This window comes from Mytilus trossulus, chromosome 4, assembly GCF_036588685.1.
Source record: "Mytilus trossulus isolate FHL-02 chromosome 4, PNRI_Mtr1.1.1.hap1, whole genome shotgun sequence".
NCBI lineage: Eukaryota > Metazoa > Mollusca > Bivalvia > Mytilida > Mytilidae > Mytilus > Mytilus trossulus.
In genome coordinates, this window is record NC_086376.1 from 45,444,262 (window position 1) to 45,516,350 (window position 72,089).

Here is a 72,089-nt window from a genome sequence, read left to right on the forward strand (position 1 = left end):
GTCTGTATCCGTATGCATACTTAATGTTGTTTAGGTGACAGGTATAAACACTATGTTCATTAGGAACTTAATATTTAAAAGTTTATTGTTGACCTAAAGATAGGATTCTGTTCTAACCTGACGATATCCTGGACGCAGTGACACGTCGGGTCGACCAGTTATCTACTTTAATAAAATAGCCATTGTTTTTCTTTGTATTATAAAAGTCATAATGAAACTTTCACTGATCCTGTTCAACTGTTTAACATCGGATTTTGAATAAAAATCGAATGATTGATCTCTATTATCTATATCAAAGCATTTTAGTGTTGTTTGTTTCACCTTTTGAAGCCAATCTCAATACGTGATCACCACAATGATTTGTAACGTTTTAAATTAACCCATCTATTAACTCAATCCCGCTCCTTTGTGCATCTTCAAGACTTCTTAGCTTAAGAATTATTGCGATAACAATTACTTACTCTATATAAAGAGATAAATACTAAGATAGATAATCAATTTATGATTTATAGACGCCTTTCAGGAAACCAATATCGTTAATTAAGCTCTATAAATCACGAATGATAAGGTGATGAATTCAACATAACTCCAATCTTTTTCACGAGTTAAGGGCCCCATTTTCCTTCAATGGTTAAATTGTCAGTTATTAATGCACGTCTGTGTGGTATTGTCGTTCTTCAAAAGAATGGACATAATATAGATTTCGTACTTCTAAAAGAGAAGAGTGACATATAGAGAAATGGCGACAGAGGTGATATGGAAGAGTCATGATGGGACCCAGAAGATGTTTGTTCATAAAACAGTCTTTTGAAATGGAAACCCGGACATGACATGTTTATAATCCGTAATGTTAAATGGAAAAGATCGGTGACAAATAGACAGACAGGATTCATCTGCCATGCTATATAAACAGCTATTATCAAATGAGATCAAAGTGTAGCAGCTATAATCTCGTAAAAGGAATGAAATGCCATATCTTTTCTATTTGTCATTCGAGGTGCAGACATGAAAACAACGTTAACATAGATGCGCTTGGGATTTTCATTTGAATGAGTGGCGACCTTAAGCAGCAGGGCAAACTCGAATAGCCTGTAGACCATGTTGAGCACGTGTAACTGACACAGCCTTTTATGGCTAAATAGATGATTGATGACTTCAAATTGACGATAATTAATTGGAGGCGGCAATTGATACAAATTAGAAAAGTCAATGGCGAAAATAAGAAATTGATATGATTATTGATTAAACAGTTAAGGATATTCGATCAGCTTAAGAAGCATTTAATGAAAGATCATAAGAACGCATGACTAAACGGAGACTGTTGTCTTTATATTTGTATTTTATCTTTGTTATGTAATTCTTATTTCATATAAAGCTTATAGTTTTATTGTTACTTAATGGTCTCATAAAATAAATGTATCAGATAAGATTTTATTAATCATATATAATCCCAATGTATTGCACTATTCCCGGAGCTTATATGTTATAAGGTTCATTTACAAACGACGAAGTAAGTTCTCGCTCTGTGTGTGTGCTTTTTCACAGATGAACTTAGATTTTGTTATAAGGCGGTGCATTTTGTATATATTTCTTCAACATTAAAGCTCAAGTTTATCTCAACACATGTACGCTTTTTTTATGAAACTTCTCAAAAGCAGACACTAAAATAGAACCATTGTGAGCAATATGCAAGTTTAAATGATGTATGATATTGGTTTCTTCACACGCAACCCCGTTTTTATAATAGTCTTCATCAGGTAGGCTGTATTAGCAGACTGTGCAACTTCCTTTTTATGAGTCTCTGTTATGTGGCTCGTGTATGGAGTTGGGTCTATGTTTTCATCCTTCAATTAAATACTATATCTGTAATATTGGATACAATATTAGTTTCAGTTTCTTGAAGGATGTTTACCTCTTTGATACGATGCTACTGGTGCAATGAAAACTTGGCAAATACGTCACTAACAAAAATAGGTTTTAATAAAGTTTTATTTTACATCTGTCACATATACATTCATGATTTTTTATCAAATAAAAACATTAATATAATTATTCCCCCTGTACATATTTCTTCAAAAAGAAGATTCATATAACTGCCAAAGTAATATTGGCGCTATCTTGTAGAGTACTTTCTAACAATTCGGTAGTATATAAGTACAATACATGTATTTTACCTAACAAGTTGAAAGGTATTTAAGTAAATCTACAATTTACCTACAGAGCATCAGAAGCCATGCGTCTTTAAAATTAACTCAGAAAGGTTTCTCCAATAGTAAAAAAAAAATGATAAGGAAGCTGCATAACTTTGTCTCTTATATTTGGATGAAGAAATAAGTTCCAAACTATAAACTTTTTTAAATTAATTTTCTATACTATTGTCTGTTTATTAAATTTGCATCTAATATCATTTCTGCACACACTTCTTGATTTTCAGTCAGATGCTGTTTTGTTTTCTTAACCGATCAGGGATATTTGTTTCATATGAATACTGGATAAAACTATAACGTTTGATTTATGAAAGTGAAAAATTTAAATAATACCATCGGAATCCCTTTTTCCCTATCCAATATAAGAGACAAAGTTACAATGTCTTGTTTTAGAATAACAATCAATAAACTACATGTAAATCTTGGAAACAGATCTATGGAAGATCTGATGTCATAAATTCTTATTGCTGATATTGCACTACAAATGAAAATCATTATCCCTTTGTTTTCTTACATTTCACATATATCAATATGTATGTTAATACATTTTTGTATCTACAAAGAATAGTTACCGAGGATTTTTTCATCATTTCTTACATACTGATGAGAGGAAGGATAAATAATGCTATTAAAACATTGTCAATTATACAAATATTTTTAAAAGAATAGTGATTAATTACACGTAGAATTCTTCTTTTATCCTGTATCTAAACATTTGTTATCCTTAAAATATCTAGATGAAATGGGATTTATTTACACGTAACAAACGTTTTATGGCTACTTTAATTTCTAAAATAGTACAAATAAATTCATTTACGTATTTTAAGCAATTTTTCAAAGTCATTTTGAAAAAGTGGCAAGATTTGGACACAGCAAGAAATGTATTTCCTTTCTTTATCAAGATAACAACCTTACATGGCACATTGCACATTCCTCGGGCACCGTTGAAGGTGGCGAGAGCTAAATAAGCTTTTGATAACAAAATCCTGATTAATGATAGACTAATGAATATAAGCTTTCCTCTGTCAATATTGGGTGATATATTGAAAAGTCGTGGTTGTTATTGAACAACCGTTTGAATAGAATTGTCCCTACTAGCGTTCTTTGGTCTAGCATGAGGTTAAATCTATTTACAGACTTTAATTTCCTTAAAGTTCATTGTATGAAAATAAAGTACCAACGTTTAAAGGGTCGACCTCTTATTGGATTTTATGGCTTAAGGTACAAATGACTATATGACGTTTAAAATTGATTACTTTTCTCGTTCCTGGGCCTCCCATTTACTTACTTTGTAAAATAATTTCAATCAAAAAATATTTCCGGGTTTGCCTATACGTTCCCTTTTAAGAAAAAGGGGAGGCAATTTCCTGCTACTGTTACTCTTTAAAAATGATATTTGCCATGGGTTTCTTTCAAAACCAACTATGCATAATTAGATTTAATCTTTTCTATAAATGATGAAATGTCTAAAATTGGAAGGAAATAATAGCAACATAACATAGCCATTTGTGATAATGGTTCAACAAAACAATTTCTAAAACCTGAAATTATGACCTTAAAAAAAATGAACAATTCTGTCAAACTACCCTAAAATATAAAATTTTAGAAAGCTGTATTATTTCGATAGGCCGATAAATCTATTACAATATGACAAAAATCCTTCACTTCCGGACTTTGAAACATTATTTTTAAATAAAATAGTCGCTTAGAAAAGACTTTGAAAGGTATAGATAAACAAGAATGTACCTGTAACCCTGTATCATGTATAGCTTATCACAGATTTCGAATAACAGAGACGAAACAGGTATATTGGCTAAAATATGGATATAATTAAGTAAAAAGCAAACATCGAACCGAATTTAAAAGACTATTGGGGGATTTACAACACTTAACGTTTTGGTAAAATATTCGTTGGAATCGTACAAAGATAAAACACAGGTGGACCATTGACGAAATAGGACATAAGTCGCATTTCAATATTCAATCCAGGGTATGAAATAATCAAAATACTGCAAGTCATTTGATACAAATAAATAAAACATTGAAAAAATGATATTTTCAGATATGGATGTAGTACTTTAGTTCTCTTTCGATGTTTATTCAGTACTTACAATATTGTACCTAAAGATCTAGACATGAACAGTTTTATTCTTAAAGCATGTTTAATTGGGTATTGTGTTTGAATAATAAAAAACTGAAATTTTATTACTTGGACAATGTTGAAGTGGACAAATTTTAGAAAGCCCATATAATTGAATTCCTTATTATTGGCTTTTCTGTAAATGTAAACATATTTGGCATTAAACCAAACCGATCAATTGGGAAATAGGAGCCCAAATGTGGACTATTGGTCTTAAGACGATCTGCAACAATGAGCAAATCCCATACCGTATAGTCATCTATTATATGTCCCGACATGTCAAAAAATGTGAAACAATTGGAATGAAGAAGAAAAAAACTACCCATGATTTTTGACAAAACAATTAAAGTTGGTTCAGATAGCATCAGTAAATTTACCGGAAAACACAATTGTAAAAAGAAGTTGACTGCAGGCGGACTCCAAACGATAGTTTAAACTATAACTATGAGACAGATGACCTCAAGTCACTGTTAATATTTCAAATTGTACCTGATGAAGTAAACAGTTACAGTTTTGTTTATTTGTTGCTCGCTAAAAGGGGTAGTTTAACTTTCACTGTTTATAGTATTGTGTATTAATTTGGGGTCAAAGATTTTAATCCAACTCCTTGGTGGCATGCTCGGTTAAGGAGGAAATATTCCTCTTAACTAATGAATATTGATGGCAGTGAATTAAATATACATCTCTCACATATACTGAAGAAATAAAATATAATGTACATCTCATAATAACACCAAGAACAATAAATACAAAGTGAGTTCATATGACCTTTACCTTAAAGGCTAACTTAATAACTAACATGTCAACTTTTTTTACTGTCTTTCTCTCTGCTAGTCAAATACTATATTGCAATGTAGAAAGATCCAGCCAGTGTCCACATATAGCATTTTTAAGGAAAATCACGTGGTGTGCTGTGAACACATGGCACATGATAATGTTATTGCAACTTTGTTAATTAATTCCACCATCAATAGTTGACGGATCCGTTTCCACATATAGCACTATATAGCCTTGTCATTGCAACGTTATATGAGATTCATATTTACGATAAATTAGAATCAAGGTAGTCACTTAAATGATCGTTTAGTTTTCCGGAACTGTCTGACGTGTCTTCGTCTATATCCGAATTTCCTTCCATGTCCTCAACTTGCTCTTGTTTCTTTTTAGCTGTAGCCATTTCAGCAGCATGTTTCTTTCTCCATTTTGTGCGTCTGTTTTGAAACCACACCTGAAAATATAAATTTTGAACATGAGAAAACGTATATTGTGACATAATTCAGAACTATAAAAAAAGAAATGAAGCAGGTACTCTTTATCAGTTGTTTTAAGTATAAAATCAGGGAGAATTAGTTTTATGTGACAATATGGCCTTTGTTTATTGTTGGTGATGGTCTGTGGTGACCATTATATAAAAAGATACGTTAATGTAGACTTTCGTTGTTGTTTTGCTGGGCATTGAAAGTTAACAACGATATATAAGTGCCGCAACACAATGGCCACCATAAATAATTAAGAAAATCCGTTTTTTTTTTAAATAATTCACTGGTAGCTTCATACAATTTTATGAATTTACAGATAAGCATCACAACACACACCAATTACATTTTTCAATAAAGAGGTTAATTCAGAAAAACGTATAATGTTCTCAACCACAAAAGTATAAAAACCATGCATCCAATTTTCTAAATCATAATTTAATAGTACATATATGAGCCGTTCACTTTTTTAAACCACATAAGTACAGCATGAACAATTCATTTTTTTAACCACAAAAGTACAGCATGAATCATTCAATTTTCTCGAGCACAAGGTACAGACCTGAACCATCCAGTTTTTCATCACAAAAGTACAGATAGGAACCATTCAATTTACTTAACTTGGAAAATAACACTACAGTAAAGTAGCCTGAAAACCATTGTAATAACTTGGTAATAAGATATAACAATATAACAGTAAATAAACTCATCATAGATACCAGGACTAAATTTAGAATACATGCCAGACGCGCGTTTCGTCTACAAAAGTCTCATCAGTGACGCTCGAATCCAAAAATGTTAAAAAGGCCAAATAAAGTACGAAGTTGAAGAGCATTGAGGACCAAAGTTCCATAAAGTTTTGCCAAGACAGCATCAAATACTTCCATGCATGTAGACTTCAAGAAACAAAAAAAATAAGCTAAGGGACTTCATCATCAAGATTTCTGGAAATAGAGAAACTCTTTCGCCAATTCATTATTGTTATAATTAAGGCAACAGTTGAATATAGCCATTTACTTCGAGGAAATCACATTGTATAGAGAAAGAACAACAACAGAACATTTTCTAATCAAAGGCAAACAATAGAACTGTACAGTCCCGACAAAATAAAAAAAATATAATGAGAGATAAAGAAAAAACTCAGTTGGAAAATCATCAGATTTGGGGCAGACATTTTTTATACACCAAGAGAAACAGCAAAACAGTATCCCCAAATTTTTTAACAAACAACGTTACTGTAGTCAGGGGAAAAAAAACCATTTGCTACAGATAGACATACGATGCAACAGTGCCGTTAAAAAAAACTTCATATTTGTTTAGACAAGTATGGAAAGACCTGGAAAATGGTAAATGGTAAAATATCACCTACAATATCTTTATAATTTAAGAGATTTTAAGGCTAGATCGTCTAAGCAATCCAATAAATCTATCTTTTTATTCAAGACATCCAAATCATATTAGTCCTGATTCGTCTCTGATCAGGTTTTATACCAATACATCACGAATACAAACAAAGCTATAATTCTTAGTCAATACAGTTATTTGTTGAATGTGTATCATTGGAACTTAAAATGAAATAAATTAAAATATATTTTGCAGATATAACTTCCACTGATTGTCTTTGTAAATAATAAAAGTTGATTTACATACAAATGAAACAGTTAAAATCTACAGATTGTTGACATAGAATTAATGTGATTGGTAATTGTGAATTGCTTTTTGACAAATTACTGATAAACTAAATGGTAAATTTCCTATAACAATGAATTGCATTTTTACAAGAATATACAAAATGGAGAGATTTTTTTTAAACTGTCGTGCTTTAAAAGTCCTAATTTTAAGTGCAATTTTAAGTTCGTTTGCTAAGTCCTATTACTTCTATTTACAACATTTGACATTTTAATTTGAAAAAAGCAATAAAAGAAGTGCTTGTTAAAAACATTAACAAAATGGTTTACTTTTACAAATTGTGACTTGGATGGAGAGTTGTCTCATTAATTGGCACTCATACCATATCTTTTTATGTCTATTATCTGTATAAATTTCCAAAAACATAATTGCCAAATTGTAACTATGTTTTTTTGTTCCCGGTTACAAAATAACTATGCTCTTTCTCAGCTACAAACAAATCAGAGAGAACATATTAACAACGGTCGTTTGGTATATTCAAATATTGGCCACGAAGTATGTCTATTTCTTATTAATCAAAACAGCTTCAGTTCACGAAAACAAATTTGAAGGGACAATATCAAAACAAAAATGATAAAAAAATGTTTTAAATGAAATAACATGCAAATCAGTTTATTCTAAGGTTTTTATTGTCAAGAAAAATCGAAGAAACCGTTTCTATTTAAAAATACACACACAACAAAACCAACAAATGGCAAGAAAAGAAATGCAGGGAAACAGATAAAGAATAATTCATCTTTGCCACGAAAACTTCTTAATTTATATCCAAATGATATTTTACAATACCAAATGTTAATCCATATATTTTTTACATGGAACAAATAAAATAAACAGAACAAAAACAAACGAACAAAGTTCAGTTATAAACTTCTCTAATATGAATCAAAACATGGTGTAATATTGCAAGAACCAAAGAAATTTATTGTGTTTATAGGAATATAATTAATACCAATGTGCGGCAAATTTGTAATTTAGCTATTTGATTCTATTATTTACAAATTATATTTCATCAGAAGTGAATTTCTTGTATATGTTTTTCAATAAAGAAACGATTTGTGTTTAATTCGGCACGATCCTTAGCGGTAACAGGTGTTAATAACTAGGAGAAATTCATCTTATATACTTTTGAACACAACTAATTATCCATGCCAATGGCTTCTTCAAATATCTCGATATTTTGAAATAATTTTTTTTTTACAAAAGTCAGCAAGTTATGTTTCCAAGTAAGAAAAACAGTTAATTGTCTGTATTCTCTGAAGCAAAAAATATCGATTGGTGACGTGTACAATTAAAACTTTAGACGAATGAAGGCAATGACCAAAGGGTATTTCTAATTCATCATTTGAAATCAAATATATGCTCAGTATATATGTATGTAGTTATAATACATTTGATTTTCGATGATATATTATTGGAAACACATCATTGGTTGAGAGTGATGAGTGCTGAGTTCTATGCATAATGTATTGTCATTGAGTTAAACGAGTTATCATATTCACGACGAGGACAGTCAGATACCCGCTAATGGTATATATAAATTTCTCAAATATGTTCTTTAGATTCAAAAACACTACAGTAAAACCATTATGATTTACGGAATAATTAATTTTAATTGATTTAGAAACATGAATGTCCTGGAATTTATTCAAAACAAAAGGTATATGTATAGACCTAATGAATTTTATAGATTGCGTATAGCCTGCTCGAAACCATTTATGAATATATTTAGTAGAAAAAAGTACCAAATTGAGAAATGAAAAATATAGTGCCATTGCAATGCCATCGTTGAAGCTATCAACTTTGCAAATTAAAATTGTAACGACCCGACAATTTATACCGAAATAATTTACTTCATACGGGAACCTGTCTAGTTTCATTTGACAGTGTATAAACCGAACTCTGAAAAAAAACAGAACAACCAATAAAAAAGTATAACAACGAATTTAAAGGATACTGATGAACAGATATAACATTTGATTTGACGAATCAAAACAGGACCATGTCTATATGTAAATAAGTGCACAACGCAAAAATGACACAGCATTTTAACCATGTATTGTTTACAATTCGAATGTTACTCTCACCAACGCTTCCAACAATGTGTTTGGTTCCCATCAAAAAGTTAAAAATACTTAATATACTACAATTTTATTTTCAGACTTTGTTGCGCCACTGTCAAATAAAAGACAAAATGAATGCACTATAAACATACGCAGATTACACAGATATATAGGAATTACTTAAAACTCCAGTTAATTGCAACTAAACATAACACCCAGTAAAGTTTTCATAGCCAAATTGTTGTTGAGTAGATTTATTCTTGTTTTGTTAAATAGATAGCGATGATAATGACGATGTATGTACAGTTTGCGGAATAGTTTGGTCCAAACAGTGGAATAATAAAACATTTTCATCTATCTAGACGTCCCGTGTCGGCTCCGTGTACAGACTTTTTATATATATATGCGAGATAGTCATTAGTATATGATGTGCAAGGGGGATTTGTTTAATCTGTCATAATTGTTAAACAAATTAAAGAAGGTATGATTTCCCGATGCTGACACAGTGCATGAGGAATTTCCTTCAAAACCTCCAGTCATCTTAGTATTACAACTATTACATGTACAATCTCTATTGATTTCAATTCATTATGTTCATATATTTTGTGCTAGACTAAATATAACATGCGAGGGGTATTACAACTTCAGAAGTTTTAATTTTATGTGACAAATTATCATAAAACAAGCGCGCATTCCAACACTTTAGTACGAGCTTAATATGCCGTTAAAATTAGTTATATATTAAATGTATAACGGCATGAAATGGTATTTGAATAATTCACATAACATTGCAATTGGCTATGCAGAATACTATGACACATATGCACTAAACGAATCTATACCAAAAACTGCTTTGGATCGTTATTCGGGTGGTAAAAAGGCACCAAATCGAAGACCAGACTAAATTTAGATAAAACGCAATCAAATTATGAAGCCCACATTAACAAAGAACTGATATCGCATTTCACTACAGCTTTAATAAGTAGGGTATTCAAGAATATCTTCCCATAAAACGGTTAGTGACGTCAAATGTATTGGACTTGACGTTGATATCTGACCTGAGTCAATTTTATAGATAGGGTGATTTAACCATGATATACCAACTGAAAATCGGGATTAGAAGAAAAATATAAAACTTAAAAGAAGTGGTATGGTGCATTTCGTATTATTGGCGATACGAGTGTTTACTCTACGTTTATGCTCAAAGATAAGACCTTTTTTGTGTGCTTATATAAATATATAATAATTCCTTATTAGGTCGTACATTCGTCTGCCACAGGGAATAAAGATATATACAAATTCTTTCAGCGCTATAACTTAAAACTGACTGATAATTGTTTGTATTTATGTTCATCAGCCCGAATTAAGTGGTTTAATGGTGGTTTATTAAAGTCCAAGACATTAAGCAAGCACTTTTCTAATTCCCATGAACTTTCAGGACATGGTGGTCTTCGACAATAATTTTGACAACTGAACCTATATATGGCAAGTATAAGACTCTCTCAAATGGTTTTGAGTAATGAAATTTTTTTTAAAAGATTATGATTATATAAAGTTTTTGTTAAATCATTGCGTCTGGTATATTTTGGGATAAATATCGATTCACCTATTTAGAGTATGAAGCAACACTTTATATTTCAGTTTGAAAGACGACGTTTAAGATATCGTCTTCTTAACTGAATTAAAATTTTGAACACGTGCTTATCATTTTTTTTTTTATTATTGAACAAGATTGTGTGTTTTCTTTACTATATATGACGTGGCTGAAAAAAAATGCATTCACGGTTTTAAAATGAAAACAAAATATTTTTTTCGAACAAAATATTAGCTGTAGAAAAAAACCTGAGCAGATTTATATAGAAGTTCAAAAGGGTAAAAATTGCACTTTAAAAAATCCAAAAGTAAAGGGATTACTCAATGTACCGTTGTCAAAATCCATAATTGAAATTATAAAAATATCATGCACCTCACTGCATGTACCCGGATCAATTCAAGTTTTAAACGTTTTAAACTATTTTTTTCATTTAGCATTCATTTCATTTAACATCTGAATGATTTGATCGTCATAGGTTATTAAGTAGGAAAGCAGATTTTAGCCCACAAATGTTCATGAAGTTTATCCGTGCTTTTTGTTAACTTGAACATGGCATCTTAATTCTGACCTAAGCCGTGTCGTGGCTTTCATATTTGTCGTAGGACCTCTCTGTGATCAACAATTACCTTTTTGCTAAATGGAGGAAATTTAATTAATAAAATATCAAACATAAATTGTTTGATCCTTCCTCTATCATAAATGTTTCAATTTCTATTTCAAACGGCTAATTTATAGTTGCTTTTTGCCAAATTTCCATAATCCCTAAAAAGTCTAACGAATACAGAGGAAATTAACAATCGATGTAAACAGATAAATAACTGGGCTGTAATGGACTCTCATTATCTCACGAAGACATTAAGCCTTTATAATTATATAAAATCTTCAGCATTATTGTTCTCTTCTCATACACCGTAAATGTTCAAACACGACCGTTCAATCTATTAACAGCCAAAGTCACAAAGGAACGAATTATGACGCAGCCAAGATAATGATCCATGGAGATCGAACAATAAAAAGCCACTTGGCTGATTTGTAACTTTGCAGCTTCAGAAATTAATCCAATTCGAATGAACGATCATTTACCATAGAAATATCCCATTTATTGAAATTCGCTAGTCGAATTTATTCAAACAGCTTACGTTTGGTGTGTTTGCTAATAATTCATCTTCTTTCGCTTTAATGGCTCTCCCCACTTCATCACATAATTAAGAGACTATATATTCGATTGTTCCTAATGAAATTTCACACAATTCTTATATTAATTTCGTCTTCACTGTTCATGTTTAGTCAATCGACAGTTGCCCCTCTATTTTCATTAGTTTTTACGGTTAATTGCCCAAGCAAGATAGAAAAGTGACGAATTTAACCAAAGACCTTGCCTGACGCCTTTTTATTTTCAGATTGGACTTTTCGTAAATTGATTTAGATGTTTTCTAGTTAATATTTCATACAAATGCACTTTTGTTTAAGCATAATAAGATGAATTAGTTAAGAGACAATTCGTGTAACCATGTTGTATGAATGTGTATATTAGTCAGAGAAAAAAAATCAAGTCACTTATAATTGAGTACACAAATACATTTTTCATTCTCAAAAAATTCTGTCATTATAATTTTAGAAAAAAACTCCTATAAAGTCTGGCTCTACTGTTAACATTTATAGCTTCAATGTACCACGTCGGTTTGTTCAATTTTTGTTTTATTGCACATTAAGACGAAGCTACTTCGGACGAATAAATAAACCTTAAAGTTTTATAGTGCAATTTTTACTATTATTCCATTTAATCTTAAACCGGATGGGTTTGGTGCATAATTTGTCCGAGAAAATGGCAAACGGATATGCCTTCTAATCCAGCCAAGCAACCTTAAATAGTGAATGAAATATTTAGAAGTAGAAATTTAGAAGTAGTAACTTCGCAAAAATTGTCGAACAATTAAGAGTTAATACCTTTCAATAAAAGTTTATTCTTATAGTATTTAGTGGTTTAAAATCTATAGAATAGTACTAAATAGTTCATTTCAAGGGATAAAATGAAAAGAAATGTCAATTGTCGACGTACAAATGGCGCTTGGGCTTTGTGGTGTTTCAGACATCTGTGTGATAAGTTTACAAACGCTTTGATGACCAAGTTTCCTTTAATCGTTCAAATTGATGCGAAAATGAAAGTAAATCTTGTGAGGATAACATAAACATAAATTTTGTACTCAACATCAATCCTGTCAATAAATGTTATGACTATTAGTATGAAATATACCTATTGCAGATGTTACGGTGTCTTAAATTAGAATTGTTCATTTTGAAATTTTCATATTTTCGCTTAAGGAATAATCCATGTAGAAAAGTTCTTTTGACAGATAATCATGTTTACTTTAACTGTGATATTAAATGTAATGTACAAAAGAGACCATTTCCACAAGTTCAACAAACAAATGCTGTTTTGTGCTTTTGTTCTATACTAATATCTTCCGCATGAACGAAAAGCCCGATGCTTTCATAAAACAATAACCATTCTTTAAGTAAAATAAAGGAAAATGATTTAACTGGGCATTTCATTTCGCATGGATAAAAGATTTTTATTGGCCATAAATGAAGCATTCAGACATTGTAAAAGGCTGATTGAAAACATTATTATTAGTAATTGTTTTCCTGATATGTATACATAGTCATCTAAGTGAACCCAATTGATGAATAATAATATATATGTATATTATGCTAAATAAGATTTTTAAACTTATAAAAGGTTAATATTCGGACCCATGAAAGCCCTATTAAATTAGAAAATAATTCTGACAATAAGGGCGAATTCCCAAATGCAAATCAGGACACCGGGTTTTGTTTTATTTTTATTTGGTGGACATGCCTCAAGAGTGCATATTGAATGCATATGAATTAATACATTTTATTCTCTGTATATATTTCTAATTTTCTTTTTTTTGAAAGTGAAATAAGGCATGGTAACAGAAAACGGGGGCTAATAATCCCAAGAGATAACATTTTCATTTGACCCTCAAATAAAAATTCAATTACATAATGAAAATCGATTTTAATTTACTGAAAAGAGCGATTATGAAATTTAACGATAACTATTTAAGAAATTGAACAATAGTTAAGGATACAGACATTAAAGAGTGATAACTAAATTAAATGAATCAAAGAAACCGCCTGTAGGTATGTAACGAGAGATTAAAGCTGTACTTAAGATGTGGTGAAGGAATCAATGAGATTTTCAAAATCAAAGGATCACTTTCAGGTAATTGTCGAGGTATCATTTCCTCGTTTTTGGAATTTTATGTAATATTAACCCAACCCTCTTTGATAAGCTCAGGTGCTTACTTTCTGTTCAAAATAAATATTTCAGTCAATTATTTGACCGAAAGCCGGGTATCATTAAGAAAATTGATACTTGAAGATTTAAGTAAAAGAAAAATCCTACTTAAATTGTCTTTCCAATTTCTAAACTACTGCAGGCTTTATATATATATATATATAAATATCATTTTAGGAACAATCAGGGTAAGAACATGTTTAAAAGAATAAGTTAATAAGTATCAAAATATTTATTTTAAGTTTGTTAAAATGTGAATCATACATTCGCACTCTTTGCGCCGGACATTGTATAACTTGTAATAACATTTCATTTTGTTTTTTATAAAAATTGCAAAATGCAAACGAATATATAAAATCAGAAACATTTTGACCAAAAAAAGAAGCGACAAATTCCTTAATTTTCTAGCAATAAATTCTGATATACATTAACTCTCACGTGTACATCAAGAAAAGATGAAGAAGTATTAATTGAGAATTATACCTCATCATCTTTTATAAACAAAAATAAACTTTCATTGATGTTCGTTCCTGTGTAAATAAAATAAGAAATTGACGGCTTTATCTTAACGATTGTTTAACGGGAGCTGTCTCATAAAGTAAAATATAATGGACATTCGTTTGTAATTAAGACCATTTTGTTTAAGATCTGTTTAATGTTCTATCAAATCTCTATTTTCTGCAATTAGAAGAAACGGAATTTCACGCCAAATTAATAAAGAAAAATATTCAAATATCTACCTTGGGATTAATTTAAAGAACTTTGAACTCATTTAATTCTTTAGAAGATGGCGGTATTATATTTGAATATTGTACTTCTGTTAATGTGTGTTTGTCTATATCGATGTTCTTTTGATTTTTTGGGAAATAATGAAGCCCCATCTTGGATGCAATAACAAGTTTATTCTTTATAGAACCTTCTTGAAAGTTAAGAATGTTAAAAAAAAACTAACCAAAAACGGACCTAATGGTTTTACACTAGTAATTTTTGGGCCCTTTATAGCCTGTTGTTCGGTGTGAGCCAAGGCTCCGTGTTGAAGTCCGTACATTGACCTATAATAGTTTACTTTTTTTAAATTGTTATTTGGATGGAGAGTTGTCTCATTGGCACTCACATCATATCTTCCTATATCTGTTAAAACTTAGAAGATATTTAACAATATTTCAACAACAACAAAATTAAGCTCATAATTTTTTTCGTTACGACTTTTTTTTCTCTGTTGTCACAATTCTTTTGAAAAAATGAACGAATCAGCTGGACTATCAACTTTTATCGTCAAAAAGATTCGGCATAGGACACATATTATTTTCCCAATTACTCTTATTTGAGCACAACAAGTCTGCAATTTTGTGGAAGCATTTTTTGTTTATATATATTCTCTTAAACGTACTGTCATGATCTTGTGTGCTGCTGCTGTTAACTCACATATACGTAATCAAATGTGAAGTCTTGTTTGAATCAATCATGATTTATATTGGTCATGGAATTGCAAAAATCAAAAAAATATTTTGAAAATACTTGTCACTGGCTAAGAGCGATACTGTAGATCTATATTTACTTTTGTCTGAATTCCATAATTATGAACCGAACCCAACCTACCAAAACTTATATCGTAATAAACTCTATATACGACTTTCTGTTTCAATATAATAAATTATTTTGCTTAATCAAATTTTCAATCAACTATGGTCACATGTGCTAAGAATGGACTCTGGAAACTCTAGAAAGATTCATAGTTAGTTGAATTTAAGATGAAATGTTTGTATTTGTTAGTTTGTTTTTATTTTTTGGTGGTGGGGTATGATATACGATCAATTATATACATTGTATATATATAAACGAGTCTAAATTGAAAACTACGTTCAAACCTATGACTGCGTTGGATAAAAACCGCAATTTTTATACGTGTGCATGTCAAACAAATTTCGTTGTAGAAGGGTCTAAAAACAGCACAAACAACATTTTCCAAAGGACCAAAAGAGTGAAAAAGTAAATTTAAACAAAACGCATTTGACTAACAGGTCGAACAACTGATGTTCTTTAACCCTGCTGACTGCCATTGGCGATTGCCAAATAAAATTGATCACAGGTTGTAACAAAATGGATCTTATTATAAATTTAATACGTCACAGAAAGAAAAAAAATTTGTTAACTTGTGGACAGGATGTTGTGCCACAAACATTCGGTGTCAATATTTCTTTAGTACACCATATCCGGATTTCGACAATAAATGTCTCTTCAGTGATGTTAGGGATCGAAACGGTATTTGGAAGGCCATATAAAAAGCACCCTCATTTTTAGAGAAAGTACCCTCATTTTTAGATTAACTCTTGAATTTTAAGAGTCAATATATAGGATGAACGGATCATATAAACCGGAGGGAAAATATGATACATGCCCAAACAAAAAATATAAACGAGTCTAAATTGAAAACTACGTTCAAACCTATGACTGCGTTGGATAAAAACCGCAATTTTTATACGTGTGCATGTCAAACAAATTTCGTTGTAGAAGGGTCTAAAAACAGCACAAACAACATTTTCCAAAAGACCAAAAGAGTGAAAAAGTATATTTAAACAAAGCGCATTTGACTAACAGGTCGAACAACTGATGTTCTTTAACCCTGCTGACTGCCATTGGCGATTGCCAAATAAAATTGATCACAGGTTGTAACAAAATGGATCTTATTATAAATTTAATACGTCTCAGAAAAAAAAAAATTGTTAACTTGTGGACAGGATGTTGTGCCACATTGTATATATATATATATATGCTTGTTCGTGAATTTAAGTATCAAGTTCTAGAGATTTTAACTTCATGCATGGATGTAAATTGTAAATTATTCAAAAGAAAATCAAAATTTGTAAACAAAAATGTAGAGTTTGATTTTCATTTATAGCATCGATTTTTGGCCAATATTATAAGTTTAATGAAAACTAAATAAACTAATTCCAAAGACTCTCTAAGCAATGAAACAATAGTTTCAAAGGGACACTACCAAAAAGCAAAGAAAGACTCACAACCAATTGTTGTGACTATCTCATAATATTAGATATTTATTATTTTTTAAAAAGGATTGCCTTAATGTTAATGATGCATCAACATACAAGCTGTGTTTTCACTTTTATCTTTCCTCTTCAACGCCCATTCCCTCACTGTCGCACAACTCTTTCATGAAAATCTGCGACATCAGATTAAGCAATCAACGGTCCCCGCAGGTGCACCATGGGAATTGAATTTATCAGGCAACATCCGTGACGACATAATGAGATGAAATTAACGACCAATACAATTATCCGTTATATCAGCCGTTAGATCAAGCGCTAAATGATGCGTTCACAAACCAAGATTTATTGAATTAACAAAAGAGGCTTATTTAGAATATTTCTTATAATTAGATAAGTCTTAAGTACCTGTGGATAAGGGGATATAAATCACTTAAGCTATTGTCATCTTTGTTAACCAAGATATACGATAGCAGTAGGTGGTATCTGAAAACGATTCGAGACCGTAGCGTGTCATGTTAACATGATATGTGGCTGTTCAGATATTGTAGCGATATTACTAGTTGAACACTGTAACATAGATTATGGGGTGTTTTTTTAGCAAGGTTCTTTGGGAGTGGGGAGTCGGTTCTTTATGACAACTGACAGTTTCTCAGTCGAAACGTTATAATTACAAAGTCTTAAAAAATTATGAAGCATAGCCCACCAGATTCTAAGATTGACTGATCTTTTGCTTCTGCTGAAACCTGATATAATATAAAATAAAATAAAACATGAAAAAAATAGTTTTTAACACAGTCTCCCTCCAAAGTATATCCGACGCTTAATTGCAAAGAAGGTGAAACAGTATTTCCAACTCCGTCAAACATGTTATCCCCATCTGTTTATTAGTCTGTTCATGATTTTCGGTATTCGGGATATTTGAAAGAGATTTTTTTTTTAATTTAAGAACTTCCAAGAAGACAATTAAAATGTCTCTTACCTTGACTTGACTTTCAGACATCCCAAGCGCATAAGCAAGTCTTGCCCTTTCTGGACCCGCTAAATACTTTGTCTGTTCAAATGTTTTCTCTAAAGCAAATATTTGCTGACCGGAAAATGTCGGCCGTGTGTGTTTCTTTTTCCCATCCTTGTCCATGACTACATTCGAGCCTACAAAAAACAATGACAAACAAAATGTCAAATTTTGACAAAATATTGTGCTAAATTCTTTCTTGAATAGTGCTTTAGTACTATAGTAAGTTTAAGTTTATGATGTATACATTATAACCTGGTTTTCTATGCTTAACCTCATCACTTCCGTTTTTAATTTGCATTACTAATACTAGCAACATATTTCGTGTTTTACTTAAGAATATCAATAGTAATTGAGTAAGCGTGTTATTTTACTGAGACTAAATAAGGAAAATATGTTTTAAAGAAATACTGTATAAATAAAACCTGCATGCGAAATCAGATTTATTTGCATAGACTTTGCATAGGTTTTGTAGGTTTTAACGTGGATATTTTCTACCGACCGCGCGAAAGTTTCACAGCCAGACAGATCGTTAAACAATCCCGTATAGAAGGATACTTTCTCCTACTATTTATTTATTTTCATGATAAGGGGAAAATATAATTATTAAGTTGAAAACCACAAAAAAAAAATAAAAAATAAACTTTGATTTTTTTTCGACTAATCCATTTTGTTCTTGTATTGCTACATTTAAACTATGAGTTGAGATAAATTTATGTTTGTAGCTGTCAAAAATTTTACAATCGAAATTCAGGTAATCCGTTTTATATTATCTGAGCAAGTCTATACGCCGCCCATAAATAAAAGAGCAAAAGACTTTTTGTAAAGTTGACATTTTGTCAGCTATTTTAACCAAAATTGGGACTAAGTGTTTTGCAAAATGCTGAATAAATAGATTTATAGATTTTCTGTCGTTTTCTGATTCCCAACAAAATGGTTTAGAAAATGTGACAACGGTGGTCGATGAGGTTGTCTATACTTATTTTAAACCCTGTTTCTTTCTGTTTGCTCTCAGATTGTACAGCACAGGAAGTCAAACGGCTGATACGATTAAGATACATGGATAATAAATCAGTCAAAGTCTCCCAAAATTGGATCAGACACGTATCTTATATATGTACTAAACCTCAAACGGGAGACCTTATTTCATAGGACTGAATATTACAACTTGCTCGACCTCAAATGTCAAGTACAACCGAAACAAACTGCCAATGTAACTCAAAGTCTTTAAATACATGGCTATTGGATAGTAAATATATCTATCTTAAAGCAATTGCTGTGAATTGTTATGTGCATTTTACCCGGTAGATAATCTTAAAAGACGCAAATTTCTGCGTCCTATATATCTGCACATACTGCACTATGCAGTCACATTTAACTACCATCATTTTCAGGATGTTTCGTACAGTAACAAATCCTCTATCAAATGAAGTGAATTTAGTCGGGAGCAACACAATTTAGTTTTGCACCCAAATGTTCCAACAACTATCTGTTACAGGTACATCATAAAATTATCGTGCTACGTCTTTCAACCTCGTGATGTGGTGAGATATGTAGCATACAAAAGGTCTCGTGTTTTTTTTTTGTATAGGAGCTAAACTTCAGGGACAAAAGCGATCTTCTTAATCATGATTTAGTACAGATTGAAGGCAGAGGTTCTAACCTCCTTGTTTCGCTCATGTATTTTCTTGCGTCTATCTACAGCTGTACAAATTGCAAGACCGATAACTCTGTTTGCTGATCGCCAAATGTAATTAGAAACCGACATACAATTAATCCCTTACAGTAGCTAAATTAGAAAAATATCCTATCAATTTTATAATAATCAGTTATATAACTCTATCAGTAAATAACACTGTTTATAGTTTATGATATCGGATTATAATTTGAATCGATCAATTTCCGTACGGGATTTGATCAGTTATTTTATCAGATAACAACCATTATCTGGGGAATATTTAACAGTTTTAGTTGGCATTAGTCTTATTATTTTGATTGTGTTATTAAATTTAGATAAAAGTGAATGTTAGGGCGTAATATTTTTGGACTTTTAAATTGTCTCTTGTGTATCAACCTGAACCAACTTTTGAGCATCCTATTTTCAACGATTGCTACAACGGAACAGCATTTTATCAATAAGAACTAGCATTCGCTTTTCTGAATTGCAGAATTTTTCAAATAAAGTAATATTTTATTCAAAGCAAAATCAAGTATAATTTAGGAGGTAAACTAGTAAACATAATATCCGTCTGGTAGTCGTTTAAATAAAGCTTATTCTGTAGAGAGCAAATTTACTAAAAATAAATATTTTGAGCTAGAAAGACGAGTACTTTGACCCAAAAAAATAGTGAATTAGTTAGTTCGAAAGACTGAGTAAATTAACACATGTACTAATCATGCTAGTTATAATTTTTTACGGTTATCTCTGTTGTTGTTTTTTTGTGTACTGTTCAGTATTTGTGTTTTCTTCGTTTTCCCTTTTTGACTTAATTGCCATGGCATAAGTATTTTGTTTTTTGCCATGACATAAGTAGTTTGTTTTTTGCCATGGCATAAGTAGTTTGTTTTTTTGCCATGGCATAAGTAGTTTGTTTTCGACTGATGAGTTTGTATATTAGTTAGGTTTCCTTGTTTCTAGATAAGCTATTATATCTATTTGTTAATAAAATATTTAGTGTTATAGGTTTAATAATATTTACCAAACAATAATACTATTCATTGTATAATATGTGAAATATTTATTTTTTAAATTTAGAGGACAAAATATTTTAAATTAAAAGCTTGTTCCTATTGTGTTTTTTTTCTCTCTTGATATAGACAAGTGCTGGTTATTTTATTTTTTAATTTGCTTATTATTTTTTCATTTAATTATTTTTAAACTTCACGTCCATTTCTTGAAATAGCTTCAGTTTCAGTTTTTATCTACTTAATGTTATGTCTTTTTACTGAAGTCTTACAAACAATTCGGTTTAAACCAATAGACTTACATCATGTTTTTGTTTTCTTTCTATAAACTTTATTTCTTATATCAGAAAAAGAAGAAAAAAAACCTACGATGCAAAATGTATGCGTTTTAAAAACATAGAAATTTTGCAAAAAAATAAACATTAAAGCACAGTAATTACTTTTGAACCATCTTATAAACGTTTACTATAAAAACAATATGAAAAGCGATTAGTTTTTCGGATGTCTACATAAAGTATGGTATAAACACTTTTTAATACAAATGTTAAAATCATTATTTCCACATATTTATGTCAATACAACAGCTTTTCAAATGTTTTTTTTTTCTCTTTGAGTATGCAAGCATGTACAAAGCGCACATGTTGAAAAAACTAAAATTGCATTTAACTTAATCAAAACGAATATAAATTTAAATATATAGCGAGGGAAAACGACTTAATTCTACCGCCAAAAATTGTAAAAAAAACCTTTTAAATGCGTTTAAGCGGTTTTATTTAATTTGCAAATTCATATCATTCTATAATGTCGTTAAATATCCTCTCTAAGTGAGTAGTTATGAAAAATGTACAAGTAAACATCATTTAAAAGTCAACAGTTTAATTTGATTAGTTGTAAACAATCAGCACCTTTGTGTTACGTTAAGTTCTCCACAGGAAACAAACATGGGGATATAAAACTTCCAACTGGACGACCATGTGGTCGACTGTGAATTTTCCGTGTACTATACGAGGCTACAAATTGATAAAAAGCCCCATACGCTGTTTAACAAATTTAAGATAGTTTGCTCATAAATATGAACTACATGTAAATTATTTTGTAAAGTTGGAACCGCCTTTTGAGTAACTTTTTTCATCATGGTCATGGCTACTAGTTGATAAAAAGCACCATACGATGTTTCACAGATTTGAAATAGTTTGATAATAAATATGAACTACATGTAGATTAATTTGTAAGTTGGATCCGCCTTTTGAGTAACTTTCTTCATGTCTAATATTTAAACATATTGAGAAAATATAACTTCTGTTTTCCATAAATTTTCCTTTTAGGCATCAAAGGTGATATGTTTTTTTATTATATCGTTCTCCCTTTCAAATAAAAGTAAATAAAAACCTTCATTTTTCAAATGGTCTGATTCGTATAAACATAAGTAAAATTGATTTTAAATGAAAAGTCCAAAAATTAATTATTAAAATATTTTTTTATATTTTTTCTTTAAGAGAAAATTACTTAATTTTTCTTGAAGTTTTCGACTATTTAAAACATAAAAATATATAATGATTTAGTCGATACGCACTTTATGGTCCATGAAAGGAATATTTATTATTATAATATGGGATAAGTATTATGATTATATATTTTACCTGAAGCTCTCCAAGGATTTGGTCCATTAAATATTCCGGGCCAGTATATAGGAGGTCTGCCTGGAAGTTCTGCAAGTTTAGGAAATCTAGCTCTAGGGTTTAAATACATTCCTGCAGCATTGAAACCCGCTAGTCCAAGCGGTCTACCCAAAATGTCATTTATACCGTGAGGAGTACCGTTGTTAAAAGCATGTTTCCAAGCAGCTGACGCCGATTGATTTTGTGAAAAAAAGTTTGAAGATGATGAAACTGGTGTCTTCATTTCTGTCATATTATGTAAAGCAGCTAGCGGTGGACTACTTAGAACAAAAGCGGACTGTCTAGAATTTTCCATCGCCACATTTCCATTCATATTTAGAATGGAAGCCATACTAGGACTAGAGTTTGCTTGGTAAGCAGCGTTTCCGTTAGTGTCATTCATAAAGCTATCCAACAACATGATTTTCGTTAATAAAAAAAAGTATTAAAAAATTAAGGTGTTTATATTAATTCACTTGTGCATCTCCATTATTCGATAGTGTGACATGACTCTGGATACTTTCAAATAGTTTGAATATTTCCTTTGACAAATAGGTAATGTCTCTTTCAAAAACTGATACACATAGAATAAAATCAAATATACGTCTGCGATAATACTGTTTTCACTGTTCAATTTATCACACGTTGACCACTTAGATTTACAAATTTGTTTAGAACACATGGAATGAAAGTTAAGAGTTATCAATCACTTGTAATGCTACTTATTATCAAGTTTGAGTGCCTCTTTTTTAATGTCCCGCCTTCGTCCCTTTTCATTGGTTAAAATCAAAATCACGGCTGAGATTTTTTCTCAATGACTACCTTCGATTGGAGGATGTTGCAAACAAAGTATGTATTGATACATTTAAACGGAATATTTTACCATATATTATAATAGACTATTATGCTATATTTTAGAATTATCTGTTGTAATTCGCGAACGATTATTACCAGGAACATGTCATATTTAAAGGATTTTCTTTATGTATTGCTTCAAGTATGGAATAAACTTAACAGACCACTTTTTTAATGTAATAATAAAAATTAAATAATATAAATGTATAAGCCGTTTTTAATTAATGGTATAGCTGACAAAGAGCTTGTGGAAACATACACTCCTCAGAAGCTGGTTGAGGGCGCTTGAAAATAGCATTTCGACCAAATCAAATATAAGAATTTGTCAATTGTGTTGAAAAAAGTAAAGCGAATTTGTTCGGATAAATCACGCCCCATCTATAAAACTGTCAAGAAAATGAATATAAATGTGTTTATAATTCCAATAGTACACGGACAATTAAAAAATGAGACATTTCTATAAGTCTTGATTCAGTTCCTATGGAGACATAATGTTTCCGTATTTTGTGACATGACCCAAGAATTGGAAAGGTCATTATTTCTTTAAACAACATCCTGATGACCGAACCTGACCTTGGTTATTTTGGTGCTGAAGTCCCATTTTAGAGATAAATGGACAAATGTTCAAAAATTATAAGTACAAAAATTTAATTTTGAACCTATTAAACTCGAAGAGGATATCGTTTTAGCATAGTTTTATTATAAAATAAATATAACTTGTCTCGTAATAATATTATGGCATTTTAAAAAGATAGTTTTATAAAAATTCAAAGGAAATTCAAATTATTATTTTAGAATTTATTTATTTTATTTTTACTGATTTTGCTTTAAACTTTTGAAATTATTTTTAATAACGTATGAACAAAAAAGTTACATGCCTTAAAATAATTAAATACTTTATAATTGAAAACATATGCAGTTGTTGCAAGAGCTGCATTTTATTTTATTTGTGCTATAATAAATGAAATTGAATAGGTGATTTTCATATTTATTTTTGTGTTTATTGCATACCAATAAGTTTTATAAATCTCAACCAAAAATATCTGTGAATCATACACATGGAAGAAGAACTAAGAATTTCCTCGATGATCAAAATTACTTTCAAAAAAATAAGTACAATTGTTATTTTAAAATTTTGTCTTTGGCAATTCATAATTTTACTATAACAACTCAGTTGTTATAGTGAAATTATGAATTGCTCAGTTGTTATAGCAAAATTATGAATTGCTAAAGACAAAATTTTAATATAACACAATCATGCCAATATCAATGTAAATATGATACCAATGCGTTCAATGCATGATAAAAATAAGAAGAAAAATAGCGACGAGAACAAACTAATTTAAAAATAAATCAATAATAATATATATTTATCACCATGATAATAAAATCAAAAATGATAAAAGAAAAAACAACGACGACCTGCCATAGACGAAACGAGTTTTGTAACGGATCTGTTATTTCAATTTTTTTTGAAAGCTGAGGGAATCAGTTAAGTCGTCCTAATTAATTTTTTGTTCTACAAAAACAATGACAGATATTCTTTTAAAGTCCATTAGATAATACTTGACGCCTATTTTGGCCGTGATTCAGTCTAATACAAATCAATGCATAGGATAGGAACATATAATAATTTGATATACTTTATTGCAAAAAGCAAAACCCTGGGGCCGGTTTCACGAAGCTATCCTAAGACATGTAATAAGATATATCTTAGGACATGTCTTATGATCCTCTTAGGACTATCCTAGGACATATCTCAGACCTCGTCTCGAAGCTGTCTTAGTATGATCTTCGCTAAGACATCCTAACCATGTCGCCAGTTCTTAAAAAATTTCAAATATAAACATTGATTTACGGAAAATTCATGTAAATGTAGTATGTCTTTACGATAAATTATACTAAAATGTATTGTTTAATATACTGACATGATAAGCAAAATTGATATACAAAATAAATGTTGTTTATATAGAATTATCTATAAATAATACACCAATGTACATATGAAACTTTTAATACAAAATTAAAAAAAAATTAAAAAATAAAATGATGCCTTTTTTTTGGTACAAGTGAGTTGATTTCAATTTCCACTGTATTGGTTATAAAACTTTTAAGGTTAAAGGATAAAATCATGCATTCTTGATGTCAATACATCGATGTTTCATTGTTTACACATCATAATAATCCGTCAATCTGTAAAGATTACGTTATAAAAACAGGAAAAGGAGAATAGATAATTAGATAATAATAAGATACATAAGCAAAATTAATATAAAAAATGAGTTCAATTTATATAAATGAACGTATGACTATATCCTAAGACCATCATAAGACACCTCTCGTGTTGTCCTAACTTTATGACCAACTTTAAGAGATGTCCTAATTTAGGACCACTTTGTGAAATCCACTTAGGACTAAGATATGTCGTAAGATCATCCTAAGACACGTCTTAGTCCTAAGACAGCTTCGTGAAACTGGGCCCAGCTGATGTGTTAAAATGCTAAATTACAAATCAGAACCAGTGAGCGTATATATGGAATATAGGGATCAAATACATTTATCATATTCATTCTTTTGATTAGTGTACTCTTCTTCGTGTTATTTTATCGAAGCCAGCAAAGAATTAAAAAATAAAGCCAACATAATTATCAATATGGATTCTGAACGTTCAGTAGGAAATATCACATGTATAAATATAGGACGTAACAAGCACTAATTTTAATATGATCTATCACACAAAGGGCATGGATTGCAGGCAGGAACTATGATTATGACTTATTGGAAGAGTAAACGTTAAAAACTAGTCAAAAGAACAGATAATATGAGGAAGAAGTTATGAGATTATGTCATATACTGATAAATTCGAAAAGGTGTTGCTATACAATTCATAAACATACACAAGAATAGAAATTTTCCAAACATACTTTGAATTTAACTGAACTAAAATCAGGTTTTACTTAACTATAAAGTCCAATAATCTGGACAATTGTAACAGAAATATTACAGTCGAAAGTCGTAGGTATTGCGGAGGTTATAAGTCAACTTGAGTAAAAACAAGCCATATCCGAACGTACTTCAATTCATCTACGTGTTCTTTTCTTGGAACAAATGTATACAAGTTAAGTCCTATAAATTAGACTTGACGTGAAGTGCATATTTATATATCTCACCAGACAACGTTGCGAACACAGGCTGTAGTTTTCCACTGACTAGAAGTCCAGATTAACAGTTATCTTTATCCGTGCTTCCCAAAGGGTGACTATGGAATAGAAATGTGGTCACTTCGGTCTTTTTCCGACCGGCAGTAAAACCCTCGCAAACGTGGGACTTCCGTTTGATGTGAGGGGTGTATAAGTACGCTGCAACGTCCGGTCAGAATGTGTGCATTAAACTTAATAGCTATTGTAGATAGTTCCACACTATCTGCACATTGAGGGCCCTTGCGACAATGCTTTGAAGGGTCTGTAGATGGCCTGTTACCATGATGTCCCTATCCAACATACCCTCATTTGCCAGTACATGGCAGCCCAGAATATCTCGAACTTCATTTCGCACGGCATTGTATTTATTGTTTATTTGTTCTTATCCTGAACACATATACATTATTTTCTACTACTAGTATATAGAATTTAACCAAACACCATTCAAAACAAAATGTGGTGCAAACAAGTAACTAGAGGCTCCAAAGAGCATGCGTCGCTCACCTTGGTCTATGTGCATATTACACAAAAGACACAGATTGATTAATGACAAAATTGTGTTTTGGTGATGGTGATGTGTTTGTAGATCTTACGTTACTGAACATTCTTGCTTCTTACAATTATCTATAATAAACTTGGCCCATTAGTTACAGAGGAAAATATTTTGTTAAAATTTACGAAATTTATGAAAAATGTTAAAAATTGACTGTAAAGGTCAATACCTCCTTAAGGGGTCAACTGACCATTTTGATCATATTTAACTTATTTGTAGATCTAACTTTGCTGAACATTATTGCTGTTTACTGTTTATCTCTATCTATTATAATATTCAAGATAATAACAAAAAACGTCAAGATTTCCATAAATTTGCCAATTCAGGGGCAGCAAACCAACATCCAGTTGTCCGATTCGTCCGAAAATTTCAGGGCAGATAAATCTTTATAAGCCAAAATCTACATTTTACCCCTATGTTCTATTTTTCGCCGTAGCGGCCATCTTGGTTAGTTGGCCGGGTCATCGGACACATTTTTTAAACTAGAAACCCAAATGATGATTACGGCCAAGTTTGGTTATAAATTTGGCCCAGTAGTTTCAGAGGAGAAGATTTGTGTAAAAGTTTAACAACGACGGACGACGGACGCCAAGTGATGAGAAAAGCTCACTTGGCCTTTTAGGCCAAGTCAAATGAGTTCCAAACCTGTATATGAGATGTACAAGTGTTCTTCGCGTGCCTAGATCCTGTGTTACTCTTCATTTTATTACTCTATAGTCCAAAACAAACTCAATGTCATATCGTAGAATTAAGAGGTACAGACGCAAAAGACGGCTACGGGTGACACAAAATATATTTCGCATAACATACTATTATAGTTGATTATATACTAGTACATGATCTAAATTGGGACAAGAGGACAGTCATTGAGAACAGCAATTAAAGCGCTGTTTCTTTGCTTTGTTTCAGTGCATGTGCTGACTCTGTGTCATGAATGGATACCATATCCTTTTTTTTTATATATATATATAAAACGAAGAATTTATCGGGGTTGAAAATGTTTGTTACCGATCAACCCTCCTAAAACCTGGAGTCAAAGGTGTAACAGCCAAACAAAACCTTCAGAAAAAAATAACATAATAACCGAACTCTATAGTTCAAAGCTGATAACAACTAATAAATTTTGTTCTTCAAGAACAAATTATCAATCAGAACATATATTTTGTGTAAAGACATAACATTTTGCAATAAACATATAGTCTCAAGAGAATTATATATATATAGGTCTATGTACATCTTCAACAATGGTAATACTCCAGTATTGTGATGCAAAATTAAGTTCCAGACAAAAATCACTTTTTGTTGATCTTGTTTGCTGATCATTTTGTATATTCATCTCCTTTTATTTCATTATTAAAGAGCTAGAACTCTAATAAGGAGTAGATTAACGATTTCAGCTATATATGCATGATGACTTATTTGTAAATCTCATCTTACTTGTCATTTTTTCTATTTAAAGTAGCTATCATGCAGTATTCTATCTTAGTATGTTTTTAAAATAAGAAGTATAGAAGTCTGGAAATGGGTAGACGATTTCAATCACCATTATGTGTCCGTCTTGCTGGTCATTTTTCCTTTTCCTAATTTTCTGTCTATATTTTATAGTTTTTCAGATTTTTCAGATGTAGACGAAAAACGAAAATAAAGATAAAAATAGTCAATCAAAGGACAATGGCTCCTGTGAGGGATCGTCATACGACTTAAACAATGAAATTTTTGAAGATCGCCCTTTATAGTTTTTGGTGTTTCGTGTTGCTCATATGAAGTCGCTAGTTTTATAGGTATGTTTGTGAATCTACTAGTTTTTTCAACTTCTGGGGTATTTTGTTTGCCTAACATCTGATAGAAACTCAAATTTACAAAAATGATTAGCGATCTCAGGTACCTCGGAAGGGTACACAAATCCTGCTCTATACTAGTGGCACCCGTCATGTTGCTCGTTGAAAGTACAAGTTCAGTTACGAGTCTCATTCGGTGGTGAATAGGATGTAGGAATTGGAACCGAAGGAACTTTGGCATCCACAATTGTAAAATTAACAAAAGGAAAGGAGAGATGCTTTGATTTTCCCATGTGAAATTTAAATGAAATATCCAAATCTAGAAAAGAACTATTATTGCTGTTAATACTGTATTAGTATTAGATTGGGATAAATTGAATTCACTCAATTAAGTGACGCCACATAAGATTGATGTTTATGATACTATAATATCATAGGCCGAAACCGTAAGTTCAGCGCTTAGTATACTGACGTGGAAAGGGAACACATGCCCACCGAAAGCTCTTTTATATGAGAGCCCAGGTGGTCGTGTGGTCTAGCGGGACGGCTGCAGTGCAGGCGATTTGGTGTCACGATATCACAGTAGCATGGGTTCGAATCCCGGCGAGGGAAGAACCAAAAATTTGCGAAAGCAAATTTACAGATCTAACATTGTTGGGTTGATGTTTAGACGAGATGTATATATATAAATATATATATATATTCTTAAAATAAAATATTGTATAGATAGTGTTTGCGTCATGTATTTTTAATAAATAATCATAAACAATAATACATCAGCTATATTATATTTGGATTTGAAAAATACGTTGCATTTCTACGCATTTCCTATGGACTTAACATGTAAAACAAAACTCAATTTAAGAAATTGAAAGGAGAACATGAAACAAAATATACATTCCGACTTCCTTGCAAGATATTCAAGTATCACAGGTACTCGTCTCAGACATTTTTTCCTATATACCTTCAACATTTATTTTTTGAGACGAGTTCCTGTGTCTAGTATACAGCGAAGAATGAATGTATCCGTCTGGTTTTGAAAAATAAAATCATACAGGTTGGTTGGTCGGTGTGTTAAAAGACCGGTTCTTTTAAGTGCCGAGATATTGACACAAGTCAGCTGACCCAAGTTTTGGCGCGCTTAATTTACCAGAATGAAATTTATATCTTTATAGTGCCGATTTAATCGTGCACCTCAGTTAAACAATATACATAACGCGAGAGGAATTAACTTTTTTAATTTTCAAAAGTTTTTCACTGCATGATTAAAACCAAATCCATTACAAAATAGCTGCGATGCGCATGTCACTTTATGTTTTAACAGCAAAACAATCATCATGTGGAAAATTACCTTCAGTCTCACAAAAAGTTGTTGTCCTTGATGATCTTTAGAATGCAGGATAACGATACTAGAAGGAATTGAATTTTAAAGTCCCATTTCCGACCGGACGGTGACTGTATATTTATATCCAGCATGGCAGATAGATTAAGGCGTTGGTTTGACGATGTTAAAATTTCCCCAAATCGAATCAAGGTTTCAACAAATCTTGGGGAATAAAAAAAAGCAGCGAGACCGTGTCCGTCGACAGGGTGATATGCGTCTCCTGCTATGCATTCGTGTAACTCCTCCGGGTGTTATATTTTCTCGCTGGATTGAAGACCCGTTGGTGGCCTTCGGTTGTTGTCTGCTATTTGATCGGGTTGTTGTCTCTTTGACATATTCCCTATTTCCATGCATTCTCAATTTTATCATATGCATGTGAAATAAATAATGTATACATAAACTATTAGCTAATTTGCAAATATTCATTTTTTTTTTAATGTTTGTGTCTTTATATTAACAAATAATATTAATTTTATAGAAATAAGAGGATGTGGTATAATTGTTATCTAGACAATGATACCACATCTTTATTATATCTATTCACAAAATAGGTCTTAGATGGATTTTGTCATTAGTTTAGGTCCATTTTGGTTATACAGCTCTTCAACTTTTTCGGTTTTTATACATCCTTGGCTTTTAAACATTCAGCTTTGAGCGTTCAAATGAAGAATCATGAAGGTATCTCCAGAAAAGCACATCGGCTGCATGATATATATAAATCGTTGTTTTTTTGTTTTTTTTTTACCATAATAGGGTTCACCGTTTGATGTTCATCGAACATGTGTTTATACTCTACATAATGCCATGTATATTGGATCAATGAAATTGAAAATGGAAATAAGGAATATGTCAAAGAGACAACAACCCGACCAAAGATCAGATTACAATCGAAGTCCACCAACGGGTCTTCAATGCAGCGAGAAAATCCGGCACCCAGAGGTGCTAAGATTATTTTGTCCTACATACACTTTAAACGTGTATATAACATGAACAACAAATCGTTTTGCTTCCTGGAAATTAACATTTCCAGTTTTTCATCAAACATCTAATAAGCTGTGAAGTTTGATGGTACATTCACGAATAAGACAAAAAAACAAAAAAGCAAAGAGAGTTGTAGCATATTTAATTGGTCATCGGAAAAATTACCCAAAATACGTTACACGTCTAGATTGATTAGTAATAACAATTTTTCGTGTTGAAAAAAAAACATAACTACATGAATTTTACTTTTAATCCGATCGAAATCATAGCATTTACAAATGGGGTTTAAAAATGTCGGGATGTATAAGTACCCGGCCACGTCCACTTTTATTTTTTGTCTATCTGATGAGTTAAGCCTTTTTCAACTGATTTTTATAGTTCGTTTCTTATGTTGTACTGTTATGCCACTGGGATCCCGCTAACATGTTTAACCCCGCCACATTATTGATGTATGTGTCTGTCCCAAGTCAGGAGCCTGTAATTCAGTGGTTGTCGTTTGTTTATGTGTTACATATTTGTTTTTCGTTCATTTTGTTTTACATAAATAAGGCCGTTAGTTTTCTGTTTGAATTGTTTTACATTTTCTTATCGGGGCCTTTGATAGATGACTATGCGTTATGGGCTTTGCTCATTGTTGAAGGCCGTACGGTGACCTATAGTTGTTAATGTTTCTGTCATTTTGGTCTTTTGTAAATAGTTGTCCCAATGGCAATCATACCACATCTTCTTTTTTATATTTGTAACTGGATGAGTTATGCAGACAACATTATATATATGGAAGTTTTTAACTACATGTACCTTGACTGGCTATACAGTCCTTGCACGGTCGGACAACATTGAACGTCACTATCTTCTTTTGAAAGGTCATTCCAGCTTCTGTCTGTTAATGACAATTTGAGTGAAAACAGTATTAGCAAGCTAACTTTGTGATTTGCGAAAATTTTACAAGGTAAAAATGAGCTTGACCATACCTTGGTCTCGTCTTTTCCTTTCGTATAAACCAATGTCGAAAACTGTTTCATTTAACTGCGTTCAATTGTATTTACACTCAGGGAATGAAATATAATTCTATCTTTTTATTTCAAAACATAATGAAAATTCACGGTTACCGTTTTAGCCCTGCCGAATGTAATTGTGCCTGTCCTCTTGAAACTACGCAATATTTTTCTTAAGGTTTAGTGTTAACAAATTCATACTAGTAAATACTAATAATTTTTTGGGCCCTTTATAGCTTGCTGTTCGGTGTGTGCCTAAGCTCCGTGTTGAAGACCGTACCTTGACTGTTCTTTTATAAATTGTGACTTGGATGGAGGGGTGTCTCCTTGACACAACATCTTCCTATATCTATATAGCCACATCTCCCTGTATGAAAAGAGGAAGTGAGGAGTATATGATGATAAGGTAGACACAAAACCGTATACTCCATTAAACCCGAAGACAAGATAAAATACTTGCGTAGAACAACACCACGCATTTGATCCAAGATGCACGACTCTTTATAATGCATATTACATTAACCTTTATTTTCCATTTACATTTGCATTACTGGAAAACTGTGAAACAGTTTTATATGTATGGCGGATGAGAGCAAATTAACATTGATTTCAAGTTTTTTCTTTGTCCCAAATTCGATTTTATCTTATTGTCTTCAAGAAATTTACTTGACAGATATGAACATTGTAAAATCAGTTTCTGTAAACTTTTCTTTCCTCACTTAATGCAAAATTTGAAACCTTTGTTATCAATTGTTGGTATAGACGTTGAATAAAAAATAGAAAGAGTTACTTCCCATGAAAGACATGATTTGGGTGAGAGTAATAAATGTTTTACGTATATATAATTATCATACTCCTTCTAGACATTTTAATCGCAAAATCATAAGAGTAGAAAAAAAATATCACGGGGCATTTATAATGCACAAATATAAATATTCCAAGTTTGTGTCATTGAATTTAAAGTTGTTGTATTTGGAATCTTAACGCAATTTTTGAAACCGATTCTTTGATTTATTTGTATTAATGTACCAAAACCTATCATACTTACACCTGAAAATAGTGTAACGTCAACAGAAATGAGAAACAAAACAGTTGTGACCAAGGAAAATCTTTTTGCTGAGAAAAATGATACAAATTTTTCGTTTACTCAGGTCGGATTATTTAGATTTACCGTGCATGCGATATAGAAAGCATTGAGACATAAACTTACCGTTTACGTGCAAGATTTTAGTCTTCTTATTATTATGAATGTTTATTTTTAGCAAACTAAAGTAATCATTTTAGAAATAAGGAGTTTCGGTATGATTTTCAATGAGACAACTCTCCACCAGAGACCAAATGACATTGAAGGTAACACCCATAGGTATTCAATTTTTTTTTAAGAATGTTCACCCCTGATCGAACGTCTTGGTCCTGAATTTCATTTAGTTCTTGTGTCATTTTCAGAGAAGGGGTGTGGGTTGCTAGATATACTTTCTCTTAGCATCCTGGCTTATGCTTTTCAATCGATTATCTATAAAGTTGAAAGAAAAGACTGCTGGTTTTATAATGTTGTGTTTAAAGAGGCAACAAAGAACACGAATGACATTCAAAATGTACATAATAAGAGTTTGATGTTTTATGAATATGCAATAACAAAGCTAGTAAGTGGCATTAGGAGTACATTCATATGTCTCACATGATTAATAGTTTTTCTTTGCTTCATGTTCAGTGGCACATGTTTCATTAATAGTAAATACAAATCCATTATGACTGCAAATGTCATTATACGTTGTATCAGAGTTTAATTTGTAACAAGATTTTTTATTAGTCAAACATCATGTTATGTTAAGGTGACATACCACCATTGCTTACAAAGAAGGAAAGAGTAGTTCAAATACAATGTGAGCATAAATTATTTAAAGTAGATAGCATTTAGATGCTTTCCCCTGTTATCTTTTTTAAATTGGGACTTTCCAAAAAAAAATTACAGAATTTGTTTTTACTTCTAATATGTAGATACTTAGGTAAATTTTTATACATTCTAGTACTACAGTGAAAATTTCACATAACACCACTTAGATAGATATAGGAAGATGTGGTGTGAGTGAGTGCCAATGAGACAACTCTCCATTCAAAAAACAATTCATAAAAGTAAACCATTATAGGTACATGTACGGCCAATATATAAGATAATATATATGTCTATGGCCGACATTTTGTTTCTGCAGCGAAATGAAGGGTTAATTTCCTACAACCGTCCAAATCAAGAGAATACCTTTTTTCGATCCTTTTCGAATATAACCGGAAGTGTCGTCATCACTCTAAACATATGTTTGACTTAAATATAACTTCGTGAAAACCATGCTTCCCTCTCACGCCCGGTCTCTAACTTTATAACGGTTGTATCTTATATTTGGTTTTTGTTAAGTGTTTTGTTTAGTTGTTCTTGCATTGTACAGTATACCCCTGTTTCATGTTATAGAAGGCATGAGCGCCTTCAACATCATTAACCCCACCACATTCTGTATGTGCATGTCAGAAGCATCCAATTTAGTGGTAGTTGTTTGTTGCTTTATATCATACTTATTTTTCGTTTATTGTGAATTTGTTTTGTATTAAATCAGGACGTCAGTTTTTTGTTTGAATTATCAGACCTTTGTTATTGTGGTGCCTTCTTTAGCTGACTTTGTGGTACTATTATGTGTTTTGCTCATTGTTGAAGAATCATAGTTGTTAACTTTTTTGTCGTTTGGTTTCTTATGGAGAGATGTCTCTTTGGCAATCATACTATTATCCTGAAGTATACATGCATTAACTTTGTACATGTTCGAAAACTATTTGTTATAATGGACTTTTCAAGATAACATGTTGGGTTCATGTAACTCGATATTACAAAACTATTGCATTGCATTGCATTTGTTTACCATATCTTGCATGGTTCTGGATTATCTTAAGCATGCATATGATCATGGTATTACTTAGTAAATACCATGTGAACACATATATTATAAAAGTATATAATCTATTACGACAGTAATTTACCTTTGTCGGATTATTGGGGTGTTGGGCAAACAAGTTGTTTGACCAGTTGACAGTCGGTATGTCGGGGCAACCATCTAAAAATGTTTGTCATATTAATAAGCTATTTGCCAAATTGTCTATTTGTAAGTTGAGGAATACAACAAGTTTCATAGTTATAAGAAATAAATCATGAAATGCATCAACAACTTCATTTGCAGTAGAATCGAACTCTGTGCATTCAGGTCTCCCAATATAACATTATCTTCCCTGAAGTGCCATTACCTGACTGCATCACACTTTGTCACAAGTAGTACGGAAAGTATATGATGAGTAAGGAAGTGGTTTGTGTAGAAAAACAACTTTTCACCTTGATTTTTACAGTCTGTTCTTATGCTGTGCTGTTACAGTACCGTTTATTGCTGTATTTCATATTTGATTTTCCTTAATGTATTATATATGAATCAGGCCGTTATAGTTATGTTTGAACTGTTTTATATTTGTCATTTCGGGTCCTTATAAAGCTTGCTTTGCAGTATGAGATTTGTTGACTAATAGGTGCTTACTTCTACGTCACTTCGTCTCTGGTGGAGAGTTGTCTCGCATATCTTATTATTTCATAAAAGATACATTGTCAACCCAAAATCATGTTTGTTTACCATCAACAACACTACATCATTTACAGATAAATATTTCTGTTTTGTGATGTTAATGTCCATTCCTTTATTTAACACATATCTGTAATATGCTGCATAACACTTAATTTTATCCGTCAATAATTATTGCCAAGATTTCTTTATAGAAGAGGAATGTATTTCATATAGACCTATACTATCGTGATCTGATAGTATAGGACTAAGGTCTGTCTGAAATGTGTTCCTCTTCTTTAATGAACAATGTGTTTTTATAAAAAAAAATATATATATATAATTTTTACTGGAAATTATAATAAGTTTATATAAAATCTCTGAAAGTACAAGCAACCGCTATTGCAATTGTAGATAACAGAACATTTACACGTTCAATCAAGTCCTGTCTTCCTCACGGATCAGTTTTTTATTCTCTATAAAATGATTCACTGGGCTAACCCGACGATCAGACCTTCCTTGGTGTGACAAGATGTCTCAAAACATTAGATACCATACGAACATCAAAGGATGTAGTTGTTAAATTATTACTCATCTAAACGCCATATTGCATAGAAACAGCGAACCAACTAAATTCTACAAGAACAGACTGCTTGGTAATTAAATTTATTGCCATTTTGCTTATTGTTGTTAAATAGGTTATTTTGCCCATAAATGGTGAATTATCTTTATATGTTTGAACCTAAGAAAACGCTTATTCAAAATCAAAGAGATTTGAAACACTTATAATCTTTAAGATTCGTTGAAATAATCATAGCCAACTTGTAAAAATAAAATCAATGCAAATGAGTTACATTTTGTTTTGGTCTCATCTCCGTTTGATTATTATTAACGTTCATTGGAAATCTAATGTGTAAATAAAATGTCATTAACGAAAAACAATTCGTTATGAACAAATATATTTATAAAATATTATATTACATTTGTAATTCAATAAACGATCCTTTATTAATATCAATTGGATTTTTGCATACAAAATGATTTACGAACATTGAATGAAATCTCTTGTACACATCAAAAGTACAACTGTTCTAACAGATTGATTGGCAAAAGACAAATAAGAAAAACAAAGTATATGGGGAATCCACCAATGGAACCAGTACATGCACTGCAAAAACACACAAAAAGCTAAAAACAAAAACAAAAACAGCTCTTATATGTGCATGACATGTAATGACAACTTATCTTCTGCAGTATCGCATCCATATACAGAAAATACCCATTGATAATAAGACTAAAACATATTCTCAGATTATTGCCCCTTTCAGGCGATGTTTGAAAGACTCTCAAATCAGAGTAATTCTAAAATTTATCGTGTAAATAATACATAACTCACAATGGTCTGAAGATACCAGAATAGTATTTCCTAACACTGAACATTTCATGCTTTAAAATGTAATAAGACTAGATAGTGTTTTGAAAATAAGTCATTGAGTCTTGTCAAAGCCAACAACTGTCAAGTACCAGTATATTGTTATGAAATTGAGTAAGGCGTTAGTGTAAAACTGAGTCAATCTAACGGTTCATGACTAACATTATTTTAAACATGTCAACGGAGTTGTTACGATCAAAAAGTAACATAGACAATAGTCAATTTGATATTTTTATGTTACTAATGAATATTTTCAAATAAATGCAACAGTCGTATACCGCTGTTCCAAAGTCACAAATCAATTAAAAGAAATAAAATATGGGTTACAAACTGAACCGGAGAGGACTCATTAATTATAAGAGGAAAACAACAGAACAACAAAAGCACTGAGGTGGAACAAAAACAAACGCTTACAAACATACAAACGACCTATTTGATAACAATTGCTATATTCCTTACTTGGAACTAGGCATTTAAAGAAAAAAATGATGGGTTGCACCTGGTTTTGTGGACCATATAAAAGAGCATATAGCAAACTGATAACGCTGCATATATACTCTGAATTTGTACAAATCCTAAAACTATCCTTATTGTTGCTATTTTATGACACCTTTGTTTTAGTCTTATACGCATTTTGTTTTGTTATCATTTTTTTTTCAGAAAATTTATTACTATTATTCAATGCATACAGTTTAAGACATTAATAGAATTATAACGGACAGATCCAGAAGTTATAAACTATCGAAATCATATCATCTGCATTTTCTGTTTTTTATACCGCCGGTCTCCTTTAAAAGGAAGGTCGTCTAGGTCAGAAAAACGATGGTTATTATATATGAATAGACGAATTTAGGTAATATATAACAAGCCAAAATTTATTTGCGAATAAAATATTTTCTTTTTGTTATGAGCAATCCAAAAAAATGGATACATTACTCTTGACAGACATACGGTTGAAAAAAAATCCTTTAGAAGAAATTCTTTCTTTTCGCTAATTTTTCACATACAACTGTAAATGTATTGCTTACCTAGGTTTCAGGCCTGGATTCTAAAAAAAACCAGACGTGTTTGAGGCAACAATGAGGGGAAAATATTATTTTTCAGATAATCTTTTCTGGTTTGATTATAGTAATAATGCTAGATTTTAATGAAGAATTGGTTCTGCATTTAAAACAAGCTAATTTGTGTCTTTGTCAGTCTTTTCAAGACCAAATGTGTTCCTGTTTACGGTAACATTTATTTAGATGTTAAAAAAAAGTAAAGCAAAAATACAGTACTCAAAGGTAATTCAAAAATGAGAAAGCCACTATAACTAAAAAATTCAAGCACGAGGCCTTATTGTATTGTTTGTCGTATTGTAGACCAGTCATGTAATTTTTTTCATTGTACTGCTATATTTAACATTGTAATAAAAGCGGGAGGTTTGGCAAAACACAACACCAGGTTCGACCCACCATTTTTTCTCTAAATGTCCTGTACCAAGTCAGGAAAATTTCCATTGTTAAATTAAAGTGCGTTTCTGTGTGTGTTACATTTAAGTGTTGTGTTTTTGTTGTGTCGTAATTCTCCTGCTGTTATATTTGATGTGTTTCCGTCAGTTTTAGTTTGTAACATGGATTTTCTCAATCGATTTATGAATTTCGAATAGCGGTATACTTTTACCTTTATTTATTTATATATGTTTGTTTGAAACAGTTATCAAAGTTACCAGGATTATAATTTAGTACGTCAGACGCGCGTTTCGTCTACATAAGACTCATCAGTGACGATCATGCCAAAATATTCATAAAGCCAAACCAGTACAAAGTTGAAGAGCATTGAGGATCCAAAATTCCAAAAAAGTTGTGCCAAAAACGGCAAAGGTAATCTATGCCTGGGATAAGAAAATCTAAGTTTTCTAAACTGCTAATTTATAAAAATTACCACATTATTAATATTCATGTCAACACCGAAGTGTTGACTACTGGGCTGGTGATACCCTCGGGACGAAATGTCCACCAGCAGTGGCATCGACCCAGTGGTGTAAATAGTTTTCAAAGGTACAAGGATTCTAATTTAGTACGTTAGACGCGCGTTTCGTCTATATAAGACTCATCAGTGACCCTCATATTATTTGAAAATTGATAATACTTTAATACAAAATATTAACAAACACTTAGATATGGTTAATGCAAAAAATGTTCTAAAATTGAATGGCGTAACGGATGCCTTCTCATATTGGGTTAAATGTGTATTGTTATTCGTATGAATTGTTGTTAAACACATCCTCCGTTATTCCAAGCTGGTTAAGAACATATTTTATATATATTTAGAAACATATCACAAATAAATATGCGTATTTGAATACCAGTTTGATAATTTCTTTATTTGATAAACACTATTCAACTTAATGTACATATAGATGATGAATGATTTTACATTCAAGTTACAGCTTACTACCATTACCTTTACTTATAACATTCTGAACCCAGTTTTGCAAGGTAGGTTTTGACTTAGATATATCTTAAGTAGGTTTTTTTAGAGCTGTACCCCTTTTTTGACATTTTTAACTATTATGTCTGTTTGTTTTGTTCACGCATCGTTGTCGATATAATGAAGTTTGATGTGACTGTAATACAAGAGAGAGAGGTTTAAATTAGCTTGCTATAAAACCACCATTTTCTATATAAGAAAATGTCTGTACAAAGTCAGGAATATGACAGTTGCTATTCATTCGTTTGATGTGTTTGAGCTTTTGATTTTTGCCATTTGATTAGGAGCTCTCCGTTTTGAATTTTCCATGGGGTTCAGAATTTTCATAATTTTATTTCTGAAATACCATGGTAAAAAAATTGTGTACACCAAGCGCGTGTTTAGTCTATGAAAGACTCACCAGTACTGCTCGAATCAAAGTTTTAAAAACAAAACGCCAAATAAAATACTAAGTTGAAGACCCGATATTCCGAAAAGTTTTGTTAAATACAGCTAAGGTTATTATTTCCTGGAACATACTTTAGAAAACAAGTTCTACACTGATAATTGAATTGTGTTAGACTCATTTGAAGACTCATCCTAAAATTTGTCATATGATATCGAAATATATGTCTAAGGTTTAGTGTTTTATTTGATTCTCATATATCGAATTAACAGCAACTAATACATATGGAAATGCATGTTCCAAGTCAGGTGTATGACAGTTGTTTTCCATTCGTTTAACGTCTTTGAACTTTTGCTTTTGTCATTTGATAAGAGACTTTTAATTTTGAATTTTCCTTGGAGTCCGGTAATTCTGTTTTACCTTTTTATACATAATTACCATTTAATATATGTCAACTTGATTATCATATAAGGTACCTGACTGACTAAACACGTCTAAAAAGAGAGGCAAAGATACCAATGGGATATTCAAACTCGTTAGTGGAAAACAACATGACAATGCCATAGCATAAAAACAAAAAAGTCAAAATGGCTGTAAACAATACACATGAAAAAAATCTCAAGTGCACCCACCAAAGGGTCTAAGGCAGCAACCATTTGAATTTCGGGGGGGGGGGGGGGGGTGCGTGCTATGGATAAAAAAATTTAATAAACATTTTTTTTTTCTCCAAAAACTGGAAGCAAACTTCCAAAAAAAATCCATAGCCTTCCCATGTAAGATATCTTTATAACTAGAACTCTGTGTCCACCCTTTCTACATAAGAAAGTACCAAGTCAGGGATATATGAGTTGTTTTCATTTGTTTGATATGTTTAAACTTTTGATTTTGCGGTTTTATAAAAGTCTTTCCGTTTTGAATTTATATTGGAGTTGAGTTTTTTGAGTTTTTACTTTTTTGTCCAGGTCGCATAAATGTAAAACAGAACCCCTCAAATATTATATGATACATATTCAATCACATAATTTTTAAATTAATTAAAAAAATCATGATAAACAACTGAACTATTTTTTTACAGTGCATTTGAAATTTTTCAATACGGTACCAATATAATTTATGAACTTTTAAAGTAGAGTAATTAATTTTAACCAACTAATAAAAGTAACTATAATTTTATTATGAAGTTTATAATTGCTATTATTAGAAAATTAAATGCATTAATTTAATGTAATATAATTATCAATATTATCTAAAATACTTTAAATATGAAAAAAAAATCTTTTTCAAATCCAGAAAATAATTATGTTGAGCATCCTAATATTCTGGTGACATGCCAGGATATTTCAATAATTCAAAATCCTTCAAATAGAAAATCAGGTAGATTTATTGCTGTAAAATATCTTCTATAATAAAATATAAGTAGGGGATTACAGCTAAGCCTTGGGAAACGTCTGAACTTTGACAATATTATCGTCTGAATATTCAGTTCTTTATTGCCACTGACTGTTTGAATTGATGATACAAAATAAACGTCGTATATTAAAAAAGGTAATTGCATTACATTTGGATATTGTTACAATGAATTTAACAAGCAAAATACATAATCTTTAATGAGAAACATTTACAAATAATGAAAACCTTTCTTACTCCAACACAAATGGATATTTAACCATATTTTATTCTTAAACTGTATTTCATTTGAAATGATCCAGTGCGGTTCGATTGTTAAGAAGATCCGATTTATTTCTCGATAAATTGAAATAGGAACCAATGAAAATGGTTGATTTAACATTGCTTAGTAAAAAAGTGGAGTCGAAATATTATTTTGATGATAAGGGCTGACAAAATTTATTCTTAATTCTATTAAATAATGTTTAAATGATCTTGGTGTTCTTCAGATTTATTTATTTCTTTCATTATTATTGGTTTTATACCAGCATTCAGATTAGAAAATAATTGGAAAATATCGAGACCGATGAGCGAAAAATATTGGTATAGAAAAGGGTTAGAATAGATATATGTGATTGTGAAATAAGCTGACAGACACACTGATTGGGCTTAATTGTCCGTGCGTTTAATTGACGGAGGTCTTTCCGAATGATTTTGTACGGACAATCAGAGTCATCAAATAGATTATTATAATGATGTAGCACTGAGGTGGAAAAAGAATTGAAATTTTGGAATGTAACATGTGGGAAACAACCAAAATCTTTTCAAAACTTGTCCGACATTTGAATTCTACACCAATAAATAATGTATCATGGAACGAACCATTTTTTTCGTCCTTTTCAAAAGAAGTATGGGTTTTTTAAACAAAGGTTCTCCCAAGGTATGTCTTATGTAGGTAATATAATAGAAAAAATCATGTTGCTTTCAAATGCAAGTCTTTGCAAAGATAGTTGTGTAATAACAGTCAGAAATAAATACAAATCAAGTTGTTGTGAGTTTATAAGGATTATCGATGTGCCACAATTGTTGAAAATCAAACTTTTTATGCTATGTTTAAGACAAATTTTAACGAGTGTCGCAATCAGGACAACTTCAATTACTAAGGTGATATACATCACAAAATAATCTTAAGACAAAACTTTGATTCAAAAAACTTTTTATTAATCACGTTCATGATTTCTTGCATGGTTATATGAAATACACATCAGAAGTGTGCTTCGTCATTTAATTACAGCTACCAGTTATTGAGAAAAAAATCACCAAAGATACCAGGCGTACATTTTTTTATGTCAGACGCGCGTTTCGTCAACAAAAGACGCGTCCTTGACACTTGAATAAAAAAAAAGTCAAGTAGAATACGAAGTTGAAGAGCATCGAGGGCCAAAAAAGGGTATGCGAAATATGAATAAGGTAATACACTCCTGTGGTAGATAATCAATTATATTTCGAACAAATCAGTTTTCTAAATAGCTAATTTATAAATATGACAGTACAAATGATAATTGATGTCAACGTGAATGGCTAGCTACTGGGCTGGTGGCATTGGCAACTACCTAATGGTTGCAAAAACATTTCATCAAATATATCAGGCTTATAATTTTGTATCCAAGTCACGCGAGATAAAAAAAAAATGAGAATTTGTACATTTCATATTTTATGTTTTTGTATTGAGATATATGTTCACTAAATAACTAAGCTTTCGTGCATTTTTTATTTTCACTTCTATCAAATTGGCAATACATGACGATTGAAACTTTTATTTGCTTATCCTTCCAGAACACTCGAGATCACCCTCAGTTTTTGGTGGGGTATGTATGCTCAGTCTTAAGTTTTAAATGTTGTGTTTTGTGTACTGCTGATTGTCTGTTTGTCTTTTTTTTTACCCATGGCGTTGTCAGTTTTATTTCGACCTATGAGTTTGAATATACCTCAGGTATTTTTCGCCTATATTTTATGTGCACCAATCTTCAGGTTTTTAAAATGCAGACGCACATTTGAATTAGATTAGAACTGCATACCGTGTACACTAGTAAGTGCTATGGAGAATACAGGATGTCTTGAGGATGTCATTGTTGGTCAGATGTCTCAAACTCTGCTTAAATTAATGATTCATATAAGAAATGCTAAAACATTTAAGATTATCTTTTTAACCTTCTTAGAGATGTAGTAATATCATTAAATTGAAACATGAATTGTCATTGATATTGTCATTTTCACAAATTAACGGTTTTGAAAAAAATAGGTACGAAATATGAAGGATTTCACCACAGTTACAGATTACATAAGCTGTTAAACCTTCCGAAAATTTTTGCCCTCAATGCTGTTTAACTTCGTACTTTATTTGTCTTCAGTCGATTAAACTTGGTTCGTACAGGATTGTATGCCATTTTTCCGTAACACTAACACTAGCGACAAGAAAAAAAAAAGTTTGAATGACCATGGCCAAATGTATATTTGGAACTTAAGTTTATGATAACTTCTGACAAAAAATCAAATTAAATACAACTGGCGCTGCCTCAAAGCCCTACAAATCAGGACGACGCTATATTCACAAGTTTTATACCTAACTACATATATCTATTTTGAGTATTCCCAGATTTCCTTGAATAATTTTTTTTCTCTTTCCTGTATCGAAAATTTAAATGCAAGTGCCCACTTGAATCCAGTCCATACTTCACCTTAGGACCTTATAATTCATATAAATCATCTTGCTTTATTCCTTTTGACCTGTTACATAACCTCATCTGTTGTTTGTTATACAATATTTTAGTAATTAATCGCAGTAAATTTGAAAAGCGGGAGGTTTGGCTAGCCACAAAACCAGGTTCAACCCACATTTTTTTTCTTAAAATGTCCTGTACCAAGTCAGGATAATGGACATTGTTATATCATAGTTCGTTTCTGTATGTGTTACATTTTAGTGTTGTGTTTCTATTGTGTCGTAGATTTCCCATGATATTTCCCTCAGTTTTAGTTTGTAACCCGGATTTGTTTTGTTTTTTCAATCGATTTATGAATTTCGAACAGCGGTATACCACTGTTGCATTTATTTATACATACTTAGTATTTATTGAATCATATTATTTTTATACAAAAAAATCACTTTCTTTGAAGAAGTGACAAATTATATTTACCAAAAGCTTAAGAACAACCAAAAAATTTATTAAAACTGACCACATATTGACGTTTATTTTAAATTGACAACATTTGTGTTACTAGTACCTTTGATGAATGTATTATTTATCAGTAAGTCGACATTCCTAAGGGAACCAATCGTGTTTTCCTCTTGCAATTTTGTTACTTTTATTCGTATATAGTATATATGAGCTACTGGTATACAATATTAACTTTTAACCTTAAACGTTACATTACGAATTATAAGTGACGTCCTTTTTTAATTGTTTAATCATAATTTAGTGGACCATTGTGGTAAAAAATACATGTTGCAGATGAGGAATAAGTATAAGTTCCACTTGTCGTTATCACAACTATCGGGAAATAAGCAGGATTAGTAAAGGCAACACAACGGATGTCGCTATAGCTCAATAGAATCTGTTTATCCTTCATTATTATCTTAGGTTTGGTTAATGTTGCTCAATCGTTTGGTTTCGGTGAAAAATTGTGTTTAGGTTTTCTTCGACTCTGGCTTTTTAATTCGCAATTAATATATTCTTTCCTCTTTTATAATGCTCTTCAACTTTGTATTTGTTTGGCATTTTAACTGTTTTGATCTGAGCGTCACTGATGAGTCTTATGTAGACGAAACGCGCGTCTGGCGTATTAAATTATAATCCTGGTACCTTTGATAACTAATTATAGCTGATATAAACCAACATTTAATTGGATATACTACCCTTGGGGATAAACATAGCAGTGACGTACACCCAGTGGTTGTAAATAAACTCATTATAGATATCAGAATTAGAATTTTGTTCTTCCTAAGATTCATGACTTTATTATCTTTGTATTGATAAAAAAAAAAATTTAAATCTCGTACTCTTCAGTCTTTAAAATAACAAACAAAAAATGAACACTGAAAAACATTCTAAACGGAAAGTCGCTAAGAAAAAGGTAAAATCAAAAGCCTAAACACATCAAAAGAATTGATAACAGCAGTCATATTTCAGACTTGGTCGGGTATTTTCTTATAAAGAAAATGATGGATTAAATCTGATTTTATAGCTAGCCAAACTTCTCACTTGTATGACAATCGCATAAAACTCAATCATACTGACAACGATGTGTCAACAAAACAAACAGACATAATTTTGTAAAAATGTCGAAAGTTGGGGTGCATCAGTCAGTATCAGTCAGCATTGTGTTATAATCGTAATCACTATAAAAAAAAATCAAATATGTTAAAAAAGGTAAACAAAAAGGAACATAGACAAAGCACATTAGCAAAAACGAAAGACAAGAATACACAAATTACCCTAGCACACTGATACAATTATTTTGAATTGATAATATTTTTTGTTTCTTTTTTTTTAAAGTTTCATAATCGTGATTTTTTCCCCCGTGTATCATCCTTAAAAAATATTACACTTTTGAACAGCCAATAATTTGAAAAGAAGCACTCTGGTCTTTTCTTCATGTGATATTTTTTTTATAAAGAATTATGTAGACTACCCATGTATTGTCAAAGTGTAGACAATATATATTAATTTGTTTCTACTGTTGTTCGTGTTAATTTTGAGGTTTTCCTAAAATGAATTATTACAATATTATCTGCATACTGCTTATGCAAATGTATGTATTGCGATTACAATTAATAAAAGCAAGGAAGTTTGCATTTTAAATATAAAAACTCAAATATGCTGTGAATATACGACTAGTGCAGGGTCAAGTGAAATAAGTCAAACTTAACTTTTTTGGTGCAAATAATTCTACGGTTAAGATTTAATTATCTCAAAATACGTATACATCAATGGCAACTAGTTTAGAAAATATTTTAAAAGAGGTTTTTAAAATGTTACGTACTCTCATGGAGTACAATTCAAAAGGTACAAAACAATTTAAACGTTGGATGCACTCTAACAATTGGGGGAAATGCCTCATAAATAGTGGCCATAAATCAATGGATTAGCGAACAAATCTATAGAGGCACATTATTGATGGTAAAAGCTTTTTATTTGGAAATTGGTTGCTTTAAATGCGTTATATTAAGTATTGAAATGGGTTAATATAGGATAACGCTTCTGAATTTGATTTAATTTGGTCGCATGAAGCAAAATTTCTTTTGATGTGACAATATAACGTACCAATAGTTTAATATTACATTACTAACCGCTTGGTAAATCCAATAACTTTGTCAAACTCCTAAAATAATCCAACATCAATTTTGAATACGCTTAGCATTAAAACTGTTTTATTTTGTATTTAAATACATCATGTATAAAGGCTGACAGAAAAAAGGTTAGACGTTTTAGTTACAACAGGAATTCTTGATTATTCTGAAAAAAAAATAAAAAATAAGTCTGATCATGAAACATTGACATGCTCAGTAAAATTGAAGTATTTTCAATCATTTTTCATACGAAGCTTATTTTAATCAATAACAATGTTTCAAAGAAATGACATAGATATATACCATACATAAAAGACAGAAATCCCCATCAATTATTAACAGAAGAATCGCTGAAAAAGGGACAATGGCAGGCAAATCGAAAGATTCATAGTTTATCTTTAATGTATTTCAAAAGCTATATTAAAATGTAAATTTTGTGTAAATTTATTTAGACAAATTTTGTACCTGCGTCGCAAAAGCAAAAGCAGGCCTAGTAACAGCCCAATTCCATCCGTCTGTTCGTCCGTCTGAAAGTTGTATCCTGTAAGTATGTTACTGTTTGCAGACAGTATGAAATTTTATACTCTCATTGTACTTTTGTGTATCTTTTCTTGACTTCTATGGAAGGGAATTATAAGTTTACATGTTACCTCAATTAAGTTCTTGTGGAAATGGTTTGTTATATTCCATTACTGGTTTGGCTTTTTTTTTTTAATATAGAATGCATATTAATAAACAAATAGAATATCTATCTTAAATGTGTAAAGATAGTATCTGAAGATTTTAAAATATTGTTACATGTATATAGAAAAGCAATTAAAGAATAACGGTTGATCAGATCAAGATTTATAAAAAAAAAAAAAAAAAAGATGTGGTATGATTGCCAATGAGACAACTCTTTACATGAGACAAAATAACACAGTAATTAACAACTATAGGTCACCGTACGGTATTCAACAATGTGCAAAGACCATACCGCATAGTCAGCTATACAAGGCCCCGAAATGACAAATGTAAAACAATTCAAACGAGAAAACTAACGGCCTTAAAGAGGGACTAAAGATACCAAAGGGACAGTCAAACTCATAAATCTAAAACAAACTGACAACGCCATGGCTAAAAATGAAAAAAGACAAACAAACAATAGTACACATTACACAACATAGAAACCCAAAGAATAAACAACACAAACCCCACCAAAAACTAGGGGCGATCTCAGGTGCTCCGGACATATGTAACATATGTACAAAAAATAAACGAAAAACAAATAAGTAACACATCAACAAACGACAACCACTGAATAACAGGCTCCTGACAGTTACATACATACAGCCAGAGTGTGGCAGGGAAAAATAGAGTTATTGTTTGTAGAAATAATTATCTGATTTATCCAAATCGTTATTGGCTAGTAACATGACTAAGAAAATAATCCTTTAAAATTTTGGGCTGCCAGAAAAAGTCAGAGTTTTTCAAGAACCATGCGAAAATAGAAATAAATATTTACACAGCTATATAAGTGTTATAAATTGACATTTTTATAGACAATTATCTGTTATAATTTAATTGGTCAGTTCCTTAAACTTTTTTACAGTGCCAGTTTTTGTTTCTTCTTCTTCATGTAATTGAAATGACAAGGGCACATTTAGAAGGTCCTATAACATTTAAAATGGCCATACGAAATTAGTTTTTTTCACTCGATGAATGTGTAGTCTTTTCAGATAAAGAACATTTAAATAATTAGACTGTGAAATTCAATTAATGTCTTCCGTCGTTTCAGAAAGCGCGCGTTTTGTGGTGTCATTCATTCAACCACGTCTTCCGATTTTCCAGCTGAATTATTCGGAAACCATTCAGACTCTTCATTAATCACATAGTTAAACAACGATAATGACAGAACGAGATTGATGAATTAAAACGAACATGTAGTTTTGTGTTAACTCTACTGTCCATCAAGAAAATTAAAAACTAACCTAAGATGTTTATTAATGTAACAACGCTTCATGAAGCATTCTATCAGAGTCAAATCTAATCTTTCTGTCCCTTGCTTCAATGAGTGATGATAAAACGTTTGAAGAACGTAGATTGAATCGATGTAGCTTTCATTGCAATGTGCATTGTGTTCCCAGAAAATCATGCAAAAGCTTTCATTTTTTGTATTAGTCACTAAACATCACCATAGCCAATAATCTAACAAATATTATTAGCTTTTATTGTAAAAAAATGTCATTTCGGATGGCTATACGATAGATTTGTAAACCAACGTCAATATCTTTTCAAACATTGTACTGACAACCTCTTTGCGACCTACTAGTAAATTGATTAGGATTCATAATATTTGAAGATTTATTTAACGCTGCAATCAGTTAAATTGTATGCTCGTCGACAGTGTTGTCGAAATGTATCAATTTCTTCCATCCCGTCATTGATTCCTTGACATATAAGGTCTATGCCATGTCGTAACTGTCCATCTGGGCGCTTGATATGTTATAATAGAGTGACAGTTTGTATGCACAAAATAGTTTTCTATATTGTAAATAATTAAACAGGCGTTCTAGCTATTTGTAAAACACGTCTGTTAGACATATACAACATAAAAATGTAATTTATTAAGCTATCAAACTAAATTAAAAGCTATCTACAAATTGAGCTCTTATTGATAAAGAATAAACTCGATGGAAGAAGTAATTCATCATAAGTTTTATTACAGTTTATCTAAATCCCAAGTAACAAAAATGCAGTTTATAATAATACATGCTTAAATATAGATGTAGGTAGCTCTTGAGTCGTTTCTTTTTGACCATTCAAATGTACTTTTAATAAAGCAGGTTTAAGTTTCAAATGGCAAAATTGAGCTAAGTACAATTTATCTGAAGTCGGTTGGATACATATATACAAATAACATAAGCTCTAACGAGTATTTAAAATCGAAAGAAATAGTATTTTAACGTTGTCTTTGTTTGTTGAAGAGTCTCATATATACTTTATTGACATTGAATGCACTTGATTCGAACGCTATATAATCATCTTACTGTGTGCGAAGCTCAAGAACTCAATAAAAAAGTGAATACAAAAAACCCACTACATGTCTTTGATATTTTAATATACTGCTTTCAGTATTCAAAACAGACAAACAAAATTAAACAATAAATCTAATCTAGTAAGCTGTTAATTTTCGAGGTGACCGTCCAATATATTTATACATCTAATCTAGTAAGCTGTTAATTTTCGAGGTGACCGTCCAATATATTTATACATCGGTTTAAGATATCTATATTGATGTAACTGATTGATGTAGTGATTTAAAAAAAATAATATAATTTTTTATATTATGATTGGTTGAGCATTTCCTATCGTGACATATAGTTTCGCCGACGCATTATAATACATTGTACGCGACTTATATACAGATATTAATTTTACTACGCTGGTGCAGGAATATGACAGTTTCTTTGTTTATCCTACGTTTGGTGTGCTTTAGCTTTTGATTTTGCCATTTGATAAGGGACATTCTATTTTTGAATTTTCCTTGGATTTTCTTTTTGTTTTGGGGCCTATTTCACTTTTCAGTTGTCAAAGACACTCGCTGTGTGTAATAGTAATAATCTTCGTTTATTTCTTGCTACGAAAATATTGTTTTGTAATGCCATTACGATACTAGCCTGAATATAATTCTGTCTTTTTCTGAGGCATCAACTCCATGTGGTCAAGGAAAACAAATGTGTATATTAAGTCAATTATGGTGATGGAAATGTAAACATTAAGCAACCTACGGATGGCGACATTCACAAGTTGAATAATCAAATCATCATGTTTGTTTGTCCTAAATCTTACTTCATCTGAGACGCCAAATATGACAATTAAAAGATAAACTGCTCAAGTTTGCATACGGAATTTACTTAAAAATAAATCTTTGCACTTCGGTGATTACATGTATATCAATTATATAGTCATTTTTTTATAAATTAACTGTTTGCAAAGGTATCAATTATTCTAAATACTAAGAATTTTCTTATCCAAGGTAGATAACCTTCGTCGTATTTGGCACTATTTTGTGAAGTTTTGGCCATTAATGCTTTTATTTTTGTTTGGATTTCTATGCTATTTTTACCTGAGTGTCACTGATGAGTCTTATGTAGACGATACACGCGTCTTAAAATGGCATATGCCAAGTTAGTAAAATGGCAATTTTCTTTTCTTGGACTGTGATGTTCCTTCGATCCCTTCTTATGGTATTTTCACTTCTCAACTTTGAAAATGCTATGCTTGAGTCTGTATTGAGGTTTTATATCTCAATGATGGAAACTGTTAAATCATAAAGTCAGACATTTTGTTGCCATAAATCATTTCACAATTTTACTAAATTCTTTCAAAGATCCTTAGATGCAAAATTTCTAAAAATGAACTTCATGGAAACTTTGTATATGATGATGGACGTTTTAAGCAACTTTGAATGGTTAAACAGCCCTCGCACGGTACTTTTTTTTATATAAAATCTGTACAAACTATTTAAGCAAATAATTCATCGAATAAACTTATCCTTAAAAGATATAAATTAAACACTGTAATAGATAAAGGCAACAATAGTATACCGCTGTTAGAAATTCAAAAAATCGATTGAGTAAAAAACAAATCCGGGTTACAAACCAAAACTGAGGGAAACACATCAAATATATGAGAAGAACTACGACACAACAGAAACACAACATTAAAATGTAACACACAAAGAAACGACGTCTAATATAACAATGGCCATTTTCCTGACTTCGTACATGACATTTTTAAAAAAATGGTGGGTTAAACCTGGTTTTGCGGCATGCCAAACCTTCCGCTTTTATGGCAATGTTTAATATAACATTAAAATGACAACATGACAGGACTACAATACAAATAAATGATAGAACATATAGGACAGAGAAACACACGAATAAAAGGTGCCAGGTTTAAATTTAATACGCCAGACGCACGTTTCGTCCTCACAAGACTATATATAACCAGTGACGTTCAGATGAAAAAAGGTTGAAAGCCAAAACAAGTACAAAGTTGAAGAGCATTGGGGACCAAACGTTCCAAAAAAGTTGTGCATAATAAGGCTAGGGTTTTCTGTCTAGGATGAGAAACTTTAAATAATGTGTTTTTGGTACCAACATGTTGGGTTTTTTTTATCAATTATAACAACTTTTTTATTCTCCGACGGTATCACCAGCCCAGTAGTCAATACTTCTGTGTTGACATGAATTAACATTGATATTGTCATAATTATGATTAACTGTTTACATAACTTTGAGTTTTTGAAATGCTAAGGCTTTTCTACCTTAGGAATGTATTAACTTACCTGTATTTAACAAAACTTTTAGACATTTTGGTCCTCAATTCTCTTCAACTTCGTACTACATTTTGCCTGTTTTAACTATTTTTTATTCGAGTGTCACTGATGAGACTTTTGTAGACGAATTGCACGTCTGGTGCAAATACAAAACTTCAATCCTGCTATCTATGATGTGTTTATTTACAACCACTCGTTCAATTCCACTGCTGGTGAATTTTTTACTCCCCGAGTGTATCACCAGCCTAGAAGTCGGCACTTCTGTGTTGACATGAATTGTTATAGATATGGTCATAATTATAAATTAACTGTTAACATCACTTTGACTTTATGAAATACCAAGTCATTTCTACCTTAGAAATAGATTGTAACCCAGATTTTTTTTTATCTATTGATTTATGAGTTTCGAACAGCGGTATACTACTGTTGCCTTTATTTACCTTAACTGTATGACAAAACTTTGAGGACATTTTGGTCCTCAATGCTCTTCAACTTCGTACTTTATTTGGCCTTTTAGTCTTTTTCTATTCGAGCGTCACTGCTGAGTCTTTTGTAGACGAAATGCAGACGCGCAAACACAAAATTTCAATCCTAGAATGAGTTTATTGACAACCACTGGTTCGAAGCTACTGCTTTCGGTGTATTTATTACCCGAGTGTATCACTACCTCAGTGGTCGGCACTTTTGTGTTGACATGAATTACCATTGGTATGGTCATAATTATAAGTTAACTGTTTACACAACTTAGAATTTTTGAAATACTAAGGCTTTTCCACCTCAGGAATATATTACCTTCGCCATATTTGGCAAACTGTTAAGAATTTTTGAATCTTCGAACTTCTAACTTTTTTTATTCGAGCGTCACTAATGAGTCTTTTGTAGACGAAAAGTGCGTCTGACATATAACAAAATTGTATTCCTGGTATCTATGTCTATGATGAGGTTTTTTTTATGATCCTTCATCCTGTCTGAATTAAATACAAAATGAACCTATATGTTGGCATTGCACACGGCAATTCTTGTATCCGACTGTTTATGACGTCTTCTTACTAAATCTATTGGATATGTACTAATTGATACTTTTAACCTGGAAGAATATATCTATTTATTAATTATTATTACCTATAAACAAGCTTTCTTTCACTGTAACTTTTTTTATTATGATGTGTTGTTATCCTTCTGTCACTGCATTAGGAGGTGGTTGAGCTGTATATTTTCCAGTTTCAAACCAGGAGCCAGTATTTCAATGATTGTCGATGGTTTCTGTCTGTTATTTATGTGTTTCGTTGATTATTTTGTCAAACAAAGGCCATTTTTCTCGTTTCAATTTTTTCAAAATTTATAACTGGGTTTTGCTCATTGTTCAGGGTCGCACGTTGACCTGAGGTTGAAGAAATCCGTGCTTAAATCCACTTCATTAGAACTCCGTTGATTGATTGTCCCGTTGAAAATCATACCGCATATCTTTATTTCATAGATATATTTCCTGTGACATCTTACAACAATAAATAAGAGTTTATGTAATTTTTTAACTTCATAAATCATAGTGAAACATTCATGTATATTGTCCATTGTGTATATCAGAAAATTTAAGAATCGACCAAAATCTATGCTCTTTCACTAAACTTTTATACATAAAAAAGCAGAAACTGTGAGTTGCTTAATGACTCTAACTGATCTGAGAAGGAATTGATAGATTAAAGTTTTGAGACGTTCTTCAAAATATCGTGTCAAATTAAAATAAAGAATTATATACTTGTATTTGTTTTCATATCAAATAATCACTAGAGGTGAAATGAACGAGCACTTAGTTTGCAGATAGTTATCTCATTGGAAATACTACCGATCTCCTTATCCTGTTTTAAATACAGGCACTACAATTGACAGACGATTAAACGATAAACAGGCAAATAACATCCGGTACAGTATGGTCAGTAAAAAGGCTGTTCATATCAACTTAGATTGGTAACTGTATCTTGTCTAACACTTATACGTCACCAGTTTGATTAGACTGGTACCCTTGCGTTATTTAGATTCTTGACAATATTTGTATTCTCCGAAGACATACTGGATATTTTACGGAGGGAATCAACTTACGTTTGATAAACTATCAGCACACGTGACTACTCTGGTGTCGAAATATGGCCCCATAACCCTTTACCTCCTCCTATATAAGGAGACAATTATTTACAAGTACAGATGAAACAGATTTATTCGTAAGATTTTTCCAAATACACTTTACGTTCTTAATATGCATTTTTATTTTTATCTTCTTCTTTGAAAATCTTTTTTATCAAAGGCAATTAAATATTTGGAACAATCTCACAAACTGTATGAAGTTTCTACTAAAGTTAATGAAATATGTTGCAGCTATATTCTTGACAGGTATAACAAAGAAAAACTCGTGAGCCGTAAGCCTCGATTTGAACATCTGCTCATTATGGTGGTCTCGTGTTTAATCATTGAACTTACTTTATCATTAAACTGCAATTTAATTGCCTTGATTGAATTATTAAACTGGAAGTAACACTATTAGATCTATTTTTAAAAGCCTGTGTACATTGTCTGTGAAATAAATGTTAATAAATTTGACTGGTTGAATGTAGTACAATGATGTAGGAACAGTATATATCCTTTTAACTTAAAATGATACGAGTTCACTCCCACTAGAGAGTTTGATGTTTATGGAGATTTATTTTCTCTTCAAAAGACTCGTTAGAATAAATAAGGAAATAAACACACACTCAATATTTGTTGACAGTAATGAATAAGACTGAAATGGAATAAAAATTGAAACGGAATAGTGAGAGAAAGTACTAATAACAAAACATAAAATATTATACTTTAAAAGACAAGAGTTCCTTATGGCACACCACCATACAAAATGAATACAAAAACCTATTACAGTTTATTGTTTGAATGTGCTAAATTAAATATGTCCTCCAAATTTGATTCAGCTGTAGAAAAATAAAAACACTAACGAGACGGAAGTTCAATACCATGTAATAACCAAACATAAATATTAGAAGTCGCTAAACGGTGCCTTCTAAATAGCTATTACTTTCTTCAGCCCCATATGTTAGTTATTCGGAATTTCCGAATCTCGACGCTTTGAGATCGGAGTCAACATACGCCTAGGTTATGTGAGAATAAACATAAATATCCTTGAAATTGTTCAATAACATTGGGATAGTTATAACGAATTATTACCCTAGCCGTATTGGGCACAACTTTTTGGAACTGGTGGTCCTCAATGCTCTTCAACTTTGTACTTCTTTTGGCTTTCGAACATTTTTCATCAGAGCGTCATTGGTACGTCAAGAAGTGTGTTGACAAGACGCGCGTCTGGCGTATTAAATTTTAAACCTGGCACCTTTTGTTAGCTATTATTCGTGTGTTTCTATGTCCTGTTTATTCTCCCATTTATTTGTATTGTAGTCCTGTCATGTAGTGTTGTCATTTTGATGTTATATTTAACATTGCCATTAAAGCGGGAGGTTTGGAATGCCACAAAACCAGGTTCAAACCACCATTTTTTTTTTATTAAAATGTCCTGTACCAAGTCAAGAAATATTAGATAGATATAGGAAGATGTGGTGTGAGTGCCAATGAGACAACTCTCCATCCAAATAACAATTTTTAACAAGTAAACCATTATAGAGTTCGTTTCTGTTAGTGTGTGTTACTTTTTTATGTTGTTTTTTTGGTGTGTCGTAGTTCTACTCTTATGTTTGATGTGTCCCCCTCAGTTTAAGTTTGTAACCCGGATTTGGGTTTTTTCCCATTTATTTACAACTTTCATAGCATATACACTTGAAACTTTTAAGTAAAGCAAATTAAAACAAGAAAACAAACAGTACATGCAATAGGTAGTTTCAACAGTTTGGTCGACTAGTATGAAGGCCGGGGAAATTTTGACAGAAGACTGCCACTTTAAAAAGAAGGTCGCTATAAAAGAACAAAAATAATAGACTTTGGATTTAGAATTCAACACGTATATGGAATACTTTAATCTGTAATGTTTTTTCCAATATGTTTCAACCAAATTGTAACAATGCCTAGTACAATGAACTTTTTTTATTCGTATTGGGTTATGTATAAAGTGTATTATCTTTTGTTTCTTTTGTTTTGATTTATTGCTTGTGTTGTGTTTTGTGTAGGTGTGTTTTGGTTTTTTTTTTAATGTTGGGGTCTTGTCACCTTATTTTGCCTTTTAAATTTTAAATGTTTTAAAACTGTCTGAATTTGCAATTCCTATATTATGAACTAGAAAGATGGATTCTATAACATAACCTGTAAAACAAAATCTTTTCTTTCTATGCCTAATAATAGTTTATTTTATTTTGCAAACAATTAGCTCACGTGTTTGTCCTTAGTCATTTTATGTTCAAATGTGAATTAAAGAAGATGAAGCGTAATGTAAGTTACACAGCAACCATATAACATAAGCTTACCGAACATAGACAAGAAGTCAGAGGTCGACATATAGCTTTTAATGATTGACAACCAAATGGCAAGCTGTAATCCGTCCTAAGTCTAGACAAGTAATGATTTAATAACTTTTAAACAAACGTCAAATTCGGTAAATAAAACAAAAAGATAACAATTGACGAAAATCCTGACTTTGAAAAGACAACTATGTGGTATAAGGAAATGTTTTGTCATTATGCAAACCTCCATTTGCAGTGATAGCTTGGTTGTTGCTTGTTTCAGTCTAGTAGCATTCATTTTATGCAAGTTCAGGACACGAACAATTATTATTCTACAAAATCAATAAGATAGGTTCTTCAAATTTTGCTCGGGTGTAAAAAAAGGTTGAGACATTTGGACTACCAATAGAAAAAAAGCGTAAAGTTGGGTAGAGATATACATTTGCTTTCCAAAACATCACTTTTGGACCCTTAAAAGCGAAGGTATTTTTACACACGGAGAGTGTGGCTTTCTCCCTTTACAAGACATTACATTTTAATGACTAGTGTCGACGACAGGAAAATGTAACACTATCGTTATAAGTTGGTACTGGAGATCTCAATTATTCTAAAATAACTGTGACAACAAACTGCTGATCAATATACAACGTTATCTCATTTCATTTATAGTTGTTGATTTCTCTCGAACTATTACTTTGTCTATACTGTTTGTGTTCTTCTTTGGTAATCAAAATTTGATGATATTGTGACTGCATATTAAGGCAGAGATAAAAAGAAAAGATATTAAATTATCAAAAGAACAATGAATAAATATAATTTACCAGAACGTGGAAATATTCAAAAATATAAAAGCTAAAAGATAGAAAATGGCTATGTCGTTTGTTTATGTGTTACATATTTGTATTTCGTTTATTTTTTTTTACATAAATAAGGCCGTTAGTTTTCTCGTTTGAATTGTTTTACATTGTCTTATCGGGGTCTTTTATAGCTGACTATGCGGTATGGGCTTTGCTCATTGTTGAAGGCCGTACGGTGACCTATAGTTGTTAATGTTTGTGTCATTTTGGTATTTTGTGGATAGTTGTCTCATTGGCAATCATACCACATCTTCTTTTTTATATGTATCTATTTTTTTTCTTAACGTGTTTGACACGGGTTGTTAAAAAAAGGAATACACCCGGAAAAATAACCGGGTGTTATCCACGGGTGGGGGGGGGGGGGGGTAACTTCCTATTATTGGGTAAACGGGGATGTGCCAAAAATATGGGTCATGATTTTGCGATATTTTATATAAAAATTACCCTCCTTTTTAATGACATCCTATATTAAAATCCATTTATGTTTGATAACTGTACATTGATTTGGGGTATGATCTACATATCATATATAAATATGCTATTGAGAATCTTACATTATTAATGGTCAATTATTATATTGAATTAAATCAATTCATTTGAAAGTTCACCTTTCAAATAAGTTCCCAAATGTGCACCAAACGATGTCAATTCATATATAAAAACTAAAGGGTAGCTGGTAATTTATGAATTATGGTAATTTATGAATTATGGTAATTTATGAATTATGAGTGATGATGAGTTAGTGCTTATTATAAGAACGTTCAACACAAGGTTTACTTACATACGCAGCAATTCTCTATCAAGAAAATCACGATAAGAAATAAGCCCTGGACCATCGTATCAACCGGGAATATATGGAATATCCCTTATAATGGAAGGCGCTGGTTTAATGTTGCTACACAAATATGAAAAATCTAAAATTATCTTTATTTTGTAAAGTTTATTCATTATCATTCTACTTTCTACTTTCTATTCATTCTACTTGAGAATTAAACTCCTGTATAAATGTTTGTATATGCAAATAAATGTTCAAGAAGAGGAGCATATTTGGCTCCCACAATAAACCACAACACTACCAATACAAAACAAACAAACTGTTGTGTCTTAAAATCCCCGTATACCTATCATGAGATTTACCCCGAAGTCTAGCAGCAAATTCATCGAAAGGTTAAAACATTGATCTTATTTTCAATCTTTGGTACTAAACTTTGATATCTTTAAATCTTGTGTGTTTTTTGTTTTTTGTTTTTTGTTTTATATTTCATCTTAGAATTTCTGAAAAATTCATTTCTGAGCATGTACTTTTAACGGTTCAACCGGAGGCATACAGCAAGACAAAATACCCCCTCCAAAACCACCATGATTTTCAAAGACAGACGAAGTTTCATCAGTTCATTTCTTTTGAACTTCTTTGCAGAACATATCATTATTGGATTTATGCAAATTGAAGTACATGATATAAATGTAAACTATTCATTTACAGCAACATATCGCTTAAAAAAATATTCCTTTATAAATAAGAACAAAAATGGAGACGTCTTTATACGAATCATATCACCACAAAATCAGAAAGTTTCTATTTTATTTTCAAACGGTTTTACTTCTGATTTGCATAATGAGGACAAATGTTTGTTTTACAGAGTCGAAGTAAATTTGTCTGATTATCACGGGGACATAAAAGAGATAAAATTCCTCATTAGTTAATCAATGACGATTTTCTCCCAGAAAAATAACTCCGCAATATACTGATGTACGATAGATAAGCCGGAAATAGTTATAAGCGCTAGATTGGGGATTAAGAAGCACATATAGATTCATTTTTGATTCATGAGGCACCCATTTGACTTAATGATGGATCAATCGTTCGCTGATCACGATTGCCCATTTCGAGAGAAGCTAATTGCCACTGATAACAGCTAAGTCCGACGAAAGAGCAATAAAAACTTAATATGTAGTGAATTAAAATGCGCATCAATTTACCGACGTAGTATTAAAAGGGATAAATTCGGGCGAAAACTGCTATTCAATTTTATCCCAAACGCGTCAAATATAATACCATACAAATTGGTCGCCCATGAAACGGCGCAAAAAATAAGCGATATGTGATCATAGGTATTAGGACGATTCATTTTCTGACAAAATAGCAGTGTTCTATGTACTGATTGGATGATTAAGTATTCTTTTCTAGTTACAGATAACCATATGTCCTGAGCCATCAATTTTAAGACAATCTTCTGTTTCTGGACGGACTGATATTTGCTATTTAATGGTTATTCAAAATCGCTGTAAAATGATTACATGGATATTTATTCCTCATGATATGAAAAAATTGATGCATTTCACTAATCCTCATTATAAAGTGTAAGTAGGAAATGAAAATTACAATAAGTTGGTCGTCTCATTCAGATTTATATGGAAAGGGGAAATATTGGAAGTAATTTTGTAGTCTAAAGCAATCCTAAGTGTTAAAATATTCGTTTTTTTAATCAGCCTTACCGTTATCTTCATCGCCGTCGTCATATTGCCAGAGAATAGAAAGCTAAGATTTCTTTTGTTTATAAATAAAGTGTTACTAGAAGACACCCGCGAAATCGCGGGCATTCAGAGCGTAGTTTAAAGTATGAAAAGTGATGTTGGAAGAATTTGTAAAATATTGAATGACTGGAGAATTTCAGCAAAATTATCATAAGTCATAGGTTATTGGGGACAGGAAAATGTTGTTTTTTTTACCCCTCCTCCTTTATTTCCAATATTCCCATTTTTTTGGTTTTCTATTAATTTCAATGTGAACATACTTAAATTAGTATGTTATGAACATTCAAGTAAGTAGCCTGTAATTCAGTGGTTGTTTTTTTGTTTATGTGTTACATATTTGTTTTTCGTTCATTTTTTTTTGTACATAAATAAGGCCGCTTGAATTGTTTTACATTGTCAGTTCGGGGCCTTTTGAAGCTGAGTATGCGTTATGGGCTTTGCTCGTTGTTGAAGGTCGTACGGTAACCTATAGTTGTTTTAAATATCTGTGTCATATTAGTCTCTTGTGGAGAGTTGTCTCAACATGGCAATCATACCACATCTTCTTTTTTTTTTGCAATCAATGAATTTTGTAAAAGATTTAATGACTGGAGAATTTCAGAAAAGGTATCAAGAGTTCACATGAACATTTTTAGCGCTTATCTGTATATTATGAACATTCATTTAAGAATTGAGTGCTTCTTTATGCGATTGTTTACGGAATAACATGTGATGTGCAGTAAGCCAATCAGAATAACGTATTATAATATTATAATGAAACTTACATCTATAAAATGTAATTATTACTATATAAATGTAGTGTATTTACTTTCAATTCGAAGTTTTCTAATCGATGCATAGTGGTCATTGATATAGTATACAGACCCTCTATTAAACTCTGTGATTGCCGTGGATAGTAAACTTGAAAATGATAGCAGATAGAATTCTGAAAACACACTTTATTCTTTGTATATGCATGTTCAAAGTATACAGAAAAACGCAAACCGGAAGTCTAATCTGACTTAAAATTTCGTCCAATGACGGGACAATATCCGGATGCCTTTTTTCTCGTTTTTCTCCAAAAATAACTCAATCTGAATAATCATATGGATGGATGACAAATGGCACTATGCACTGTACCTATAGGACACAGAGGCGTGTTGATTAATTTATTGTGGAAAGAAGAGAAGCGACACCAAGAATGAGGTCTTCTCGTTTAATAGTATAGATTCATTTAAGAATTGAGTGCTTCTTTATGCAATTGTTTATGGAATAACATGTGATGTGCAGTAAGCCAATCAGAATAACGTATTATAATATTATAATGAAACTTACATCTATAAAATGTAATTATTACTATATAAATGTAGTGTATTTACTTTTAATTCGAAGTTTTCTAATCGATGAATAGTGGTCATTGATATAGTATACAGACCCTCTCTATTTATTAAAATCTGTGATTGCCGTGGATAGTAAACTTGAAAATGATAGCAGATAGAATTCTGAAAACACACTTTATTCTTTGTATATGCATGTTCAAAGTATACAAAAAACGCAAACCGGAAGTCTAATCTGACTTAAAATTTCGTCCAATGACGGGACAATATCCGGATGCCTTTTTTCTCGTTTTTCTCCAAAAATAACTCAATCTGAATAATCATATGGATGGATGACAAATGGCACTATGCACTGTACCTATAGGACACAGAGGCGTGTTGATTAATTTATTGTGGAAAGAAGAGAAGCGACACCAAAAATGAGGTCTTCTCGTTTAATAGTATAGATGTGTTTTCGTTTAACTCGAGAGTAAATTATTTTGTCTAATTCTTAAAACGGGATTGATGTTATTAACTCAAAAGTCGTTAATTCAGAAACTCCTTAACTATTTAATCGTACTACTGTCACTACTATCAGTGTAAATGTTTTTTGTATTAACTAGATTGTTTGGTTTCAAACTTTAGAGCATTTGATTGTAGTTTGATAACTAAAATATAGTGGAATAGTCATTTTAATAATTTTCTTTAAAAACAGATTAATATTAGTATGTAATTTAAAGATTATGTGATAACGCAAACATAACCTCGCACCTAAAGATGTAAAACCATGAAACCGACGAGCAGTTGCCCTTAGGCTATAATTTTTAGGTATTTTTCCCATGGTCTCTTCAACTTTTTCTGTTCGTTTGATCCCCCAGGCTTTCAAATGTTTCAACTTCAAGAGCGCTTCGGACCGCCGCATGAATTTTGTAAAGTGTTGTTTTCATATTTTGATTTAAACTTATTTATTTTTTAAATTTTGCATTTTTTAATTTATCTTATCAAACGCACTAAGATTATCTTATGTTCAACAGGGAAAAAAACACTATGGGTTCTCTTCTCATCCAAGGTCTTGTGATATATGACTTTTATGTTATTATGTCTATTACCCTTGTTTCTGAGGTTCATCAGTTGTATCAAGGGTGTGCAATTAAGTGCGTTGTGATGCAAACATTTAAACAACAAAAAAATTGTACATCTTGCACAAACTAGATCTAAGTCTGTTATTAACTACCAGGCATTTTCAGTTCTATGTAGCCATTAATAAAGAACAAATCCTGCAATACATACGAAGGACACATGTTTCAGGAACAACCGTTATCGCGTACTCATCAGCCCGAACGTTTGACGAACAAGAGGAGGCATAACCCCCTAAATAGCGCTTACAGAAATGCTATATTCGTTAAAACTTATAAGAGATAGAAAAGTAGCAAGGCTTATTCAATGAAATGAGAAAAAAATAAATAGTTCAGAGTATACATTTCAAATTTTCGAAAATTTCCATAAAATTAGAAATAACGCAACTAATCTATCTGGACCTTCTTATACTGTTTTACATGAAATTCACAATCTGCAAATTCAATACTTTAAAGCAGAAAGTATGTACTTTTTGAATTTTGAACTAATCAGTTAAATGCTATATATGTTTTGCATATTGGATCTTTTTTTAAACTCAGAATTTCGAAGTTGTGAAACTTAACACAGTTTTAATAAAGAAATTCTGACACATATTTTGGTGATGGAACGAATATTTGGAGATAAAACTATCCTGCGATTAGAAACATTTTTGGTAAACTGAGTCATAAGGAGGCACATTTCAGCAAATTCATTTTAGCTAAGCAACCTAGCTTGATAATACTTTACTTATTCATTTACGCATGCGTATTAAAGATGAACAGAAAATGAAATTTAACAGTTAATAAAATAAAGAGTACAGTTTCTTGTTGAATAAAGAATGTGAAATAGAATGTAAAATTTATTATAATTAACGATGGAATGATACGATCTTATTGTCAACGCGAAAATTTTATATCCATCATGAAAAACGATTATTAAGTTTAAATAATGTCAAAATACCCAAATTGAGACGTGTTGTTTTATCGGTTTCTCCCAGAAATCTTTAATCTGTCATTAATGAAGATTAATGATTCTAAAACGACATTAATTCAAATTTATGTCGAAGTTTTGAAGAATTTGTTTGTCGCGTTTCCACTTTTATTCCTTGCCGACCCCGACAATACTTTGTTTGGACCATGTCACCAGAACAGAGGTATAAAGCGATCATGGGGGTATACTTGACATGCAAGATGTTTAATTTGACAAAATCGACACAATTATCAAATAAAAGTCACAATTGGACTGTTTAATTCTACCCATTTATTTGATAATGCATGAAAACTGAACAATGAAATTGACCACGAACAACTTAAGATGTCCAAATGTGAATACTCCTTATTGGATATCATCAGAGTAGAATAAAACATTTTCTTCTTCAATGTAATCAAGAGGTAATTAATAGAGGATTTATTCCATAATAAAACTTCTATTAATATGAATTACTGTCGTCTAAATAAATACCCAATAATGGTGACACGACTATAGTCTACAAACCGCAATCATTTCACCATTTTCAAAAAACTCTGTTATTTCGATATATCAAGTTAATCACATAAAAAAGTGAAAATATGTATAGTCTACAAGCTTCATGCTCTAACGATGATGAATTGCATGTGGTCGTAGTCCAAAAAATCACTGTAGAATAATTCAAATGAAAAAAACGAACATTTACCGCACCCTTTTGATAATGAATAGTTATAAACTCGCTTCCAAGGAAGAGGGTATTCACACGTTCTTCTATCTATGCACCCGTCTGCTCCATGACATAAATGTCGATCTTTTCTCATGAGCTAAAGTCAAAGCTTCTTGACGTTAGTTTTAAGATTCAGGTAAGCATGCTATACTCTCTGATCCATTTGTAGATTTGTCTTTCAATAAGTTAATGTTTACATAATATTTATTGAATCTTATAATGCGGGGTTCACACATTGCCGATTATTGCTCCCGTTTGAGATCAGACAGCAATACGATATGAAAAGTGAAAAAGTCGGATTGGTATCCTCAATTATCTGGAATGTCCTATCATTGTCTGAACGCATTCGTTTTAGTTCGTAACAGATTCCTACGGATCGGGAAGGGTCCGAATAGTTCGGCAAAGCATCCCGACAGTTAGGTGCGTCCCGTAACATTCAGGGCAACTCAGCCGATTTTGTCTAATCGGATTACAATCGTGGCTATGTCGTGACAGATTCTGCTGTATCGGATCGAATTCCGAACAATGTCTTGTGTATTCTGGACGGTGTCCTGTGGAACGGGAATGATCCGGAGTAATTTTTCATAGCTGTTTTTCTGCCGATTGAGTCCAGATTGCATCCAGATCTTGTCGATTGCGAACCGTTTTTTGCCGAAACCGTTCCGAAACAGTCCCGTTATAAATACGAAATTCGTCAATGATACCCACGTCAGAGTCCCGACAACTACAGAATACAATACGACTGAGACCAGACAAAGCCGTTTGCAATGCGATAGAGCGGACCGTGATAGGATTACGTTCCGACAGTACCTGATCATCCCGAACATGACGACAGTTTTCGAACAAATAACTTCCGTCAGCGTCGGTTCACTGTCTGGTCACTGTCTGATCTCAGTCGGATTACATTCGGTAGAGTCGGGACGCAGTCGTGACAGACTCGGTCGAATTTTACCTGGCGAAAAATACAAATCGGATTAGAAGCGGATTCAGAACGGGATTATCGGGACTTATTCGCTTAGAAACGGTTGAATATCGGTGCTTCCTGAACACTATCTGATTGTTGTCGTGATCAAATTATTTTTTTTACAAATTTTAATTTAAGTTTGAATTTCCATCCACGATTCACAGGATCTTGATCAGACTTTTAATAAATTTTAATCGGGAATGGTCCTGTCAAGAACGGTAGTAAAAATCGTGAATGTGTGACCCCAGCTTAAGGCCATAACTAAAAACAATCTACGATTTGTTTCTCATGAACAAAAAAGTTCCCTGGAATTTGAAATCAAGCTTCCTGTTCTGAGCATTTATACTGTGTGTCAGTGTGTGATACATTTCCTATCAATGGTATCCAGTTATTCATCAGATTATAGTGAGGGTATTATTTGTGAACAATGCTTTTCGGTGTAACGTGTTGTCTCGCTGGAAATAATACCAAATCTCCTCATTTGAATAAAGACAGGTGTCTAAAAAACTAAAAATTGAGAGTACTTGTTTTAATTCTAGAAATTGGCTTATCACTTATGCAATAGCAGACCAAATATTGCAGTCAACTATAACCAACATCTATAATGATAGCCAACTTGTGACATACATATGATCTTACCAGTTCATATTACTAGTAATTATTTGTTTGTTCAAACTTACCCAGTCAAATATGCCCCGAAATCAACTCAAAGGGGAGGCAGAAGTTTTGGTTCTAGTTCTGTCCAATATCGTTAATTTTAAAGAACTTCTTGATCAGTCAAAAATGTTGGTTGTTAAATTATGTAGCTATTTTCAGACGCTGATTGATTGAAAATATGAATAGTTTATTAATTGTGAATTCAACAACTTACAAGTGTCCCATTATTCGATATGTGATACTTTATGGCAAAAAGTACAAATATTCCTATTTTCTATGTGTATTGTTATTTTTTAATTCTTCAGTCTTCAGCGATGACAACTACCTCTAGGCATATCTATAGTATACCTTAAGTTCAATTTTCGTAACTCTGTATAAGACCAGGAAATCTTCGACAAATTGCTGTTGGCTAAATTGACCACCAATTGACCATACATGCATGGTAAAATCATATCTTACAACTTGGAAAATATTACACACAAAAACATGATTGTAAAAAGGAGGATTTTTCAAAAAGTAAGTCGAACCTTTATGAAAAGTTATTTTTGATTTCTATTCTTCTTTTTGTATATTTAAAGTACAAGATTGAAAACAAAAAGATGTTAATTCAAATAGCCATTTAGTTCACATGTATTTCCAAAAAATATCCATTCAGTGAAAAAAGAAACATTGTAGCTAAGCAAATATGATATCTTTTTTGTGAACACTAGCTTTGCGTATCAAATGGTTTTGTTTTTGTTTCGAATAAACTATTTGTGCTGCGATACAAAACCCATTGAAAACCCACAAACAATCAAGAAATAAAACGCTTCATCACAAAATTTACTACAAATGATTGGAATGAAATGATAATATAAAATAAATTCATGCATGTGTTTTATCCTCATGAAGTTAAATGAGGTTTTGAGTATACACTTTAAGATACTCTACAACAACAACTAAAACCTCTTGACTTAGTACTCATGAAATAGTACCATGCATTTGTTGCTGTTTTTTTTGCAAATACTTTTAATTTCAGTTAAACTGATACATATACTATATTCAAAATCTATTCAAAATACATTTATTTTACAGATAAAGTCTGGGAAAAGATCTTGCAAAAACTTGATAAGACCGTGGTTTTTCATTTTTTCTTTGTTATGGTTATTTTACATCACAGTGTTTATTTTGAAATTTAACGAAGAAATACAGCACGTGCCAAAGTATACACAAGATACGATTATAGTTAACATTCCTTTAATAGGTAAAATTGAGTATAACGTAAAAGGAGGAATATCGTCTGCCTCAAAATCTGTTTCAAGGGGTGAAATAGGGATTGAAGAAAATACCGGTATGTTACCTCTTCGAAATAATTCGGAAGAATTCAAATCTTTTCCTATCCGTCCGTCTATGAACGAAAATCTAGTGGAAACTACAATTGATATTCCTCGCACAGAAACTCTTACAAATAAAGATACAAATAATGGTTTAGCAAGAATGGAATCTCGAATCTCAACTTCAAATGGAATAAACCCTGGAGTAACACGAATCGTTAAGATTGGCGCAACACCATCTTATAAAATTATTTCAAACACCTACAACAACAGAATTCACGAAGATAAATCATTCTACTTTTTCAAAGAAAACTTCACTATTCATGATCAATTTTTGAACTATTGGTCCAAACGGAACTCTACACAGTGCAATGGTAAATTTCAAGGATTTGCTAACATCTTTGTCCGGTGGATGAATATTACAATCGACTCATCTAAAAGTCGAGGGGCGTATGGTGGGGAGAACGTTTCTCAAGTTTTACGACAGAGGGAATACAGTGAGATGCTAAACCCTAAAAAGGGATTCTTTCAAATAGACTGTAGATATCGATTGAAGTACACATTTGCCAGGTATATGAATATGCGAGGGCATTTGCCAACCTGGCTGAACATGGTCAGTCTTCCATATTCTTTAAAAAGGCAAGCAGAAATCAAAGTAATTTCCAATTTCACTATTGCAATACAAAGATATGAATATGCAAATGTATACCATTCGATGAACGATATATTTAACGTGTTTCTTTTACATATTTTTTTTCACAAGGACCCAAAAGATTCCATCATATTATTTGCAGATGGACACCCAAAAGGACATATAGACCCGCTTTGGGAAAAACTTTTCGGGCGAGTAATTCGAGTCCGACATTTAAAGCAACCAGTTATTTTTAGAGATATGGTTTGGCCAATGCTGGAAAAGTTTTCTCCTTTGAACTTGTTTGATCTGAAGCAAGTTTCTTACATTGATCACTTTAGGTCCTTTGTAATGAATAAATATGGAATAACTCCGAGGTCAGCACCAAACTGTAACAATATAAACGTACTGTTCATTTGGAGACATGACTATTTATCTCATCCGAGAAACCCGAAAGGAAAACTAACGCGTAAAATTATCAATGAAAATGAATTATTCAGTGCCACCAACGTATCTTTTCCTGATATCCGATTCACAGCAGCCGATCTTGCACCTATGTCAATGACAGAACAACTTAAGTTGATTTCAGAAACTGATATAATAATAGGTATGCATGGTGCTGGCTTAATGTTGGAACTATTCCTTCCTCCAAAGGGAGGTCTTATTGAACTGCTACCTCGCAATCCCAAAAACTTTTCAAAGAAGCAGCACGATCTCTTTAAAAACATTACTAGACATATACCTTTACATTATTTACAATGGCAGAATAAGGACAAGAGAAATGAAGTTTCTGATGGATATACATATATACCTACTAAAATTGTAGAAAGTTTGTTGAAAACTCTCTTAGGACAAGTATGTCCAGGTGGAAAGTATTAAAACACAACGATTTAACTCACTTACTTATGTTATTCTATTGATGAATTAATTCGATATCATGTTATTTATTTTATTTTTATACATGTTTATAAATATGATATATAAAAAAACATATATATATAGTTGTTTGTCAATTTTACACAGCGAATGATACGTTGATGAAAGTCCATGAAATGAATTTTGAAAGTTGTACTTCCTTTGTCTTTCCAATTTTTGGTTGGGGCGCCTGATGAAGATAAATCCAACAAAGCCATTCGGACGCACTGAGTTCAGACTGTTTTTTTCTTTCATTTTTATCACAGATTTATGCCATATCTCACCCTAGCTGTGCAAGGTAACTCTGAAAATGATTATATTTTCTATTTTCAACATCTTCTCATTACTTAAATATAAAAAAAGAAGATGTGGTATGATTGCCAATGAGACAACTATCAACAAAAGACCAAAATGACACAAACATTAACAACTATAGGTCACCGTGCGGCCTTTAACAATGAGCAAAGCCCATACCGCATAGTCCGCTATTAAAGGCCCCGATAAGACCATGTTAAACCATTCAAACGAGAAAGCTAACGGCCTTATTTATGTTAAAAAAAAAAATTGAACGAAAAACAAAAACAAACGACAACCAACGAATTACAGGCTCCTGACTTGGGACAGGCACATACATAAATAATATATATTTACTAGAATTTTAAAAGATCTGTGAAATATAAAAAGATTTTGGTCTGCATGATTTTCTACATACAAATTATAAGAAACAATGACAGATGCTTGCTTACGCTCATTTTTTTTTATAATTGTAACAAGTGTGGACACAGATGAGTGCATGAGGATAGTATGTTTGGATGTTTGACAGTGTCTTATGACAAATTGAGTTCAATGTTTTTACTATATGGTGTTATTAACTGTGTTGCACGGTGACAACCGATCTGAGCATTAGGAGTGTTATTTTATTTTATATGTTTAAGACAGGTATGGCGGAGACAGTAATTGCATTAGTTACCAAATGATTATGATAGAATATGTTCTACATCTTTGATTTTGGATACATTTTGTGGCTAGGAGAGCAGCACATAAAAGATTCATTTTCTCACGTGTTTTTTTCTAAATGGGAGATGATATCCAGATTTGAGAACATACCTATAAGGAGCCTGTAACTCTGTGGTTGTCGTTTATTTATATGTTACATATTAGTGTTTTGTTTATTTTTCTAACATAAATAAGGCCATTAGTTTTCTCGTTTGAATTGTTTTATATTGTCATTCTTGGGCCTTTTCTAGCGGAACATGCGGTATTGGCTTTGCTCATTGTTTATGACCGTACGATGACCTGTAGTTGTTAATTTCTGTGTCGATTTGGTTTCTTGTGAAGAATTGTCTCATTGGCAATCATACCACATCTTTTTTATATGTATTTGCTTACTATTGGTATGGTTCTTTTTATATTACTTTGTGGTGGATCGTCAGTATCATCAGTAATAAAAATTGCTTAAATGTCGAATTGTTCCTCATAGTAGAATACATTTATTGGTTTTTATTGTAACAACACACATACGTTTGACACAACAGTCAAAGGGACATAACTGATTCCATAAACAACCTCCTCTGTGTATTGGTTATTTTAATGTGCAGTGGCAAGGATGTTACCACTAGAATAAAGCTCAAGACTCGTCTAAACATCAACCCAACAATGTTAGATCTGTAAATTTGCTTTCGCAAATTTTTGGTTCTTCCCTCGCCGGGATTCGAACCCATGCTACTACCAAATCGCCTGCACTGCAGCCGTCCCGCTAGACCACACGACCATATATATATATATATATATATATAAGGACCGAAATATTGCCTAGCAATAGGACACTTTTCTTTACTCTTTTGATGTCATTCCCAACCAGAATGCTTTGCACTTATTTTTTATTTTTTCATGTCTTCTACGGGTTTGGTCAATGTTTAAATTTTCTTTGGGGTAATTTTTTGATTGGTTAAAATAATTATGATAATTATGATCAGCTGAATAGGATAATATCAAAGGTCATTGGTTTTTATTTTCCAAATTGTGACTTTTAAGAGTTATTACTACATAAATTCATCAATTATTGGGTACAATTAATTTTGCCGGATTTTGTCATTTTAGACCGTAAATGCGCTTTTAACTTTTGCGATATTGAGATAAACTTTTTTGTAAAAACAAATCAGTTGAAGTTATTGGGGTGATAATCCTGGCGCATTTTTAGCAATAATAAACGCATCACAATATTTTCAGAATTTACAGTAGACGGTATGAGTTTGGGCGCACTACGCTTGCGCACATTTGGGGATTAAAATGTTTTACGTTTGCGCGCATTCATTTTACAGGTAAACTGAGGTAAACATATAAATAAAAATTAAATTAAATTATAATTGACTAGATTATTTTTAATTTTGAAAATATTTCTTAATTCAAACTATATATTGTTCACAAGGATTTGTATAGTGTATACAAATCCTTGATTGTTCATATTGAATTATAAAACCAATTATAAAGTGATCATTATAAACTCCGTAGTATAGCTTAATACATGTAACAAGTATTATTACCTGTATTTTACCTGAGTTTACCTGTAACAAAAAATGCGCGCAATTGTAATCAAAAGCTGCGCGCAAACGTAATGATTTTTGCGCGCAAATGTAATGGTAATGCGCGCAAACTTAATGCACCGATGAGTTTTGCTCATTGTTGAAGACCGTTCAGTGACCTTCTTTTGCTTACAATCTACTTCATCTAGTTTTTGATGTATAGTAGTCTGATTGACAATTATAAAACCCTTATTTTTATATCAAAGACATAACTTTTTACCCCTGCATCACAATCATTTAACTTAAAAATACGAAATGAATCAATGCATCACATGCGTTCATGATCGATTTTATCTGATCCTTTTATGTTCTATATTCAGAGAAAATTAGTTCCTTTATTTAAATATAGTAAAAATATTGCAAGGCAAAAGAATGCACGTGCTTGCCATATGCCAAATATTTATAATATAAGGTAACAAAAAGAATAGAACATAAACGAATTGATGAAAAGCACTCGCCAGTATAACAGTCTGTCAAGAGCCATGAAAGATTTATTTAAGCTTTTAGAATTATAACAAATTAGAAATGTATTGAAAATTTTTTTTAAAAAATCCTGTTAGTTTTCTAGCTATGCATGCAGTATGGATGTTTCACTCGTACTTTGTCATGTATATATGTTAACCGTTTGCGTCATTTGGTTTCTGGTGGGGAGTTATTTCACTGGCATGTGCAATCATACCACATCTTATTTTCATGTTCGTGTACAAGAATGCGGGAGATGGAGATAAATGAGGCCCCTCATGGGGGGGGGGGGTGGGGTCCTAGTAATCACATAATCACCATTTTTTT

The 72,089-nt window shown here is 31.6% G+C and overlaps 2 protein-coding genes across 2 annotated transcripts; one reads left to right on the plus strand and one right to left on the minus strand.

Moving 5' to 3' along the window:
- Positions 1–2,005: 2,005 nt before the first annotated feature.
- On the minus strand, positions 2,006–23,341 carry LOC134715368 (homeobox protein Nkx-6.2-like). Its single transcript, XM_063577508.1, has 3 exons — positions 22,617–23,341; positions 18,259–18,428; positions 2,006–5,575 (listed from the first exon to the last, which is right to left on the minus strand). Exons 1-3 carry the CDS (start codon positions 23,053–23,055, stop codon positions 5,390–5,392), a joined length of 795 nt encoding a protein of 264 aa, XP_063433578.1. The 5' UTR covers positions 23,056–23,341; the 3' UTR covers positions 2,006–5,389.
- A 42,967-nt stretch (positions 23,342–66,308) lies between these two features.
- LOC134713975 (uncharacterized) lies at positions 66,309–68,716 on the plus strand. Its single transcript, XM_063575239.1, has 2 exons — positions 66,309–66,375; positions 67,103–68,716. The coding sequence occupies exon 2, from the start codon at positions 67,192–67,194 to the stop codon at positions 68,680–68,682; it is 1,491 nt and encodes a 496-aa protein (XP_063431309.1). The 5' UTR covers positions 66,309–66,375; positions 67,103–67,191; the 3' UTR covers positions 68,683–68,716.
- The last annotated feature ends 3,373 nt before the right edge of the window (positions 68,717–72,089 follow it).

Excerpts from the sequence above, each read along its gene's own strand:
- LOC134715368 (XM_063577508.1), bottom strand. The coding sequence starts at position 23,055 with ATGTTGTTGGATAGCTTTATGAATGACACTAACGGAAACGCTGCTTAC. Across the intron at positions 18,429-22,616 it reads AAATCCTTGGAGAGCTTCAG|GCTCGAATGTAGTCATGGAC; the intron begins GTAAAATATATA and ends TGTTTTTTGTAG. Across the intron at positions 5,576-18,258 it reads TGTCTGAAAGTCAAGTCAAG|GTGTGGTTTCAAAACAGACG; the intron begins GTAAGAGACATT and ends TTATATTTTCAG.
- LOC134713975 (XM_063575239.1), top strand. The coding sequence starts at position 67,192 with ATGTTACCTCTTCGAAATAATTCGGAAGAATTCAAATCTTTTCCTATC.